At 46.2% G+C, this 72,089-nt stretch overlaps 1 protein-coding gene and 1 long non-coding RNA gene across 2 annotated transcripts; both read left to right on the top strand.

The window, feature by feature from the left end:
- The first annotated feature begins 27,924 nt into the window (after window positions 1-27,924).
- On the top strand, window positions 27,925-42,650 carry ENDOD1 (endonuclease domain containing 1). The gene is made up of 2 exons (XM_065422229.1): window positions 27,925-28,317; window positions 38,949-42,650. The coding sequence occupies exons 1-2, from the start codon at window positions 28,024-28,026 to the stop codon at window positions 40,095-40,097; spliced, it is 1,443 nt and encodes a 480-aa protein (XP_065278301.1). The 5' UTR covers window positions 27,925-28,023; the 3' UTR covers window positions 40,098-42,650.
- A 12,582-nt stretch (window positions 42,651-55,232) lies between these two features.
- On the top strand, window positions 55,233-61,185 carry LOC135892729 (uncharacterized). The gene is made up of 3 exons (XR_010562298.1): window positions 55,233-56,340; window positions 57,131-57,221; window positions 60,808-61,185. It is a non-coding gene; the product is annotated as an uncharacterized LOC135892729 (long non-coding RNA).
- Window positions 61,186-72,089: the final 10,904 nt, after the last annotated feature.

The raw sequence follows: 72,089 nt of genomic DNA, 5'->3' as shown, positions 1-72,089 counted from the left end.
CTCACGTTGGTCCCTCCTGTCCTCACGGTCACTGGCTTCTTTCCTATACTTGCAAACCGTCTCCTTCCACTCATTCAGATGAGCTCTTTCATTCCTGGTGGATTGCATGATTTCGGAAAACATCTCTTCTCTCGTTTTTTTTTTACGACGCCTTATCTGGGATAGCCTTCGGGAAGGAGGAGGGAGGCTTGAAACATTTGCACCTGCTGGAGGGAGTGAAAAAAGGAGAGAATTTTTTTAAAAGATACATTTTTCAGAACAATGCTTATACTCTTTCACGGTGTATACTATTCACATTACATAGCACATGTGATTTCTGTGCAAGGTCGCATTTTGCCTCTTAATATTGAGTGCCTGTGGCTTTGCTGCTAGAGATCACAGACGCAGGTCGGGGCAACAGAATTCACCTTGCATGCTGCCATGGTAAGCCACTGTCTTTAGGCTTCTGCGCCCTGCTTTCCCACATACCAAGCAAAGCCCGTTGTGCTGCAGTTTTCCTGTTAGCTTGTTTTCTGCTGCTGAAGGTTAACACCCCCCCACCCCCATCCAATTCTCTGGGATGAGTGCTTTCTCCCTCCCCCCACCGCCTGGCTGGTATCAGGGAAGATCCCTGCAGGAACCAAACTAACACCCCCCCCCCCCACCCGCCATGAATTCTCTGGGATGAGTGCTTTCTCCCTCCCCCCACCGCCTGGCTGGTATCAGGGAAGATCCCTGCAGGAACCAAACTAACACCCCCCCCCCCCACCCGCCATGAATTCTCTGGGATGAGTGCTTTCTCCCTCCCCCCACCGCCTGGCTGGTATCAGGGAAGATCCCTGCAGGAACCAAACTAACACCCCCCCCCCCACCCGCCATGAATTCTCTGGGATGAGTGCTTTCTCCCTCCCCCCACCGCCTGGCTGGTATCAGGGAAGATCCCTGCAGGAACCAAACTAACACCCCCCCCCCCCACCCGCCATGAATTCTCTGGGATGAGTGCTTTATCCCTCCCCCCACCGCCTGGCTGGTATCAGGGAAGATCCCAGCAGGAACCAAACTAACACCCCCCCCCCCACCCGCCATGAATTCTCTGGGATGAGTGCTTTATCCCTCCCCCCACCGCGTGGCTGGTATCAGGGAAGATCCCTGCAGGAACCAAACTAACACCCCCCCCCCACCCGCCATGAATTCTCTGGGATGAGTGCTTTATCCCTCCCCCCACCGCGTGGCTGGTATCAGGGAACATCCCTGCAGGAACCAAACTAACCCCCCCCCCCCACCCGCCATGAATTCTCTGGGATGAGTGCTTTATCCCTCCCCCCACCGCCTGGCTGGTATCAGGGAAGATCCCTGCTAGCAAAACGCGAAAAGCTCTGGGCCAATCCTCCCCCCCCCCTTGCACTTGGCTAAATGCAGGGAAGGATTTCTTTTCAGCCACAGGCAAACAGCCCAGTAGGAACGGCCACCTCAGTCCCCTTAATTAAATTCCCTTATTTCAACCAGGTTACCCTAAGCGATATCACTCTCCTGAGGATTACACAGCAAGATAAAGAACGGATGTTGCTTGAATGCCAGCAAACACCGGGACCATACGCTGCCAGGCTCTGTCAGGCAATGATACCAGATTACTTGCTACTAGCATGGCGTGGTCAAGTGTCCTACCATGGAGGACGGAATAAGGCTGCACTGCCCAGAAACCTTGTGGCAAGGCTTTTGGAGTACCTCCAGGAGAGCTTCATGGAGATGTCCCTGGAGGATTTCCGCTCCATCCCCAGACATGTTAACAGACTTTTCCAGTAGCTGTACTGGCTGCGAATGCATCCCAAGTGCTCAGGGCAAATTAATCATTAAAAATGCTTGCTTTTAAACCATGTTTTATATTTTAAAAGGTAAACTCACCTGAGGTCCCTTCCATGGGGTCATGGTCTTGGGTGCTGGCTTGGGAGGCTTGGGAGGGTACTTCAGTCAGGGTGAGAAACAGTTCCTGGCTGTTGGGGAGAACGGAGAGCTGGGTGCTCTCTGCCAGCTCGTCCTCCTCCTCCTCCTCTTCCCCTTCCGCGGAATCATCAGGTGTCCCTGATGAGATTATCCCCAGCTCGGAATCCACAGTCAGAGGTGGGGTAGTGGTGGCGGCCCCCCCTAGAAATGCATTTAGCTCAGCGTAGAAGCGGCATGTCCGCGGCTCTGACCCGGAGCGACCGTTTGCCTCCTTTGCTTTTTGATAGGCTTGTCTGAGCTCCTTGACTTTCACGCGGCACTGATCTGTGTCCCTATTGTGGCCTCTCTCCATCATGCCCTTGGAAATTTTTTCATAAGTTTTGGCATTTCGTCTTTTCGAACGCAGTTCAGCTAGCACTGAATCCTCTCCCCATATAGAGATCAAATCCAGTACCTCCTGTACGGTCCATGCTGGTGCTCTTTTTCGATTATCAGCCTGCATGGTTACCTGTGCTGATGAGCTCTCTGTGGTCACCTGTGCTCTCCACGCTGTGCAAACAGGAAATGAAATTCAAATGTTCCCGGGGCTTTTCCTGTCCACCTGGCCAGTGCATGCGAGTTCAGATTGCTGGCCAGAGCGGTCACAATGGTGCACTGTGGGATAGCTCCTGGAGGCCAATAACATCGAATTGCGGCCACACTAACGCTAATTCGAATTGACAAATTCGATTTTGGCGCTACTCCGCTCGTCGGGGTGGAGTACAGAAATCGAATTAAAGGGCCCTTTAATTCGAATTAAATGGCTTCGTTGTGTGGACGGTTCCAGAGTTAATTCGAATTAAAGCCACTAAATCCGAATTAAAGGTGTAGTGTAGACCAGGCCTAAGGCCCAATGATGGACGAGATTAATGCCTCTGGCCGGGTCTGTCTGAGCACCCCACCCTGGTGCTTAATGCCTGGGAGATTCTCGTTGTCATCGCTCAGGGCTGAACTGTTCAGGGGCGGTGGCAGGGCATTGTCACCCGAGCACCCCATCTGTGGAATTTGCTTCTTTGGATGCTCTTCCCACGCCGAAGTCTAGTGATCCCCAGGGTCTGGTGTAAGATACATTTACTTGATGTGAGTTGTAATGGCTTTGTGTGTGTGTATCTTTTAATTCCTGGGAAAATGACAGCCCACTTCCTGTCATTTGTGAAGACATCAGAAGAGGGTCTTCAATGCTCCCTAGTGGAAGCTTCCCGGAGTTTTACATAATATATTTTAAACAAATTGTTATCAATGTCTAGTTGCTACAGGCACCCACTAAATTAAATAGCAACTATTAAGTACATTTCCGAGAGTTACACCTGTAAATAAATATTCATATTTTTGCAATCAGCCCAATTCTACTCCCTGTGAAATCAATAAGGGTTTTGCCATTGATTTCAATATGAGCAGGATTATGCTGATACATCAAAGTATTAGTGCATCCAGTTTTGATCTGAAGCCATCACTTCCCTTTGTAGCTTGTTCTAGACTAGAGGTTGGAATTAAATGCCATGCAGTCCCCTGTAAAGGGGTGACTGTTAGGTGAGATCTTAAAAATGGATGTTGCCCCAGCTCTGAATAGCAATTAAAGAGTTTAGTATAAAATAAGGGTTTACCTGGTTTCTTTGGTCAAAAATTATCCCTCACAACATGAGGATGCTGTGTGGTAGTTGGCTGGTGTCCTTCACCCCAGCTGTGTCTGGATTTTAGTAGTGGTGTGTGTGTGTGTAGCTGCTGAAGTGTTTTGGGTTCAAAGTTACTAACCAATGTTCAGTGGGTTGCGGCTCAAGTAAGCTTGATTGTGTGGTTCGGAGATTGATTTTTGTGTTGGGGAGGTGAGACAAACGGGTTATTGAGTAGGAGGTTAGGTAACTGGCAGGCCTTAGTGGCACTTTCACAGCCTTCACTTTAGTGATATCAGAATACATTCTCCATAGCTGATCAATGGATTTTCTACCTTATTGAATCTCACACCTGTATGGATCTGCCCTGGCACCTTGAGGAACCCTTAGGGCCCCAATCTACCAGCTCCACACAGGGCAGATATCCCATACGGACGGCCCATTATCTGAGGGAGTTGTGGAGATATTGGTTCCTTTTAAAAAAAGGACGAACTAATGCTAGATAGAGGAAAGGCAGTTGGGTACAAGCTGCAAAGAAGGGGGGACAAAGAAATAGATACAATAAATGATATAAAAGTAATAAGTGAATCCAGGGTTACTTTTCCCAGAGGAGACAAGGGGGATGGTTAAGGAGTACTTGGGATTGTAGTTGGATAGGGAATTTTAAAAAGGCAAATTTAATTTTTTTAACAATTTAGAAGAATCAAGATTTTATCTTTGTATACGGCATTGGTGAGACTGATACTGGCATACCATGTCGAGTGCTGGTATGCACATTTTTAAAAGGATGCTGAAAAACTGGAGAGGGTGCAGAAAAGAACCACAGAAATGATTTGAGGGTTGGAAAAAGTGCTTACACTGAGAAACTGAAGGTGCTCCATCTATTTATCTTATCAAAAAGAAGATTGAGAGGTGACTTGATTATGGTATGTAAGTATTTTCCAGGTGGGTATTAAAGGACTCTTTAACCTAACAGAGAACAGCATAACATGATCCAATGGCTGGAAGTTAAAGCCACAGAAACACCCACCATGGATGGTCTAAGCATACTTAATCCTTCTTCAGTGTGTGTGGGGATGGACTAGATGACCTCTTGAAGTCCGTTCCAGCCCTACATTTCTGTGATTGTATTTCAGTTTTGGGGGTGGAGTCACAAAACAATAGGAGGAGAAGGAGATGGTGCCCTCGATATAACTTTTAGCCCAGTGGTTAGTGCACTCATCTGGGAGACCCAGGTTCAGTTCCCCCCATGCCTGATAGGGAGAAGGGATTTAAACTTGGATCTCCCACATTGCAGGAGAGCACCCCTCGCCACTGAGATAATCTGCTGTGAGTTTCAGTCTCTGCTCTTGAAGTTGTTCCACATTTTATAAATAAATTAAATAGTCATTGGAGCAGGGATTGAATTTGGAGACTCCCACATCTCAGATGAGTGCCCTAATCCAGGGGTTCTCAGCCTTGCCAGACTACTGCACCCCTTTCAGGAGGCTGATTTGTCTTGCGTACCCTTAGTTTCACCTCACTTAAAAAGTACTTGCTTACAAAGTCAGACATAAAAATACAAAATGCCACAGCACACTAGTACTGACAAATTGCTTCCTTTCTCATTTTTACCGTATAATTATAAAATAAATTGTGACCCCTCCACCCCACCCCCAGGTTGAGAAACACTGATATAGCCTATAGAGCAGTATAATCAAGTCATTGTATGAAATTTTAGTTTGCACTGTCTTCACTAGGGCTTTTCATGTAGCCTGTTGTAAAACTAAGCAAATATCTAGATGGGTTGATGTACCCCTGGGAAGACCTCTGTGTACCCCCAGGGGTACATGTACCCCTGGTTGAGAACCACTGTCCTAATGCCCCTGAACTGCAGAGTCATTCTCACTCATTCCCTGGCCCAGTAACAATTCACAGTGGCAATTCATAGCCATTCATAATGATAATGTATGGTCTTTTTATTATTATTATTTTATTTATTATTTGGAATTGCCGGTGCACCGAAAAATCCATTATTTGCCCAGCTCTAGATTTTAGAGAATGGTGGCTTGGTGCACAGGTTCAGAAAGCTCAGAATCAAAAATGTAACCTTAGAAGAAGTTGGCGGGAAGTTACTGTTTCCTTGATTTAAAAAAAAAAAAAAAAAAAGGATGACTGGTAAGGCACTGACTCAGCCTCTGAGTCAGCTTTACACTGTTTGTCTGTATTAAGTACTCTGACATCTTTCACTGCTGGTTCTTGGCCACACCCACTGTGCCCCCATTGTGCAGTAAGCCTTTTGGTGCTGCACAAGACTGACACCATCTATTAACCCTTTCATTGCTGGGGTCCACTGCGCTGCCGCTGTCCATTAACCCTTTCGCTCCTGCAAATACCAAGAGTGTTACTCAGTGCTCTAGTAGTTAATGACCCATGGAAACCAAAACCAAGATTCAGTTATTCCAGAGTGCTGGGATGGGGGACTGGCAATTGACTGGAAAACTCTCCCAAAAAAGTACATAGGAGAAATCTCGTGCTCTATCTCTGAAGCATGAGACAAAGACAGCAAACCTTTCAGTACTTGACTGATGGAGCATTGGGTACTGAAGTGGGAAAGATTAAAACAGCTGTCAACTTGCCAATCGAAACATTGTTTGAAGTGTTATTGTATCTGTGTGAGTCCCAGGATATGAGTGAGACAACAGAAATTGGTCCAATAAAAGATATCACCTCACCTACCTTGTCGCCCCCAACAGAAACATTTCTAGTTAAACAGTCTCATACATCAGCATGTAAACTGCAGGATCAGGAAGGATTTCTCTTCTGCATCACAATTAGGGCCTAATCCTGTAATTCACCTGCACATAAATCCCATTGCAAGGTTTGAAAACAACACAGGCAAATCATTTAACTCAATAGGAGTCCCCTGCAAGGAGGATTTACATGATTTGGTCCCCTTGTCTAGGTGCATGGTTACCTTTCTGTATTGGCCGCTTGCTAAATGCCAAACGTGCTGGAGCAATGTTCTAATTTGGTACGATAGCACATGGTATCCCATGTCATATTGGCATTTCCCGGTAGACACAGGATTTGAACTTGTATTTTGTTTATTTCCTGATTTTTCCTCTGGCTGCTTAATTCAACCACACATGCAGCTTGCTGTCAAGATCTTAGTGAAGCTCACATACAAGACACAATGTCACCCGAAAGGAATTTAGCTGTGTAGGGTGGGAGGATTCTGGAAAAGCAAGCTGACATTTTGAAACACAGTGGGCTCACTTCCTACCTTGCCTGATCGTTTAGGAGACAACCTGATCCCAATACAGACTCTCGTTTCTACAGGATCAAATGTTTTTCTGTGCTTAGACCAAAGCAGGTAATTGTAGTTACACAATATTTACACACAGTCTAGTGATTGTACCTGAGCTGTGTCTACACTTGCATCCATCTTTAGGCAAACTATTCCACTGTCTTAACCCACCAGCCAAACATTTCTACTAATAGCTAAGCTACATTTATCCCTTTGTAAATGTTAGCCGGAAATGACTCATCCATGGCTCCCCATCTGACATAGAGAAGTTCCAGTAGCACAGTGCCCCCAGTACCACACTGGGGAATTGGCTTTATATTGCCTGATCAGAAAGAAAAGCAAATCACCAACACACCACTTCCTACCTTGTCTTTCTATCTTTTCTATATATATTTCAAGCAAAGGAGACCAGCACAGCATTTCACTGATGGTCCTACCAAAGCAATGTGAAGGGGCAATGGATGGTCTTTTTTTCTGTAAAAGATTCCCATGTATCAGAATGGAATTATCCATTTTAGCAAGCAATGGTTTTGCACTGGAAACTCATATCCATGTTGTTCCTAATAATTACGCACATTTCTTTTTTTAATCGCTGCTTTCTAGTTATCTTACTTTAATCTCTGAGCTACATGCGGTTCTTTCCTGAGTGTATTATAGTACAAACCTCTTTGCCTGTCCATGGGTAAATTTTCCATCACTTGGAGAGTTTAAATCTAGATTTGATGGCTTTCTAAAAGCTATTCTGTAGCTCAGACAGAAGTAATGGGCTTCATGCAGCAATTACTGAGCAGAATTCTATGCCCTGTGTTATGCAGGAACTCAGACAATGATTATAATGGTCCCTTCTGGCCTTAAAATCTATGAACTCCAGAGATCTAAGTGACATCCAGATCCTCCAGATAAATGCGGTTTTGGCTATTGGCGTAATTACTGAGAAAACATTTCTCCTGGGTCCCTACTTCGTAGCACAGAGAAGGGTTTCCAAGGAGGGAAAGAGATTTAAATAACAATCTAATCAGCATTGAAGCCTGTGCCCTTCCCTTTTTAGCAGCATCTGGGTGCAGCAATCTCTGAACTCATTAAAAACAAGCTAAGCTACAGGTCCAGTCCTGCTTCTACTGAAGTTAAGAGATTTGCCACCAACTCCCATGGGAATAGGATCAGGCCTTAGAATGTATCATAGTTTGCGTGTTCCAGGGTTTCTAGCCAATAGGACCAAACCATGTGTTCCCTCTTGGTTTGAGAATAATTAACTCTTTAGTTACTGAATTAACACACAGTCCAAAGCATTTATCTAATAGTGGGTGCGATTACGTATTTGTAATAGTCTTAAACACTTGGCATTGTCTGCACGCAGACAAATGGGCAGAATCCAGTTTACTACAATTCAAATTTTAAAAATGGACTGTTACTTGGAAAACAATGGTATCTTGGTGCGTAACTGGGTTAGATACTTAATTGGGTTGATTTTTGATTGATTGGTTCTTGATTATCACTTTTCAGGTTGAGAAGAAATTGTCCCCCACAGCACACTGGGGTGTGTATGTGATGTTTCCCAGGGGGGACCCAGGGTGTGAGGCACCTTGCTACCACCTGCCCTTAGCATGTGGAAGCCTTGTCTGTGCCTTCAGTGGGTTAACTCCCCAACTCCACTTCTCATGGGCAACACAAGCACCCCTACACAGGCCCTGCTGTGTCTTGTCAGGGATTGGCATGCTCCAAATCCTCTGAGCATCTCTGTGGAATTTCTAGCCCCTGGTCCACTGACACTCACAGTATTCACAGATTGGCTTTTTCAAAAGAATCAGTGCACCCCAGCTTAGCCAGTCCACCTCACATCACCACTCTGCTTAACACATAGCACTTAGATATGTTTATAGTGAAACCAAGTAACAGTATGGAGATTCAAGTGATAGCAAGTGACAGTATCGGAACAAATGGTTACATATTAAATAAAATCATAACACACATTCCAGAACCTAGACTTAACTAGATATTGTCATGTCCTATAGAGCAATGCTCAGCCAAAGTCCTTCCAGCATTGTACAGCTAGGTTTGGCTGTGGGCCTCTGTTCATAAGATAAATACATGGCTAGCTTGCCTCCTCAGTGAAGGATCCAGGGTGTGCCTCTCCATCCCCAGCTATACCCCAACAATCCACTGACTTTAGTCCTACCAGGATCCCATCCTGCTGTTTATTTCTTCCTGTAAATTTCCTCTCTTGGAGATTTTGCAATTTCTTGATTAGCATTTGGCTCAGTGTGCCCACAGCCATCCAGAATGGGACATTCAATGCCCAGTGCACACAAGACCAGACAGAGAGATAAGTGTCTGTTACTTCCTGCTTGAAAGGAACCTGTCTGAGACATGTCACCCTCTGGTTACCTGCTTTTAAGAACATAATTTTCAGTAAAAACAAATATCATCCAGACATACATTTCACAGTGATTATGATGATCAGTGGGCTACTGTAGAGACCTCACATGCCACCCTTTAGTGAATTATTCATATATCTGATCCAGGGGATCCCTGTAAAACTCTAGGCATCTCCTGTGCCCTCTGCCAGTTGACACCAAGAGGTTTCTGGGTCACAGTGGGGCATCACCTTCCTTCAGAGCACTGAGCAGGGGTCAAGAAAGATTTGGATGCGCCTCCATGGGCGAACCGAGATTTGCAAAGGTCATTTCCTTCCATCTTCCCCTCATTTCTTCAGTTGAGGTGCAAGCGGTTTTTGCTGGGCTAGGAGTTGAGACATATAGTTGTTTTACCTGATTATGCCCTGATTTAGTTAGGGATCTAGGCTTTGCCATGCGGCTCACTTCTCTTTTAGGCCTTGGCTACACTTGCAGATGTACAGCGCTGTGAGTTAAACCTGACTTCGTGCAGCTGAGTAGGGAAAGCGCTGCAGTCTGTCCACACTGACAGCTGCTCAGCACACTGTCATGGCCACATTTGCGGCAATTGCAGCGCTATTGGGAGTGGTGCATTATGGGCAGCTATCCCCCAGAGCACCTTTTCCCATTCTGGCGCCGTGGGTTGTGGGAAGGGGGCGTGGGTGCGGGGCATTCTGGGTCCTGTCCCAACGCCCCGTGATGCATCGCTTTGCATCCCAGAAATCCCTTTGTTTCCATTCACCTTTGGCGCCATCTTTCAACGGTTTCTGTGCAGCACAATCCGTCTGCGGGAAATGGAGCCCGAATTGCTGAGGCGTATGCTGACTTATCGCGCCAGCATGTCACGTTTGGTTGTCGAACTATTCCTTAAGATCCAAAGTGACAGTGAGAGTGAGGAGTCCGACGATGCTATCGAGCCGCATAACGCGTACAACACGAAATTGCTTGTGGCATTCACGGACATGCTCAGCACCATGGAACGCCACTTTTGAGCTTGGGAAACAAGCACCGAGTGGTGGGATCACATTGTCATGGAAGTCTGGGATGATGAGCAGAGGCTGCAGAACTTTCAGATGAGAAAAGCCACTTTCGTGGGACTGTGTGAGGAGCTTGCCCCCACCCTGCGGCGCAAGGACACGAGATTGAGAACTGCCCTGCCAGTGGAGAAGCGGGTGGCTATTGCAATCTGGAAGCTGGCAACTCCAGACAGCTACCGGTCAGTCGCAAACCAGTTTGGAGTGGGAAAGTCGACCATTGGAATCGTGTTGATGCAAGTTTGCAAGGCCATTAATCGCATCCTACTCAGAAGAACCGTGACTCTGGGTAACGTGCAGGAAATAGTGGATGGCTTTGCACAAATGGGGTTCCCTAACTGTGGAGGGGCGATAGATGGGACGCACATTCCTATTCTGGCACCACCCCACCTAGGATCCGAGTACGTTAATCGGAAGGGGTATTTCTCTATGGTTCTCCAGGCGCTTGTGGATCACCGTGGGCGTTTCATTGACATTAACACAGGCTGGCCCGGAAAGGTGCATGACGCACGCATCTTTCGGAACACTTGGCTGTTCAGGAAGATGCAGGCCGGGACTTTTTTTCCAGAGCGGAAGATCACGGTAGGGGAAGTTGAAATGCCCATTGTGATCCTTGGAGATCCCGCTTACCCGTTAATGCCGTGGCTCATGAAACCCTACACAGGAAGCCTTGACAGCAGCAAGGAACGGTTCAACTACAGGCTGAGCCGGTGCCGAATGATTGTGGAGTGTGCCTTTGGCCGTTTAAAGGGCCGCTGGCGATCTCTGTATGGGAAGCTGGACTTGGCCGAAAACAGCATCCCCGCAGTTATATCCACGTGCTGTGCCCTCCATAATATTTGTGAAGGGAAGGGTGTAAGCTTCACTCAGGCATGGACCTCTGAGGTTCAACACCTGGAGGCTGAATTTGCACAGCCAGAGAGCAGGGCTATTACAGGGGCCCAGCGCGGGGCTGCAAGGATTAGGGATGCCTTGAGGGAGCAATTTGAGGCTGAAAACCAGCAGTGATATCTGGTGCCCTGCACGGGAGTGAAGTGCAGTAGTTCCAATCTTTAGGAATCAGTGTTTGCTAAGCAGACAAGCAGACTTGCAGTGCCTGTTTATTTCCTGGGCTAAGGAGTCTTTTACTTTATGCAATAATAAAGAATGTTTTCAAAGCCAAAAAATCCATTTATTCAAAAGAAAAAAAAATTATTTATTGAAAAGAAACAAGGGGTGGAGTGGGGAACAGTACAATCACAGATTTGCTTATGTCCTGTCTGGTGTGCTGTGCAGTGAGTGCTGCACTTCAGGATAGCTATACTGCATGGTGATGGGGGTTGAGTGCAGAGGGTAAGGTTTTCAGGGCTGGGTGGTGAAGATACTGGTGTTGGAGGCAGCGGGTGGCGTGAAGAACACGGAAGTTGGGGAAAGTGGGTTGGAGGTGACAGTGGGGCACAACGGAAAGAGTTTTGGGACAAGGGCTGTAGGGGGGGGTGGCGTTTGCATTTGCGGTACTGCTTCTCTTTCTGCATGGCTACCAGCTCCTGGATAGCGTCTGCTTGGCGCTCCAGGATGCTTATGAGCCTATCAGTGCTTTGCTGCCGGTGCGCGGTGCTTTGCCGCTGGTGTGCTGCGTTTTCCTGGCGGATCCTGCTTTCTCTCTCCCTCCAGTTCTGTGCCTTCTCATTCTCTTTAATAGATTGCCGCATCACTTCTTGCAGCATGTCTTCTTTGCTTTTTCACGGTCTCTTCCTGAGTCTTTGCAGTCTCTGAGCAGGCGATAAGAGGGACGGCTGAGGTCTCAAGGTTGATGCAGCTGTATAGGCAAAATGCAACATTTAACAGAGGCAGCATTGTTTATACCAGACAGAGTAATGATTCCCCCCGCACTTAAGGAGTAGAAAACACACAGGGTCTACACAATAGCATAATTTTCCCGTCCAAAACAGAGCACACATATCCCACGGGAGCCTCAAAATGGTGAGTAAGGGGGACTGATTGTTTCAGGGCTGCACTGTCCTCTGGGTTTCTGTGCCTTGGGGAGAGCCAACAGCTTCAGGGGGCACCTACACTGAACACTGTCCCAACATTTTCCACAGGAGTTCGTCTTGGACGATATCTCGCTGCTGAGGGTGACCTGGGAAGCAAGGGAGGGTCTTCTACTGCAATGCAGCTTGCCTGTGTGCAGCAATGGTCCCCCCTCCCCTCGCGGCACAGTGGCGCGGACACGTTAGCCTGGCTGGGACAAGGACCACGGTGGCTCTCCCGATAAACCTGCGCAAGCGCATTGCACACGTTCTGGATGAGACATTCGAGGCGATTACCGAGGCCGATTACCGCGATGTGATAAACCACATCAATGCACCATTCCGCATCTAGGCATGCATGCTAACCCTCCTCTCCCAAAGAGCCCGCACCAAAAAAATTCCTTCCCGAAAAAAATACCGCTTACCGGGAACCTGCTCTTCTGTTTGTCCTCCACCAAGTACCGGCCGCTGCGACTGGCTACCTTCCTCCTGGCTCGAGAAGAGCTCCTGGCTGCATGGCTCCAGGGATTCCGGGGTGTCTCCATCCGGCCCACCACCATCACTCCCGTTTTCCTCCTCCTCCTCCTTCCCCCCCCCCACCAGCTCTGAAGTGTCCATGGTGGTGCTCGGAGTGGAGGTGGGGTTAACCCCAAGTATCGCATCCAGCTCTTTGTAGAACACTGGTCTACAATTTTTGAGAAGTCATCTGCTTCAGAGATAAAATGTGCTATTTATTATGTATTTTGATGTGCTGAATTCAAATATGACAATTAAAACAACTGATTGGCTACTGTTTCTAAGATATTTAAGTTTTTACATTTTATGTCTATGTATATTGTGTAGATAGTAGAGTTTTAATCATAAATTGTAAACCTAGGTCTTTTCATGTGTTTATGGTTGCTTTACATGATAATATTTCACCTGTCCTGTTTATGGAACACTTTAAAAATCAGCAAAAGGGTTATATAAATACAATTTATTATGAAACAAAAGGCAAAAAACTATTCTGTACATAGTTTAGTCCTATTCAGTGTCTACTCGGCGCTTCTTGGCTTGTCTCTTGTATTCATTAAATGGAGCATCTCTTGTCACTGTCCAGCAATAGTCTGCAAGCATTGATGGGCTCCATTTTCCCTGATAGCGTTTCTCCATTGTTGCAATGTCCTGGTGAAATCGCTCGCCGTGCTCGTCGCTCACTGCTCCGCAGTTCGGTGGAAAAAAATCTAGATGAGAGTGCAAAAAATGTATCTTTAGTGACATGTTGCAACCAAGGCTTTTGTATGCCTTGAGGAGGTTTTCCACCAACAACCTGTAGTTGTCTGCCTTGTTGTTTCCGAGAAAATTTATTGCCACTAACTGGAAGGCTTTCCATGCCGTCTTTTCCTTGCCACGCAGTGCATGGTCAAATGCATCATCTCGAAGAAGTTCACGAATCTGAGGACCAACAAAGACACCTTCCTTTATCTTAGCTTCACTTAACCTTGGAAATTTTCCACGGAGGTACTTGAAAGCTGCTTGTGTTTTGTCAATGGCCTTGACAATGTTCTTCATCAGACCCAGCTTGATGTGTAAGGGTGGTAACAAAATCTTCCTTGATTCAACAAGTGGTGGATGCTGAACACTTTTCCTCCCAGGCTCCAATGACTGTCAGAGTGGCCAATCTTTCTTGATGTAGTGGGAATCTCTTGCACGACTATCCCATTCGCAGAGAAAACAGCAGTACTTTGTGTATCCAGTCTGCAGACCAAGCAAGAGAGCAACAACCTTCAAATCGCCACAAAGCTGCCACTGATGTTGGTCATAGTTTATGCACCTCAAAAGTTGTTTCATGTTGTCATAGGTTTCCTTCATATGGACTGCATGACCAACTGGAATTGATGGCAAAACATTGCCATTATGCAGTAAAACAGCTTTAAGACTCGTCTTCGATGAATCAATGAACAGTCTCCACTCATCTGAATCGTGAACAATGTTGAGGGCTGCCATTACACCATCGATGTTGTTGCAGGCTACAAGATCACCTTCCATGAAGAAGAATGGGACAAGATCCTTTTGACGGTCACGGAACATGGAAACCCTAACATCACCTGCCAGGAGATTCCACTGCTGTAGTCTGGAGCCCAACAGCTCTGCCTTACTCTTGGGTAGTTCCAAATCCCTGACAAGGTCATTCAGTTCACCTTGTGTTAGGAGGTGTGGTTCAGAGGAGGAGGATGGGAGAAAATGTGGGTCCTGTGACATTGATGGTTCAGGACCAGAAGTTTCATCCTCTTCCTCTTCCTCGTCTGACTCAAGTGAGAATGATTCTGGTGCATCAGGAACCGGCAGTCCTTCTCTGTGGGGTACTGGGCGTATAGCTGATGGAATGTTTGGATAATGCACAGTCCACTTTTTCTTCTTTGACACACCTTTCCCAACTGGAGGCATCATGCAGAAGTAACAATTGCTGGTATGATCTGTTGGCTCTCTCCAAATCATTGGCACTGCAAAAGGCATAGATTTCCTTTTCCTGTTCAACCGCTGGCGAAGATTTGTTGCACAAGTGTTGCAGCATATGTGTGGGGCCCACCTCTTGTCCTGATCTCCAGTTTTGCAGCCAAAATAAAGGTGATAGGCTTTCTTAACCATAGTGGTTATACTGCGCTTTTGTGATGCAAAACTCACTTCACCACAAACATAGCAGAGGTTATCTGCACTGTTCACACAAGTACGAGGCATCTCTGCTCACTTTGGCTAAACAGAAATGTGTCCCTTTGCAAAATCAAACACTGACAAATAAGAGAGCACGACACTGTATGATTTCTAGAGCTGATATAGGGCAATTTGTTCAGCAGAGTGATGTAAGCTTCGTTATGATTGCATTATCCATGACTTCTAGGAATAACATGATGCAATTCATATCATGTATGACGCAATACCAGCTTCAGATTGCATCATTCATTGTTTTGCCTAAAAAGCAAGTACTGTCCAAACCCAGTCATAGATTTATTCATAGATCCAGTCAAAGATGTATTTTAGTCATTTCTGGTTTAAATTGAGATCCCTTCCCTTTATAACTCACTTATCCTCCGCCATTCCCAAGTCAAGGGTCGTATATACTGACCCAATAGCATATCTTGAAAACTAGAGCCAATCAACAATTTTAAGCATCATTTTCGTTCTCAGTGACCCAGAATTAGTAAAGTTTGACTACATTTATTTCAGAAGCATTTTGGCTGTAGAGCAGTGGAATCGGCAGGTCGCGGGGGGAGCACCCGAGCGGCCGATTGCGTCGCGGGCTTTGCGGTTGGCACTCCGCAGCTCCTTCACTTTAATCCTGCACTGCAGGGTGTCCCGGTCATGGCCCCTTTCCATCATGTCCTTTGATACCTTCCCAAAGGTATCGTAATTCCTACGGCTGGAGCGCAGCTGGGACTGGACAGCTTCCTCCCCCCAAACACTGATGAGGTCCAGCAACTCGCCATTGCTCCATGCTGGGGCTCGCTTGGTGCGTGGAGGCATGGTCACCTGGAAAGATTTGCTGATAGCACTCCACGCCACGCCGGCCTGAGCAAACAGGAAGGGGATTTTTAAAATTCCCGGGGAATGTAAAGGGTCGGTCACATGGTTGGTTACCTGAGGCCAGGGCAGTAGAGTTTGAACTGATGACCAGAGTGGCTAGAACAGGCATTGTGGGATACTGCCGAATAATTCTGGAGGCCATTCACAGCACATTGGGCGGCCACACTGGCACCGCAGTGCTGCAGCGGCAGCGCAATACTCGCTATTCCTCTTGGGGAGATGGAGTACGTGCAGTGCTGCAACCACGGAGATACAGCGCTGCAAATGCCTTGCCAGTGTGGACGGGGAGTGAGTTACAGCGCTGGGGGCGGCTTTACAGCGCTGTAACTCGCAAGTGTAGCCAAGGCCTTAGATGCATGCCTAATGTCACAGCTCAGGCATATGCACAGAGCTTATCTGTGCAAGGTTCAGTTTTTTGGGTGTCTCATTAAATTGGCTCACTGCTGTAAATGCAAAAGGTGTGTCATACAAAGGCTTCTGTAAACTTTACTTGCCTTGGCAAGCCTCTGCATGTTCCTCTATTGGTGCTACTCCACATTATTAACTGAAAATGAATTTTGTGCTCTCTCCCCCACCCCCACCTCCACCCCACCCCTTTCTTGTTCTCTCTGGCCTATAAGTTGTGATGATCACAACACGATCAGCTTGATTTCACTTTCTTTCCCCTAATATGAACTGCTCACATGCAAAAGCACAAAGGAGAAAGCCTGACTTTGTCTCTCCTGCCAGTCACTGTGTTGTGAACAATTTTACTTCCCCAGCCCCCCACACAGATCTTTGGGTAGGAATAAGTCTCTAGCCCCTGACCTACTGCTGCATGCCAGGGCCAGAGAAGAACAATACACAACTGTGTTAGCAGCGCATCATACACAATGCAGAGACAAGACCAGAGGATGGAAGCATTATTATCTGAGCTTGTACTGGGAATTCTGGGAAATAGTGGGGGTGGGGTTGTTGTAGGAATTTTTTTAACGCCTTGAATGCACATTCTTCTTTAACTATTCACACCCCCTCCTTCTCCCTGTCTTCATTGTGATTCATTGTCCTGCATGATCCCGCCTGCTCTGTACAAAACATGCCTCTCTAGGCTTTACACAGCAATAGTATTTGACATTGATGTAAAGGCAGTAAAGCACAAAGCTCTTCCCAGAAGGTATAGACATACCGCACCAGCAAAATGCATTTAGTGCTGAGGTGGGCAACCAGAGAATGCACAGTGCACTATACCACACTTAAGGGTGAGAGGGCAGATTTTGATTATGGACCCTAGTGCAATCCTTTGCTGGGAGTGCCATGGGATGTGTAACATTCCCATGTAGCAGAATTCAGGTCTCTTCAAATGACTTCCATACATTAAATTTGAAAGATACTTGCTTTTTCTACTGTAACAGAGAAGGGGTAAACTAGAACAGTGAGGATTTGAACCTGTGGTGCTAGGGTATTTAGTTATTCATACAGGAGGCTTAGAGCGCTAAGCCATTGCCTCAGGCTGACATAGTGTCACTCAAAATATCAAAAGTGTCTCTCACACCTTACACACCTTTGTAAAACAAAAGCCCATTCTGAAGGAAACAAAAGGCAGAGAACATACTCCCAGACTGCCAATCTCTTCTTTGAAAGGAATTGTGGGAAAGCTGACATGATCTGGCTTAGGGTCTTTCACGGGATGCCCCCTCAACCCAATTTACACCACCTGTTGCAGAGCAGTACATAAGTTGCTGTCACTTCACAAGGCAAGTGAATCAGGTCACTCAAATAATACATGACAGTAACACAATGATTCTAAAGTGGGCTGCTTTTGCATACAGGGTTTGAGGTCATGCCCGTTCCTCCTTCAGATCTTTTACATCATTTTCTAAATCAGAGGACCCTTCCCCAAGTCCACTTTTCTGAGCCCTAAATTTTGTGAATTAACCTATAAAACCATATGCCAACCATATTTTAACACCGTATTTTCAGTCAATATTATTTCCCACCTTCCTCTCAGCTACTGATGTTAAAGTCACTTATTTGTTTGTAAGAAGCAATGTTTTTCATAATGTAAGGCACTTAATATGTAAGTGATGGGGATCGGGGACTTGGTAGAGGACTACTAGAACCTTTCACCTCTACTGTAGATTATACATTTAAATCTAGCCCAGGTCGGTAGTGGCCATTCAATGTCAGCTTGGTAGCCTATTTGAAAAGCCCTACACTATACACACCTGCACCAGCATCCTCCTTGTCTGTCTCAGAAACAAGGCCAACGACTGACTGGACTGTGGCTACTGACCCATCCTGTCATCCATAGCACACTCAATCCAGTACTAAATTCACAGGTTTAAAAGAATGCTCTAATCCAGCAGTGCTCACACTGTTGTACCATCACTACTAGTGGCCTGCAGCCTCTTTCTTGCCAGGCCATGACATGAACCATTGTGAGAAGCATACATCAGGGGAGCGGGAGAGGAAGGGGTCCTTGGTGAGAATTTTGCCCTTACAAAATGGGCTGTACTGTGAAAGAGTTGGAGAACTGTTGAAGTCTTTTGAAACTCACCAAATCCATCTAGCAGTGCTCTTCAACATGCTGACCCACAAGCCTCATCTTCTGGTACAAAATACTTGACAGACACTTTGCCCCTACCCCACCCCATCCCACTCCACCCCAAAATATAGGTACATTACCAAATAGGCCTGCAGTCCCAGGGTGTGGTTAACGACATGCCTGCTGATTAAAGCGTCTGCAGAGTGCCAGACTGGTTTGTTTTCTCAGGTTTTACTAATCTCACACCCTCTCTTCTGAGATGAGATAATCATACCACCTCTGTGCCTCTATTTCCCCTCCTACCATTTCTCTCTTGTCTATTTACATTGTAAAGGACAGGCTCTTCCTAAGTGTTTATGTGGGGTCTCAGTCTTGGTTGGCACTTTTGTAATAAAATAAAACAACAAACAAATAATACATAATAGCAATACACTGAAGTAAAGTATCTGGAGTCTGAATCTCCTAAATAGATTTTAAGGTCAAAATGGACCATCACATCATCTAGTCTGGTCTCCCAGGTAATATAAGCCACAGAATTGCACCTAGTGATTCCTATGTTAAGCCCATAACTTCTGGTTGAGCTACAGTCAATTTTTTTAGAAAGTTACTCAGCCTTAAATATTGCAAGTGATGGGGAATCCACCACGTCTCTAGCTAAATTGTTCCAATGGCTAATTATCCTCACTGTTAGTGGCCTGCCGCTTATTTCCAGTCTGACTTTGTCTAGCTTCAACTCCCAGCCACTGGCTCTTGTTACACCTTTGTCTGCTAGATTGGAGATTTTTCTTCTATCTGAAATCTACATACCCAGGTAGGCACTTACAGACTGTGATCAAGTCATGAATAATGCTAGCCTATGGGTTTTATTAATTATTCAAGATGTATTATGTTACATATTTAGATTGTGATAGTGAGCAAAGGTCCAATCAAAATCAGGCCCGATTGTGCTAGTCATTGTAAAAACTCATAAGAAAACGCTGTCCCTGCCCCAAAAGGCTAGTTAGTATCTAACCAGACAAGAAAACAGACCCACAATAGGAGATAGACAACATACAAGCAAAATGCCCCAGGATACATACATCTGAATTCCACTTAAAAATAAAAGATGTTTATATCCCCAAGTCACATCCTAGCCCAGCCCTACCCCTCTGCTCAGGTGCCTCAGCCAACATGCTCCACTACTTCTAAGGGCATGTCTACACTACCGGCTGGATCGACGGGCAGCGATCGATCCAGCAGGGGTCGATTTATCGTGTCTAGGATAGTGTCGACTCTGGTACTCCACCTCAACGAGACGCACAAGGGGAATTGATGGGAGAGCGTCTCCTGTCGACACATCACAGTGAAGACACTGTGGTAAGTAGATCTAAATACGTCAACTTTAGCTACGTTATTCACGTAGCTGAAGTTGCATAACTTAGATCGATCTCCCCCCATAGTGTAGACCAGCTCTAAGTGTGCTCTCTTTCCATCCTGCAGAGAAATGCTTATTTCATTTCTACTCCTTCCCATTTTATTTTCATTATTATTTATATTGTGGCAATACCTAGAGGTCTCAACCAGTCAGGACCTCACTATGCTAGGGTCTGTACAAACACAGAGTAAATAGCCTCTACCCCAGTGGTTTTCAAGCTTTTTAGGCTGCATACCCCTTTCTAAATATTGTAGTCTACCACGTACCTCCATCTGCAATAGGATCATAATTTACCTATGATTAGATTGCCAAGTCTTACTGAATAAAATTCATTGTCTCGCATACCCCCTGACAACAGCTTGTGTACTCCTAGAGATACACATACCCCAGTTTGAAAAACCACTGCTCTACCCCCAAAGAGTTTATAATCTCTGCTACTTCCACCTCCCAGCAGCGGCAGCTTCAGGCACCAGCACTCCAAGCGCATGCCTGGGGCAGCAAGCCGCGGGGGGCGCCCTGCCGGTCCCTGCGAGGGCGGCAGTCAGGCAGCCTTCCGCGCCATGCCTGCAGGAGGTCCGCCGGTCCTGCGGATTCGGCGGCAATTCGGCGGCGGGTTCACGGAAGGCACGGGACCGGCGGACCTCCCGCAGGCATGCCGCTGAATCCCCGGGACCGGGGACTTCCCGCAGGCATGCCACCAAAAGCAGCCTGCCTGCCATGCTTGGGGCGGCAAAAAAGCTAGAGCCGCCCCTGCCTCCCAGATCCCTTTAGTACTATCACCACCCAAAGTCCTTTTACTCCTTATGAGTGCTGGAAGCTAGCCAATGAGCCAACCCTCTGATCACTCTGGCACTAATTAGACCCCACAGAGCAATCTGATTGGGGATTGGGATGCAATTAGCTAATCAGGCTGAGGGGGTGGGTGCTAGAGGATTAATTAGCCTATAAATTGAGGATAGATAAAAAAGGTACAGGAAGGAAGTGCTGAGGGGGCGGGGGCACAGCTAGCTGAATCCAGATTCATTTCAGTCAGATCTCAAGGAAGGGAGCGCTCTTCTTCTCTTGGGCCTGGGGGAGCGGGCTGATGACACAAGGGCTGCAGTAAATAACACTTCCACCCAAAACTTTATAGGTGTTGGTGGAGGGAACATAAATAAATGGCACTACCTAACCAGTGGAGTCTGAGCAGATTTCTGTGGTGCATGGAAGTGGGAGCAGAATGCACCCTGCTACATTCCTGCTTTGCTCACTGGCTCAGCAGGGGGGCTGATGTTATTTTACAAAAACAGTTTTTCCCCAGGCTCTGTTACGAGCCTAATTTTTAAAAAAGGCTTCTTTCCCCCACACCCACGAGATAATGAGCATGCAGTTACAGGTGCCCTCTGACACCCTGGGGGCATGTGCATTGGGAGAGCCACAAGCAGGGCCAAACTTGCAGCTGCTATATCTCAAGTAAATAGAATGCACCAACTGGGCATTTGGCCCTTGGTCTCTTCTCCTCCTCCAATTTTTCTCTGCTCAGTTGGAACAAAAAATATAAAGGACTGGGCCCCATGCAGTAACAACAAGGAGGGGGGGGGGGGGCAGGTCGGAAAAGCAGTCAGTGTTGAGTGTGCTTCAGTAAACAGCTGGACTAGATGGGTTTAAAATCAGGTAATAAAAAATAAACTATTTGAGACAAATTCGAGAGGGAGAGAGAGAGGGATGAGAAGCTCACTTTGGGAATGAAGGAAAGCAAGCCAGGCAGCTTTGCTGTTGCCAAGAGATTTGGACTTTTTAAGCCCGTCCCTTTCATTTTGTACAAACTTTGAGAGATGTCCTTTTTCTTAGAAACATTAGTTTGGGTATAGTACTTTATTTTACAGGGGTTATTAATTTCTTGGGGAGTGGGATATTTTTAAGCAATTTTTGAGTTTTGTGTTAATATCCCAAAATTGGAGGGCTTGGGGGCTTTCTCGTTGTATGTACTGCAATGAGTTGTAACAGCACTATGTTAAAGTGCACTAGGGAACCTTTAATATGCAACAGCACGGTCCACACAGACCAATTAATGCGCAGCACGTTTGTGCTGTTTAAAAATCACACCCACATAGTATGAATTACTGGTCTTTGTAGACAAGCTCTTAGATACAAATAACCATTTCTCATGTTTTTCAAGTGTTTACTGGATAACCACCAATTTCATTTTTGGCTTGGGAGTGTGTTATCAGTGCTTATCAGTTAAAACGGAAAGTCTGAAGCCCTAATGAGGTATGTGTGGGGCCTGAGAATGCAGGATCAGGCTGGTACTATAGAGCAGTGTTTTTCAACCACTGTTCCGCGGCACACTAGTGTGCCGCGAGATGTTGCCTGGTGTGCCGTGGGAAAAAAATATTAAACCATGCTTGAATGTCGGAACCGGTTACTAAAATTTTTGAATCCCACCACTGATGTTAAGGACTATAAATAGCTCCGGTGTCACTGTTACACTAACAGGAGGAGGACAGGAGGAGACATCGCAGTAGATCGCCGATGAGCAGAAGAGCGCCAATGGATCTGGATTTGGAGGAAACATGAGCAGAAGAGTGCTGACTGATGGATCTGGATGGAGACATGCGCAGAAGAGTGCTGAGTGTGACGGACAGCGGCTATCTGGAGGAGACAAGCGCAGTAAGTACTGAGTGACAGTGAGATACTGCAGTGATGGACAAGTTTTTGAAAAGGAAAGAACTGGACTCTGAACAAAATTTGGAGCCAGATGAGAGCCCAAGTATGAGTGGGGATCAAAAGAAAGCAAAGATGGTTAGCTCAAGCAAATTCTCTGGCACAAGGCAATATAGCGAAAGCTATATTTCATTTGGATTTACTTTCACCGGAGATGCAAACAAACCAACTCCACTGTGCGTGGTGTGTGGTGAAAAGCTAGCTAACAGTGCTATGGTCCCAAGCAAACTTAAACGCCATCTCCAACCGAAACACCCTTCGCTTCAAAACAAGAATGCGGACTATTTTGTTCGCCTGCGTGAAAACACGGAGAAACAGGCAACTTTCATGAGAAAAACCACAAAGGTAAATGAAAGAGCTCTTAAAGCTAGCTATCAAGTTGCTGAACTTATAGCCAAGTCAAAAAAGTCGCACACTGTGGCAGAGACATTAATACTTCCCGCCTGCAAAGCTATTGTAGAGGAGATGCTCGGACCTGAAGCAGCTAAGGAAATAGCCAAAGTCCCTCTCTCAGACAACACAATTTCCAGACGTATTAATGACATGTCTGCAGACATCGAAAGTGTGGTTTTGGAAAAGATCCGTATCAGTGAGAAATTTGCATTGCAACTTGACGAGTCTACTGATATCAGTGGACATGCTCAACTCTTGGCCAATGTGCGTTTTGTTGATGGTGATGCAATTAGAGAAAACTTCTTTTTTTGCAAGGCATTGCCAGAAAAAACAACAGGAGAAGAAATTTTTCGGGTCACATCAGAATACCTTGAACAAGGAGGACTTAAGTGGGAAAACTGCACAAGTGTCTGCACCGATGGAGCTGCAGCCATGGTCGGGCGCACCAAAGGCTTTGTAAGCAGAGTGAAGGAAAGAAATCCAGATGTGATTGTTACGCATTGTTTTTTACACCGTGAGGCCCTCGTAGCCAAGACTTTACCAGCAGACCTAGTTCATGTGTTGGATGATGTTGTGCGCATGGTAAACTTTGTAAAGTCACGACCCGTGAAAAGTCGCATATTTGCAGCTTTGTGTGAGGAGATGGGAGCGAAGCATAAAACCTTGCTGTTTCATACGGAGGTCCGGTGGTTGTCGCGTGGCAAGGTCTTGGTTCGTGTGTATGAGCTGCGGGAGGAACTTAAAGTATTTCTGACAAATGAGAGGTCAGATTACGCAAAGCTGCTTGCAAGTGATGAGTGGTGTGCAAGGCTGGCATACCTGGCAGATATATTTCATCATCTGAATGAACTGAACACACGAATGCAAGGCCGAAATGAAAACCTGCTTACAAGTACAGATAAAATAAATGGATTCCGTTCAAAGGTGCAACTCTGGCATCAACACGTGGAAAGTGGCAATCTTGAAATGTTCACACTCACCAAGCAATGGCAAGGTGTTCACACTGCTGCACTGTGTGAGATAATAGTTAAACATTTAAAAACTCTCGAGGAGAAGTTGTCATTTTATTTCTCTTCAGTCTCCACTGAATGCCTTGACTGGGTTAGGGACCCTTATAGCTCAGCATCAGTTGGTGGAAAGGACATGACTTTACAGGAGCAGGAGGAACTAACTGAACTGAGACAAAATCGTGGTTTCAAGCTAAGATTTGCTGATCTACCTTTGGACAGTTTTTGGTTGGATACTGCCAAGGAGTTCCCCCTTCTGGCAAACAAAGCTATTTTGACATTGCTCCCATTTTCCACTACATATCTGTGTGAGATGAGCTTTTCAAGCATGATTGCAAAACTAAATACAGAGAGAGACTGAGAGCTGTTGACGAAGAGCTACGTGTGTGTCTTTCTTCGATTCCAGCCAGAATATCAGCTTTGTGTTCAGCCAAACAGGCCCAGGTTGCGCACTGAATAAAGTATTTTATAATTTTTCATATTTCTGTTTACTTACTATTTCATAATAAAGTAATTATAAAATACTTTCTTTGTGTTTATTTGATTCCTATTCAAGAGAATTACTTTATATATAGTCAATATAGGCACAGAGTTAAATTTTTTAACATTTTCTAATGGTGGTGTGCCTCGTGATTTTTTTCATGAAACAAGTGTGCCTTTGCCCAAAAAAAGGTTGAAAAACACTGCTATAGAGCCAATCAGATTCGCTGTGAAAAGGAATATCCTCTTGCCTTGTGGGTTATTTAATTGAATTTATTTGTCTTACACACAGGAAACAAACATATGGCTCCACAATCAGGGAACACAACAGATATCCTAGTACTAAAACAAATTGCACATCAGCATTCCCCAAACTTTAGAAAGCTGAGCCTCTCCTTTGGGATGATTTAGTTGGTGTTGGTCCTGCTTTGAGCAGGGGGTTGGACTAGATGACCTCCTGAGGTCTCTTCCAACCCTAATATTCTATGATTCAATGATAAGGAATCCAGTTATGTCCTTTCTGTGAGGCCTCCTCAAAATGAGCAGTTACTTAGGCCATGCCTACGCTACAAAATTAAGTCGACCTAACTTACGTTGGCATACAGCCGCCACAGTAATTACATTGCTTGTGCATGTCTACACTTTGCTCCTTGTGTCAGCAGTGTGCATCCTCACCAGCAGTGCTTGTGTTAATTGTACTGTCAGTGTGGGGCACTGTGGGACGGCTCCTGAAAGCCGGTAACAGTCGAGGTAACCAATGCAGTGTTTACACTGACACTGCGTCAACCTAACTACATTGACCTTGACTCTATGCTGCTCGTGGAGTGGAGTTATAAGTCAGCATAGCGAGGCTGTTTTGTCGGCTGGTGTGAAATGTAAGTGCAGAAACTTCCGTAGTTAGGTTGACGTAAGCTACCTTGTGTCAACCTAACTCTGTAGTGTAGACCAGACCTCAGAGTAGATTGTGTTGCTCTTCCTTGTATGATACTTCCTTGCCTTCCTTCCGTGCTTTGCGGAGTAGTGAATTAATTAACAACGTTGGCATCATTACTGGCATATAGTTAGTGCCCAGTGAAATGAATGGGGCAGTTCACACTCTCTGCAAACTCATGCAGAAGTCGTCTCTGCCTCAGTTACACTCAGGTCACATGTTCACGGTTTTCTTCGCAACCAGTTCGGCTAAAGGCTTTTTAAATGAAAACTGAGACTCTGGAGAACAACTGAGAGGCCTGTCATGTCAGCTAGTCCTTTTTGTCATCCCGTCCCATCACCTCCCTGGGGACCCTCCCTCCGGGGGTTTTGTACTGAAGCCTATATTATTCATCCTTGATTAGGGGTAACATTTTCAGAAGCACCCAAGTGACTTAGGAGCCTATGTTCCATTTTCAAAAGTGACTTAGGCACTTGGGTGCCCAGTAAAATGGGAGTTAGGCTCCTTAGGCGCTTGTGAAAACATTACCCTGTGCCACCTGTATACATGTAAGCCTGAAATTTAATCAAACTCTAACACCTCATGTCTGGTTTCAGTTCTTCATTTCCCAGGTGCTTTTTCGCAGATTTTCTATCCAGATTTTGAGCTGAAGCCGATTCTTTGCTTTTCTGGGCTCAGGCGAGCGGTATCTGCATTCGCTTTTCCATGATCTCTCCTGAGTGTGACTAACACTTTCTGTCAGGGTTGGGTAACCAGGCATATGTCTGAAAACAAACCAAACCCATTTACTACATTTCCTGTTGTTCTTTAGACTGTTTTCTCAGCCTACCTCTGGCTCCCCCACTGGACAATATCACAGTAAAGGTGCCAGTAGATTTTCCTGCTTTGGTACTGCTCCTAGACGTCATCTCCCTGTGTAAGGGAAGCCTTGTAGGTGAAGCTCATCATTAAAGCTGGTCTATTCTCAGCTCTTCCACAGATTTCCTGTGTGACCTTGAGCAAGCCACTTTAGCCTCTCTATGTCTCAGTTTCCCCCTCTGAAAAATGAGCTAATCATTCTCTTCTTCATAGGAGGATTGTGAGGGTTAGGCGCTTTGAGATCCTTGTTTGGAGGTTGCTACTTAAGTGGGACCTGATCTGTATGTTACTGATGTTTTGGTGAGGGACTTACCAACAGACCCACCCATGTCCATCCATCTCCCCCAGCAGGAAAGCATGCATTGTCTTGGCTCTCACCTGATGCTCTCTACGCCCATTGTTCTGAAAATTACCAGTCTGTCGCTGCATCTGATTCTGCCTCCTTGCCTGCAGGCAGTCTTGTTTCACCTTCTTCCACTTTTCTCTCCATTTCCACCATCCCCCTAGCCAGGTGGTCACACTTCGTGTCAACATGCCACACCTAGTCTTCATTTTCAGTTCTGTGCATCTCTTGTGATGCTCCCAAACCCTTCCTTTTCCTACCTGTCAGCCATTGCCCCTCTCATCAAAAGCCACTTCTTCATCTGCTGATGGATTTGACCTGCTCCCTCTCAGCCTTACAGAATGGATGCTATGGGGCCACAGTTATTTGCATCGCTCTCTTGTTGTAAGCCCTTCAGTTCCCGAGCAATGACAGGAAGATTCCAATGGAAGCATTGTTAGGCCAGTCTCCCCCTTTACCCAGTTGATCACACAGGGCAAAAATGGGACTGACCAAGGTGCCATATACAGACGCTCATTGGGCAGGTGAAATCACGACAGACAGTGATGAATGGCTTTCATTCCAGTTTGTTTTCCCATTAAATACCATTTTCTCTGCTTCTATAGGTTTGGCCAAAATATTCAAAAGTAGCCATTGATGATGGGTCCCTTAATTCTGGTGTGTCCAACTTGAGACTCTTAAAGGGGCCTGATTTCAGAGGTGCTGAGCACCTACAACTCCCACTCTCTTGTATTTCTGCCTTTGGTTAATCAGTCCTGGTCTGCAAAGGTCAGGCGAGACCTTTGGGCCTGAGGCTTTTCAGCATTAAGGGCCAGCGACTGTGGTTCACCTTGCACAGGTGCAAAAGGGGAGAGGGAGGTCACCTCTTCCTGCGACCTGACATCAGAGCCATGCATAACATGGCTGGGGAGCATCATACTCACAGGTCACTAGTAGCTTTTGAGGGATAGCCACCCCGAAAGTGACAAAGAGGAGTCGGCTCCAGGTAGTGCCAAGACCCTGCTAACTCTCTACACATTAGCCAGCATGTGGCTGGAGAGGGCATGCTACCGACCCCCTCTCAGGGTGCTGGGGTTGGCATTACAGTGAACTGCCCCAGCCCCTTTGTAGCCCCGGAGAGAATTCCTCCTCCACACATCCTGTGGCTCTGAGCAGAGATCCAGCCTGGTCAGCTGATGATGGGCAACAAAGAAACCAGAACAGTTATTGAGCTCCCTCCTGCACTGAATTAGCCCTGAGCTCTGAGCATTGGGAGCGATCTGGTGCCCATGTCATTTGTTTGTGTGGCGTGTGTCAGCAGAGCCCTGCACGTGTTCAGTTTCATAATGCGCTCTATGCAGTAAGCTCTCACTCCCTGCAGGGAACGGCTGCGGTTTCATATTTCATTTCCCTTGTACACTACACCCAGATTCCAGTCGCTTTCTGGCTTCACTGCAGTGCATTACGCAGAGCACAGGTCCTGCATCGTATCCAGCAGAGACAGACAGGGCTTCTCTCGGTTCCAGGCAGTGGACCATGAAGATGTCAATTTTATTTTCACTTTGCATCTTTGCTTTCCCTGGCTTTTCCCAGGGCAGGGTTGTTGGAGTGGATGAAGCTGGCTTTGCCGAATGCAATGAGTTCTTTTATGGAGAAACCCCACCAGAAGGATTTACGGAGTCTTTCTATGTGAAAATCTGTCAGCAGTACAACAAAGAGCCACGCTTCGCAACGCTCTACAGCACGGAGGACAAGACTCCTCTTTATTCCGCTTTTAAATACACAAAAGCAGCTCAGAGAGGGGAGGAGAGCTGGCTGGTTGAACCGCAGGTAAGTCAATCTCCCCAATAGCTGTCAAGCAAATCTTCTCAAGAGTTAAGGCATGTAGTTATCCTGGACTGTTGGGGATGGAATTTTACAAAGAAGTCAGGGAGCTGTGAAATCCTTCTAGACACTAATGTATTAGAAATAGTATTTATTCTTGGGTTCAGCCCTGGACAAATCCATGGTCTCTTGTCCCAAAGTGCTTACAATGAAAACTGAAAGGCATTGCATCCAAAATGGAATAAGAAAGAAAGAAAGAAAGAAAAAGAAAAGGAAGGATTTCACCCTTTAAACCACCAGATCTATCTGTCTATCTGAGAGAGACAAGGTGGATGAGGTAATATCTTTTATTGGCCCAGCTGCTGTTAGTGGAAAAGACAAGCTTTCAAGCTTCACAGAGGTCTTCTTCAGGTCTGTCAGAGCTCTGTGAAGCTTGTCTCTTCCAACAGAAGTTGGCCCAATAAAAGATATTACCTCACCCACCTTGTCTCTCTCATATCCTGGGACCAACACAACCATAACACTGCAAACTATCCAGCTAGCTACCTAGTAGTTATTACACAACACAGAGGGGGACACTGGCTGTGGCTCATAGGGTTAAAAGTTTCAGTGACAAGTTGATGTTTGTTCTGTTGCCAGCACCGATCCAGTAGCTGATAAGTGCTCATTAACTTCATTGCACTGGACTAAAACACACATTTGTGATTCACACAGTTGACGCTATGGCAGTTCTTTGTGTCCCTCTGTTGTAGATACTGTAGCTGGAAAGAGGTGTAGCATAGTGCCCTACACTATGAAAGTTTTCAGTCAAGGCAGGGGAATTCAGTTAAAAAAATGTTACCTGAGTGTCCGTTGCTCTTGTCTATACTGACACTTTGCATGGTTAGCTGACTCCTTGTTATGTTTTAGTGCTCACCCTTAAATCCTTACCAGTGGCCTAAGAGAGCTAAAGAACTTTACTTTGATATTTGCAATATTCAAGGTATTTCACTAGTAAGTGTAGGATAATACTGCACATAACCTGATCTATTCAGCTAAAGCAAATCTGGCGCATATTAAGGGTGACCACTCAGCAATGACAATTATTATTTGTACTAGAGTAGCACCTAGAGGCCCCATCTAAAATCTTGGCTCCTTTGTGCTAGGCACTGTACAAACATACAATAAGAGACAGCCCCTGCCCCAAAGAGCTTACAATCCAAATACAAAGGGACTTGCTATTTGCCTCATTTTCCAGATGGGGAACTGAGGCACACAGAGACTGAATGACGTGCCCAAAGTCACACTGAAAGTACTAGAATTGAACCCAGCTCTTCTTATAGGTGCTGGAGCTAGGGGTGCTGGGGGTGCTGCCGCACCCCCTGGCTTGAAGAGGTTTCCATCATATACAGGGTTTGCAGTTTGGTTCAATGGCTCTCAGCACCCCCACTATAAAAACTTTTCCAGTGCCCCCTGGCTATCCTGCGCCCCTGTCTTAGCCACAAGCTCATCCTTCCTCTCTGTCACTGTAGCCGGTGTTCATTGTTGCCGTTCATCTAGCGTTTGTTCCATTTTACACAGCCGCCTGTCAAAGGTGGCCACCTGCCACCTGAAAAAGAGAAAAGCCTCTTTAAAGCCATGTAATTACCAAGCTGAATAATGCATAGGAATCTTTAATAGCTGTGGGTTCAAAAGGACCTAGACAAGAGAACAACATCTGCCAACTGTGTCACATAGGCAGCAGAACACAGCAACAAGGAAGGTGCCCTGCCCAGCTGCCGAGCCCTCCTGCCCCAGCCAGGCATAAGCGTACCCAGCCTGACCCTTACTTCCAGCTGCCATATCTCCCTGTGTCCCCTCTTTCAAGCACCCAGGCCTCCTACATACCTCACGCTAAGCACCTTGAATTTGTTCCTGCACCCAATGGTCAAGCCCTCTTATCCCCTTCTCCCAGCCACCCACCCCCTCCCCAAACACGCATCCACTCAGCAGCCAAACCTCCTTGTTACCCAGTGACCGGCCACACTCCCAGCTGCTAAAACTTCCTTGCCACAATATTTAGGTTTCCTGTTTCAAAAATCTAGTCACTTTCACAGGGGTCTTCCCCTTGGTCCACTCTTCTCATCAGCCCCGATTATAGACCTGTCATTCCTGAGCAAGTGCAGCAATTTGAGAAACCACTGCATCCCTGTGCATTATACACTGAATTACCTGGGCCAGTCACTATTTTATAATAAGTAGAACTTCGGGAATGGAGGTTGTTTGTAACTCTGAACAAATTGTTATGGTTGGTCTTTCAAAAGTTTACAACTGAACATTGACTTAACACAACTTTGAAATGTTAATATACAGAAGAAAAATGCTGCTTTTAACCATCTTCATTTAAATTAAACACAGAAACTGTTAAACAGTTTCTTTACCTTGTCAAATCTTTTTTTTTTTTACATTTTCCCTTTATTTTTGTAGTAGTTTAGGTTTAACACAGTACTGTACTATACAGTATTTCCTTTTTTTAATTTTTTTGTCTTTGCTGCCTGATTGCATATTTCCGGTTCCAAATGACGTGGTGGTTGACTGGTCAGTTCGTATCCCTGGTGTTCGTAACTCCGAGGTTCTACTATATACCCAAAACTCAGGGCTTGAAATAAAGTGTTTTTTTACCCACGAAAGCTTATGCCCAAATAAATCTGTTAGTCTTTAAGATGGCAGCGGACTCCTCATTGTTTTTGTGGATACAGACTAACACGGCTACCCCTCTGATACTCTTAGCTGCTCTGACTTCACACAGTGTAACACCATTGACTGCTATGGAGTTATTCCAGCTTTGCATCAGTGTCTGTGAGATCAGAATCTGGCCCCAGTGAGCCCTGCTTGATTTTGATCAATGATGATGTGAGATAAAGGAGGAGCGTTAGATTTTTCTTCCCTGTACTGAGCTGCTATGAAATGTGCTAGACCAGAGAAATCCAGTTTGCACTCTCTGTCTAACCAGATCCATTTGCCGGTATTTAAAAGGCCCATTCCCTTCACTTTTGCTTGTTGTTTTGGTTTGCTTTTAGTTTTCAACCTCCAAATGTTCCCTAAATCAAAACTGTTGTTCCTATTTAAAAGACTGGATCATTTAAACACAAATATGGATCTAGGTCGGTATAGACAAAGCAGCTTCCCCAATACCAACAACAGCTTAATCAAGGAGCAGAGATTGCCAGACAAAAAGCCTTATCTATGGAAATCCTTGAAAAGCAATGCTTTAACGGAGACCCAAGGATCTGATCTTTAACACTGGTGGGAGCTGTGCCTGAGAAGGGATTGCAGTGTAGTATTGAAGCAATTCTCATGGTACTTTCCATTAAATTCATAGATTCATAAAAATAACAGGAGTACTTGTGGCACCTTAGAGACTAACAAATTTATTAGGCATCCGAAGAAGTGGGTTGTAGCCCACGAAAGCTTATGCCCTAATAAATTTGTTAGTCTCTAAGGTGCCACAAGTACTCCTGTTATTTTTGCGGATACAGACTAACACGGCTGCTACTCTGAAACCTGTCATAGATTCATAGATTCAAGGACTGGAAGGGACCTCGAGAGGTCATCGAGTCCAGTCCCCTGCCCACATGGCAGGACCAAATACTGTCTAGACCATCCCTGATAGACATTTATCTAACCTACTCTTAAATATCTCCAGAGATGGAGATTCCACAACCTCCCTAGGCAATTTATTCCAGTGTTTAACCACCCTGACAGTTAGGAACTTTTTCCTAATGTCCAACCTAGACCTCCCTTGCTGCAGTTTAAGCCCATTGCTTCTTGTTCTATCCTTAGAGGCTAAGGTGAACAAGTTTTCTCCCTCCTCCTTATGACACCCTTTTAGATACCTGAAAACTGCTATCATGTCCCCTCTCAGTCTTCTCTTTTCCAAACTAAACAAACCCAATTCTTTCAGCCTTCCTTCATAGGTCATGTTCTCAAGACCTTTAATCATTCTTGTTGCTCTTCTCTGGACCCTTTCCAATTTCTCCACATCTTTCTTGAAATGCGGTGCCCAGAACTGGACACAATACTCCAGCTGAGGCCTAACCAGAGCAGAGTAGAGCGGAAGAATGACTTCTCGTGTCTTGCTCACAACACACCTGTTAATACATCCCAGAATCATGTTTGCTTTTTTTGCAACAGCATCACACTGTTGACTCATATTTAGCTTGTGGTCCACTATAACCCCTAGATCCCTTTCTGCCGTACTCCTTCCTAGACAGTCTCTTCCCATTCTGTATGTGTGAAACTGATTTTTTCTTCCTAAGTGGAGCACTTTGCATTTGTCTTTGTTAAACTTCATCCTGTTTAACTCAGACCATTTCTCCAATTTGTCCAGATCATTTTGAATTATGACTCTGTCCTCCAAAGCAGTTGCAATCCCTCCCAGTTTGGTATCATCTGCAAACTTAATAAGCGTACTTTCTATGCCAATATCTAAGTCGTTAATGAAGATATTGAACAGAGCCGGTCCCAAAACAGACCCCTGCGGAACCCCACTCGTTATGCCTTTCCAGCAGGATTGGGAACCATTAATAACAACTCTCTGAGTACGGTTATCCAGCCAGTTATGCACCCACCTTATAGTAGCCCCATCTAAATTGTATTTGCCTAGTTTGTCGATAAGAATATCATGCGAGACCGTATCAAATGCCTTACTAAAAATGCCTTAAAGCACTACAAGATCTTGCCATAAATTCTGCACATAGCTAGGCAATGCAAAAGCACCCTATTATTTTTGTTCCCCTGTCCTCCCCTCCTTGCTCACTTGTTTCATCCTTCTCTTATGTCTTGGGTTTTGGACTATAAGTTTTCTGGGGCAGGGGATGTCATTAACTATATGTTTATACAGTGTCTAGCACAATAGGACCTTGCCCTGGTTGAGTCCCCTAGGTGGTACTGCCATACATTACATAATGTACTAAGAAAGTGTTAAAGGTGCAAAGTCAAATACTCAAAAGTTAGGAAATGCCAGAATTTAAGTTGCCTGTGCAACCTTAATACACACACACCCTGCTTTGTACACATGCATCATGATACAGTCTTTAATTATATGATCACATACCAGGTTTTTCACTTTACAACTACCATATATACAGGCATCCCATTCAACAATCTCTGAAATGCAGCCACCTCCATGGTGGAAGAAAGCAACTGATTACTACTGTGTGGCAACATTACATGGTTGTTTAGGACAGGAAGTGAAGAAAAACACCTTCCACAAATTGGCAAATAGACCTGTAATTGGAAAATCAGTGCTAAGAATCAAAACACTAAGGAGCAAGTGAGTGGATTTTTCTACAACTGTCTGGGCAAGTCTACACTTAAAACGCTGCAGCTGCGCCACGTAGCGCTTTAATGAAGACGCTCTACGCCGATGGGAGAGAGCTTTCCCACCAGTGTAGCTATGTTGGCAGGAGAAGTTTGGTGGATTTTTCACACCCCTGCGCAACGTAATTTTACCAGTATAGGGCTGCAGTGCACTGCAGATCAGACCTCTGTCTCTCCAGAAATAAGCAAACAAAGATGCAGCAGTGAGCAGAGGTGGTGCTAACTCATTGGGGGCCTCCACACACACAACACACATAATAAAAAGCAAATAAGGGGCCCCATTGAGTTGCTCAGGGCTCTAAGCAATTGCTTGGTCTGCTTATGCCTAGCACTCGCTCTGACAATGAGTCATGCAGGTAGAAAGTGAAGACGAATAGTGATGATATTCGAGATTGTTCTGTGCGATGCTGAGTCAGACTGGGGCTCCTAAGGGAATCTGCACAGCACACGGCCCTCTAGCACCTCTAGAAAAGTGGTGACACCAGTTATCATCTAAGTCATTTCATGAGTGACATGTACACAGCCATATGCACCCAGACATGACCGCTATACATGCATGAACACAGTTATGTGCATACCGGTAGGTACGCACACAGATATAGTGAAGTATCACACAGCAACTTCTTTTTTACTCTGGAGCGACTAAGAGCTATCCCATGAAATTTTGTAATAGATCATGATGTAACTTGGATCGTCACTTGACTCCTCCAATGTAACATGTCTGCTTCTTCAGGGATGTATGAGAAATATTTGCCAAAAGTAGCACAGAGGTAATAATTTGATGTGACATAAAAGGAATGTCAATAGCTTCCACTGTTGGTGTGATAAATGAAGTGTGTGTGTGGGGGGGAGGCGGGGAGCTCCCTTTTATGGACAGCCAGCCAGTAGCTATAAAATCCCTCAGAGTAGCTGTTCTCTAATTGTTCTACCTGTAAAGCTTTAAAAAATCTTACTGAAAAAAACAAAAACAAACAAACAAATAAACAAAAAACATGTCAAGGCTAATTCTCCACTCTGGCCCTTCGAGTGCAGACCTGCAAGGATTCTAAAAATTAATACTGGCCACTCCAGGCTTGTATTAAACTCCCAAAGTTACAGCTTTTCTCTGACTTTGGATTGGTAGATGCTGCCACCACCCAAGTGCAGAACCCCTTTGAGAACCCAGGAAGGCGCACTTGGGAATTCCTTCCTGTGGGGTATCTTCAAGTCATTTCACCCACACCCCTTCGGAGAAAAACTGAGAAAGAAAACAAAAGAAATCAACTGTTGCCACCAGCTAATTAAACAACATATGCACAAACCTCTTAGCACACAAAAATCCAGTTCTATTCTTAAAAAAGGTAAATTTTATAAAAAAAAACAAAAGGAAGAAAATACATCTGGGAACTCAGGCTATTGCTAGATTTAAAAAGAGCAACTACAAGGATTAAGCATCAAGAATAGTTTCTTGAGATCCAGCTTAAAGGTTACAAGCAAAACAAAAGCACCTGTGGTTAGCACAGAGGAATCCACAAGCCATAAAAAATTAAAATAAATAAACCTAATCTCATCTTCCTAGACATTTCCTGATCTACTTACATATCTGGGGTTTTAAATTAGTAGTTTCTAGGTATGATACTGATGATTTTTCATACCTGTCCCAAAGCTTCTTACAGCATAGCTGCTCTGTCCCTTCTCTCCAGGAGATCAACCATAGACAAACAAAAGGGGAGTCTTGTATCAATTTTTTTAAGTTCTAGCCTTCCCATTGGCTCTTTTGGCCAGGTGCCCACTCACTTCCTTTTACCTATGCATAGCAGTGAAACTTTGTAACCCTTTACAGGTAGAGCAATTAGAGAACAGCTACTCAGAGGGATTTTATAGCTACTGGCTGGGTGGGTGTCCATAAAAGGGACCTACCCCTCCCCTTCATTTATCACATTTGGTTAGCCATGCAATGTGCAGTGATCCAGCAGTCAGGATTTTTAATGGAATATATTTATAGAGAAGAAGGATGGTCCAGTGGTTTGTGTGCTAGCAGGCCCTGGTTCAATTCCCTGCTCTGCCACAGACTTCCTGTGTGACCCTGGAAAAGTCACTAAGGCTTATATACACAGGAACATCCAGGAAAGTTAGTCCAAATTAACTAAACATGTGACTTTGAAGTGGATTTGTTAAACTGTATTAAATCCCCTGTGTGGATGCTGTTATTCAGCATTAAAATAGCCTTACTTTACTTTGGAAGTGTGTGACGGGATCCCCGGGGTGCAGCCTGGGACAGTGGGACTGCTGTGCCCCCTTAACTCTCCATCCTGGGCTGTCTCTCACAGAGCTTTGATAGTGACAAGTAGCAAACCCCTCCAGGCACTGTTATCACTCAGCACAACCTCATGTGGAGCTCCACACCCAGCTAGATTGCATGAATGTTCCCAGAGCCACTCATGAATCACACAGAGAAAGGCACCAGCCAAATCCCCCCAGCTCCAAGCCTTGTACCTCAGGAATATACCATCTTGCACTGCTCAAGACAAGCAGTGCACGTTTATTAATTGGTTCACCACTTCATCAATGGAAAGTGGACATACACCAGCCTTTGTAAATCTGAGCAGATTTCCAAACACTTCAGGCAAACTCACTGGTAAAGATAAACAGTTAAACACATGTATTGACTACAAAAGATAGATTTTAAGTGATTATAAGTGATAGGCAAAAAGTCAGAGTGGTTATCAAAATAAAATAAAATGTAAGCATGCAGTCTAAACTCTCAACCCTATTAGACTGGTTCCCTGCCTGTAAAATGGTAGCTCCTTCACTGGGGTGTTGTGAGGATAAGTACATTCAATATTGTTTGTAGCGTTGTTGAAGGATATGAGAGAGACGAGGTGGGTGAGGTAATATCTTTTATTGGAGCAACGTCTGTTGGTAGAAGAGAGAAGCTTTCCAGCTTCACAGAGCTCTTCTTCAGATCTCAAGAAGGGACCTGAAAAAGACTGAGATTACATTAAAGATTGTGAGGTGCCAGATACTCTGGTAATGGGGGCCAGGCAAGTGCCAAAGACAGCTATAGGTGTCCGCACACTAAATGAGCGCAGGTTCATTTTGACTGGGTTACAGCCCACGAGAGTTCTGCAACAGTGCCTGTATCTGCGTTTGAAATGGTGCTGGAGACAGCCTTCCTGGAGCGCCGTTAAAGAGAAAGAGAACACTCGCAGCACTTGGAGGTTGTGTCAAATATAACGGCTGCATGAAAAGACTAATAATAGTGGGAGGCATCAAGGAAAGAAATGTTGCTGGTTGCCAGTGTTGACAGTTGCAGCATAAACTGCCTGTTCTGATATTTTTACCCTTGGAACAAATGACCAAATGTTCAAAGTGAATTGAACCCCAAATCCTGCAGCTGCACATCTAAAGCAGACAATTGGCGGCCTACATACTCAGCTGCACATAGCTACCTGATTCGTAACTATGAAGTTTTGCATTCACAAACTGCTGTGCTTGGAAAATTAAGTTCATGCCACATGTTCTGTATACAGTACCCCTCACTGTTTGGTAATGACACATGATGGAGTCTATGTGTTGTCTCCATCATTCCATTCACATACAAAATTCATCACAGGAAAGAGGCCTGGGTATACTGGGGACAACTTAGTGAAGACTTCTGCCCATGACCAAGGCTGCAATCAGAAAAGCAAACAAGATGTTAGGTTGCATGAAGAACAGGATGACAATAATACAGAAAATATTATAATGCATCAAAATGAGTCATATGGCCTAATCTGTAACAATGTGTATTGGTCTCCAAAAAGGATATTGCAGAACTACTAGGTGTCAGACAATGGCAACAAGAATGATCAAGGGCCTGGAAAAATGCTCATATGGAGAGAGATTGAAAAGATTAGGGTTGTTTACCTTAGAGAGGAGATGAATAAGGGGGGACATGATAAAAGTATATAAAATAATGAATAGTCTAGAGAAAGTACAGCAGGAACTTCTCTTCTGCCTGCCTCATAACACAAGAACAAGGGGACATTCAATTATGTTGAAAGGTGGCACATTCAAAAATGATAAAAGGAACTTTCACATAACCTGCAATTAGACAGTGGAACTCATTGCCACAGGATGTCACTGAGGAGCAAGAATTTAGCAAGACTGAAAGAGGGATTGGACATTTATATGGATAACAGGAACACCTACCTGTAATAGCTAATGCTAATACAAATTTTGGAAAGAATATAAAACTTTATTCTTCTGAGTTTAAGCCAATCTCTGACTATTAAGGGTAAGAGTGAGACACTCGGGGAGGGGTGGGGGAAAATTACCCCATATCAGCCTTCCATGGAGCTTCTTGCACTTTCTTCTGAAGCATCTGGGCACTTTTGGATACTGGTCTAAACAGACCAGCGATCTGATCCCTATGGCAATTCCTATGTTTTATGTACAATACTTATAGCTTAAATAAGTCAATTAAGAAATGAAATAAGAGACAGATGATGCAACATGTGTATAAGATGCTAAGATCACAAACTGTTGGAACCATCCTGCCCAAGTAAGCCTGTCTAAATACAAAAGACACCTGGCCATTCGGGCTGCCTAGGGTGTGATTTGGGACAGACTTTGGACCATGCAGTTTAAATTTCCAAAAGAAGGATGTAGGACGTGTCAAGAAAGAATGACTGACGAACAGATAGAGCTGTAGTATCCTGGGAAAGAACAGGGCAGACATTGCTTCGACTACGCTCAGTACTCTGTGTTCCTGCTCAGACGGCTTGTTAATTTGCTTGCATGACTCCATTGTCACTCCAAGTAAGACTCCATGCAAGAATGTCTGGTTCAGGAATTACTAGCTAAGAGTTCCTAGTACAGGAATTACAAAAATGAGTTTACCACACCTACAGCACTGATCCCATAGAATAGCTGGGGACATACAGTCTCTGTATGCTGTCTGCTGCACCCAAGTGATGTGCTCCATTCTCCATCATCTGAAGTCTTTAAATTAGGACGGGATGCTTTCTAAAATATATACTGTAGTCCAGCTCAACCACAAATAACAGGCTTGATGCAGGAATTACTGGGTGAAATGGTATGGCCTGTGTTATGCAGGAGGTCAGACTAGATCATCAAAATCCCTTCTGGCCATATATCTATTAATCTGAAGAGCTACAGGAAAAATAGAAAAGATGGATGGATTCATATCATCTGTTGACCGGGGTGTCGCAGTGGGTGAGCTATAAGTGCATTTCCATGCATATTTTGAATGTAGCTTCATAGTGTGCAGCAAGGTAAGCCGCATCCAGTAATTGTTCTCTTTTGTGTCTCAGATAGATGATCCTGGAAATGACCTGGAGGAAATGGTGCATGAAGCTATTGCTGTTGGCTCAGTGAACAACCTTGGAGCAAACCAAGCCCTGACCACAGACTATGTGGACTCTGGTTATGAGAGAGGGCAGCTAAACCCCAGTTCCCTCAATGAAGATGATTTTCAGCTAGCCACATACACCCTTACTAATGCTGTCCCTATGACTCCCTCTCTCAGTGAAAGCTGGCACAAGGACGTTGAGAATATAGTAGAGCAAGCTTTGGCCCCACATTGTGAAAACGGGGCTCGCCTGTATCTTGTTGCAGGTGCTGTTCCATCCAGCCTCAGAGTTAAAGACAAGGTGTCCATACCAGAGTTTCTCTGGCTGGCAGCTTGCTGTGATGCTCCAGAGGTATGGTCTGTGGGCTTTGTGAAACGTCCGATTGGTGAAAACAGTATAGAAGACCTGTCTGTGCAAGAGCTGGAGAAGCAGCTTCCTTCAGGAGCTCACTTGTTTAAGAGCAATTGTGGGGGAGGCAGCCAAAGCCAGGAGAAAATGGAAGCTATATTGCAAACCATAAACCAGATCCAGTCTGAAGAGCCCATAGTGCAAACTACGGCCGGGAGAGTCGGCTGGCACAAGCGCGAAGAGGGCAGCCTGCTGAAAAGAGTAGCCGGCATCGTTGCGGCCCCTTTCACCAAGCTGCTGAGAATCATCGGCTATGTGTTGGTGGAGGTGGTGAGATACACGTGTTATTTCCTGTGGTATGTCGTCAAGCAGCTCAGCAACACTGCAATGGGCGGACTCTACAGCTTATGGAACGGAGTGGTGTCCTATGGCAAAGAAATCAGCACAGTGCTGGTGAACATCCCCAGGGATGTGGCCAAGGTCGCAGCAAACATCATCCTGGGCTTTGTCCGGATCTTCCAGAACACCCTGAGCCTCATCTACAGGATTCTCAGCGTCCCCATTGGACTCTTCCTTCATATCCTGGCTTTCCCCTTGGACACTCTCTGTGCCGTTCCCATCGTCCTCAAAGATATGGCCGCTGGAGTTGGCGGCACTTGCTCACTCATTGTCGATGCCACAGCTGCCATGATGTCCGGCTTTTATTACATAGCTACTCACCTAGGCAAAAAGTTTGTCCCTAAGCTCTCTTCTGATGACTGATAGGGACGGCAAACAGAACTGCACAGACATGTGGTGAAAGAAAAGTGGGGCAATATGTTCTGATACGGGACCAATGCTGACAATTCTTGTTGGTATTTATTGCAGTGACATTAATAACACCAAACCAATCTGGTGGTCACATGGAGGGCCTATGGCACTTCAAAAGGGGATTCCATTACAAATCGACTTCCACTTATTGTAAAGTGTTCAGGGTTTCAACCGGGGTGACAAGCTGTCTGTGGATTTCAAGGCCAATGTCAAGCTGCTTCCGCTATGAGACACGCTGAGTGTAGCACAAAGTTATTCCTTCACTACTAAAATAGGAAAATGCTGATGCCTGTTCATGGCCAGTGCTACAAAGGCACAGCAGAAGCATGTGTCCATTGGTGCGGGTAGATAAGGGGCTTATGCTGACCCTCCCCTCTGCTAAGATTATTGCATGGGAAGAAACCACATAGAGATTAATTCTGCCTTTAGTTGCACTATTGACTTCAGTGGGGTTTTGTGGAAGGAACTGAGGGCAGAATTTGGGCTGGTGTGTTTTAGCTGATAATTCTCATCCCTTGGCCTTAGCTGATAATTCTCATCCCTTGGCCTTTCAAGGCAGCTGAAATGGATGGAATGGCCCTTAGTGAGAGTAAATCAGAGAATTACCAGTTGCTTGGTGGGGTGTGGGGGGATATTTACCGTTTTCCTTAACTCCCCATAACTTTTTAAACTGACCATTGGTACCAAACAATTATCCAAGACCTGAGGTCTTTATTCAATGTGGGCCCGATCCAAAGCTCAGTGAAGTCCAAAATAGTCTTTCTACTGGCTTTGGATCACACCCTAATACCCCAAACAAACCCCCACCCGTTGCCTCCGATTAGAGACCAAAGTCTCCCAAATACATGCTTCCATGCCAACTCGTCTGGAAAGCTCTGCAAGCTTTGGGACTCAGTTGCGTTCGCCCTTTTTTTTCTTTTATGTGCACTGGGAGCCTGACTCAGCTGCAAGGAACCCTCCACCCGTGTTTCAGGCTGAGGCGACAAATACGTGACTGTATCATCCTGGTTGGTCTGAACAAACACAGTCAGTGCAAGGCCTTGCATGCAATGACAAAGGGCAGATGAGGAACACTAATGATGAGGGGCCAGGTTCTGCCACTCTAACGCTGAGTAATCTCTCACTCCGCAAGAATACCCATTGACTTACAGGGAGGCTATCTGCAGTGTGAGGGATGAATCGGCGTGAGCAAGGGTGGCAGAATTTGGCCCTAGGAAGGCCGGTTGATACCTGGCAGTGTTCTGTCTCCCGCCTACCTACATCCAGTGAGAGGGGAAGCAGATCTGAGGAACCAGCCTGTGGTCCTCATGCACCCCAAACTCCCAGTGAAGTCAGGTTGGAAGGTTATGGAAGTCCATGGGGGTGAGCTAGGAAAGCAGGATGAGGCAGAAGTCCATCGGGCTGGGGAAATGGTGATCTGCAGCATCCTGCAGTAGGTTTGGGGCAGGGGGGTCGGTCACTCGCACTAAGTTAGCTCATCAGGGCTGGTGCAGGCAAAACTGGTAGGGGCAGGAGGCCCCAGGGTGGAGGAGGCCCCAGCCCATCAGTGACAGGTTGAAGGGTTGGCGTGACTGTAATTGCCCCAGTGACACACAGTGTGAAACACAAGCTGCTTGATGCTAATAGAGCTTGAGGGGAACCCGGGCTCCTGTCACTTTATCACAACAGCACTTGTGCCCCTCCTCCTGCTGACAGGACATACCCATCCACTAGCTCCCAGACCCTCCACAAGTGCACATCCCAGTGCTGGACACCTCCCCTATTGTCCTCTGTCCCCCTGGAGATCCCCCAGCCCCAAGCAGGCATGCCATTGGCGTCTGGGTGAGTGGTGACTCACTGCATCTGGAATACAGCAGCGGGCAGATGAGATCCTAAGCAAAGGGCTTTACAGGGGAGGTCACAGTTTAGCTCAACCGAGCCCCCCTCCAAACTCAGTGGTCCTGCATACTAAGGGGACATGGTGCAGGGGCACGATCTGTCTGCTCCCCAATAAACAAGGGCCTAACTTCAGCTCAGCTTACACCTCCCCTTGGAAAGAGAATCAGGGGAAGGAGTTTTGATTTCTTGTTACTGTATAAGCTTTGTCCCTTGAGAGTGATCCTTGCTGACTGCATCAACGTTTGCTTCTGTTGATTCAGTCTGCAAGCACACAAATGCGGTAAGAAGTTGTAGAAGAGACACGCACTGACCCTCCTCATAGTTCCTTCACACCCCGCACTGTGCATTTTTTATGCATGACTATTCTGCTGTATTTTTATGTAGCTCATCTATGCTTTTACATTTGTGGGCATAACTCTATGCAAAGTCTCTGCTGGGGGGATCTGGCTGTTCTGTTACATGCTACTTGGGAGCAGTTCTGGATCTGAGAAAACATTATTACAATATGTGTCAGCGTTCCTACCACTTCTATTTAATGACAGGCTGAATTTGGGGGGAGTAGTTGGCTCAGATTCTAGCAGTGGAATAAAGAAACTCTGGCTGGTTCAAATCCAGCCCAGCTTAATCATGACTAAAAGTTATTACCCTGGCTTTGGGATCTGTGTGGAACAAATTATGTGTCCCAGACCAGTTCCTAGCAAACAGCCCAACATATCTTAGCAGCAGAGAGGCCATGGAGTGAATGGACTTGGAGATCAATGCCACCTGTCACTCCTAGAGGTGATCACTCCAGGTCAGGGTAGAGGCATATGGGTGGAGTCATATGGGGAAGTTTACACTTTACTCCCCATGCTGCACCTGATCCCTGGAGAAACAGAGGACTCTAGGGTTGTCAATCCAACATGCACAATATTGGTGCCAAATCCCATTGGTCATTTTTTACTATGCTACACGTCCAAGCAGTCTATAGAGAAACTGCCTAAACACAGAACAAATATTGCAGAACAGCTATGCACAGCTGTAAACTGGCTGTCGTTTGCGATTAGCCTTATCTGGGCATGACTTATGGTGTGGGAGCTTGACCTTATCCTCAGAGCTATGTGGTATTAACAAAATTAAAGTGACTTTGAAAAAAGAAAGACTTCATATTACATTGTTGGGGATCGTTACGATTAAGACTGCTGACACAACTCAAAGGGCCATACCTAACTGGGGTAAAGAACAGTGTTGTAGTTTCAATTTGTTGCTGCACTACTCAGGATCTGGTGGTGTTATTAACAATATTTTGTGCTTCTGTAGCACCTTTCATCTGAAAATCTCAAAGCACTTTATACAGCTTAGTTAATTAAGCCTCGCCACATACTTGTGAAATAGGTGAAGGATGAAGATTATATAGATGCATATGCCCCCTCTTCCCCATATATTATCTAGAGAGGGAGATCGAGAGAGAGAGATCATTTTATTCATCATGAAATGCAACTATCTCTGGGGTGAATCATGGCAGTTATTTTTTTAGCATCGTAACATTGCACAGTAATTTAGGACAGGATGAAAAATACAGTAAACAGCTGAAACTGCAGTGGGGAATGTAGGGAGGCAGGAGCCAAATACCTGAGTTGGATATTGGCCAGAACAATGTAGTTAGTACCTCCATTATACCAACCAAACCAAACCAAACCATGATATCTTTAGTGACCATGGAGGTCAGGACTTTAGTTTTGTGTCTCAACTAAAGAAAAAAAAACCATGCGGGGGCACTGTGTCAGTTCTGACACAGAAGGAAGAGTGCCACTTCCTGCAACATCTGTTCCACTTCCTGCGGCACTGATGTTTTCTTGGAAAGTGCACTATCCAAACCCTGACCCACCTTGCTTAGCTTGTGAGATCTGAGAGCATTCACAGCATGAGATGGGAGGGAGATTTTTCCCAGGCACAAATGGCAGTTGGGTACCCAACACCCACTGTCCTTCCATGGCAGCTGGGCACTTACTTGCCACCTGTGCCATTGTGCCTGATCTGGATGGAGTTAATGGCCCTGTGACGGGGTGGTGGAACCCAGTCCAGTGCAGGGTGAGTGCACCCCCTCCTCTAAGCTGCCCTCTACCTCAGGATGGTGAGGTATAATGCCTAGAGTCAATATAATTTGCCGCCAGAGGGTATGACCTAGTGGTCAAAGCCAATTCGGCTGTCCTTGTCCTCCGGGCTAGAAGCCCTAATGGCAAGGGTCAATACAGATGCCCCCTCTCAAGGCTGAATGGCCCAATGGCCAGAGTCAATAGGATGGCCCTGCCTCTCAGGGCTGTGTGACCCAACAGCCAGAGTCAGTAGAGTTGCCCCCGCTTGCGGGGCTGTAAGGCCTAGTGCCCACAGTGAGTAGAGTTGCCTTTGTCCACAGGATGGTAAGGCCTAGTGACCAGAGCCAATGGGGTTGCCCTTATCTGCAGAGCGGTAAGGCCTAGCAGCCAGAACCAATGGGCCTTGTGGCCAGAGCCAATGGGTAGGTGGTGACCAGAGATGGGGGACCTGGACCCACCCTGCTCCACCGGGTCCCGGCCCAGGGCCCTAACAGTGGTGAGGTGTTCCACCACTGAGTCAGCAGAACTCCAACCGAAACATGCCGACTTCCCTCAGGACTCTAGCTAGTTCCTAACAGGTCTCTTGGAGCAGTAGTCAAGGTGTTGTCGTGGTCTCCAGGCTTCTCAGTGCATCCACAGGTAGCCGGGTGTCTGTCTGAGTCTCGGTGCCTCTGGCTTCCGCGGTTAGGGGTTCCCACTGCTCCCGGGCTGCATCCTGCAAGGTGCGTCCTTCCTCCTCGGCAGTCAGCCCTGACTGAACTAGGCTGTTCCCTTTTATACTAGTACTGCATTTGGAGCATGCCCAGTAGGGAAGTGGGGGTGTGACTTCTTCAGCCCACAATAAGGAGTTAACCCTTCCCCATCCAGTGCGGGGTGAGTGTGCCCCATTACAGGTCCATAAAAGTATCCAGTTCTTTTTAGTTTTAGTGCCTGTGCAAGATGCTGGTTTATCAGCCCTACATCAAGACTGGACAAAGTTCTAGAAAAGAATGAATCATCAGTGTTTATGTGCTGGTTTATGTCTTCCAGGGGGGTTATGAATATTGGCCCAGATTCACTTGCTCTGGTGCCAGGTCAGGTGAATTAAACCCTCTTATGCCAGCCTGGGCAGTGAAGCGGCTTGTTCTCCCCGGGCTTCTGTTGGGGAGGACCAGCTTTAACCACTGTCAGATACATTTACATTCCCTTTGAATTTGGCCCATAGAGGTGACTAACCTCCCCTAAGTCACAGAGGCAGTCAGTAGCAGAGCCTGTATTGGACCCCAAAAGACCCCAGTCCTGTGTTCCGCTCCCCAGGTCACACCTCTCTTGAAGCTACCCCTAACAGAGCCCCTTTTACAGATAAACACCTCTACATGGGGCTACAAACTATTACTTCAGCCCTCCATGGAGGACCAGCTGCTCAGATTCAGGCTAGTTTTATTCACAAGTTATCACCTTGGCCTAGTCAATGCCAAAAAAAATCACTTACTGAAAAATAAATACAAGTGTAACTAGTTTGGCCAGAAAGGGTTAGCAGACAGCACAACATCCAAGGTGTATCTGTAGTATGCCTGGTATGTCAGTAACTGGTACTGTATGTTCAACATGACAGGATATATTGTAGCTGCATATTCTTAGTTTTATCTAGCACTGGATACCATCTGTCATTCATTTCAATGAAACAGCCATTTTCAGCTAAGCAAATATCTCTAAGCAGACAGACCTATGGAGTTTCCACATTTGTGCTAATACTGCAGTCAAGGACCTCTATACAACGTGGTAAGCTGGCTCTAAATTCTTCAGCAAGGTTCCTGGATTCTGCAGTAGCTTCCTTCTAATTAATACATGTACGTGTTTAAACTAATTAAATATGGAAATGAATAGAACCATCAGAGAAGTGGCCCCAGTGTTATTTGCTTTGATAGTCAATTCTACAGATGTTATGTGGTCCCCACATTTTTATTTTCCTATTTGCCAAGGGGTTTGGTATTGACTGCACGTAACTGCATCATAGGTGGTATCAGAGGGCAAAACTGGAAGTTTTGGCAGATGACAAAGGGTGTCACACAGTCTGGAATGGCTCACAACTGAGTGTCAATCTCAGGTCAGACTGTCAGAAAACAGGGCAGACATGTCAAACTTGTGGTATGTTCTATAATAAGATTTCACCAAGCTAGTAACAAATGTGAACTCCTGGATCACTATATTAGTCTGACCATGGAGTTACAAGCAGTCCCGTTGGGCTGTCCAGCCTATCTTGCCACCCCGACAAACTGGACTTAGTGATAATGGTCACATAAACCAAAAATCACACCACTTCAGGTTACTCCCAACCCCAAAGGGTCAGTCACTTACCCCTAGGTCAACTGGTACTCTGGATCTTATACCAAAAGCAATGCTAGTAGCTAATCCTCTAGTAAACAAACTGAAGATTAGCTAAGAAAAAGAAATGAGAATTATTGAGAGGTTAAAGCAGGTAAAATAATTAACAGGTGAGTCAAAGTTTGTAAATCCAAAACGATTGCCGAGATGTAGTAATCTGCCAGTTCCAAAAATCTGTTAGGGCACCTAGAATAGCTCTAGGGATCTCTGTCCACTCACTCAGTATTTCCACCCTGTTGGCATCCAAACCGTCCAGAGATACAGGATCATTCCTTGAAATCCATTTTATAGCTTCTCCAGAAAACAAGCTGAACAGTGTCTTCACCCACGTGGGTTTTGATGCATAGGAAATGTAGGTTGAGTCTGTGAATTTTCATTGTCGAACACAATGGCCCTTGCTTTGAAGTTAGCATTTCTGGTTACAGCCATTCAGGGCCGGCTCCAGGCACCAGCGCAGCAAGCAGGTGCTTGGGGCGGCCAATGGAAAGGGGCGGCACGTCCAGCTCTTCGGCGGCAATTTGGCGGCAGATCCCTCAGTCCCTGCCGCCGAATTGCCGCTGAAGAATGAAGTGGCGGCGGTAGAGCTGCCGCCGAAGTGCCTCCGATCGCGCCTTTTCCCCCCCCCCCGCCGCTTGGGGCGGCAAAAATGCTGGAGCTGGCCCTGCAGCCATTAAGCCCTTCATTAACACTTCTCAAGGTTTCTTTGAGGAATAAATGTAATGTACCAGCAAACAACAATCTTTCATTAGTTTTCATGAAGTTTACATGTCAAACCTCTTCTCATTTTAACACTAGCACACACTCTAATCTAGGGCTATCTAATTACAGGGATATACATAATATAATGTGATAGCAATCAACAGGTTACAGATAAGTGAAGACAATGCTATTTAACACATCAGTGAATTAATCTATGGCTCTGACCCATTGGTCTGTCAGTGTCATAGCGGGCAAATGGGATGTGTGATGCCAAGCAAAGAGTAGATGCAGCTAGTGAGATGAACACATGAGCTGGATATTCTTGATAAAATGGTCTGTAGTGAAATAGTTAACAATACTGATATTTCAAGGGTCACCTTTTGGTTTCAGAGTTATCAAGCCATTGAGATGAATAGACTCAGGAAGACATCACTGTATCAGGGTACACTTAGTTCATGTTGCTCAGGTATTCTTCTGCAACTTATTCCCACCAGTGGGCATTGGAGGCCTTCCCCTCTCCAGCAAGAGTTTTCAGGGGATCACCATAGATCTTATACAAACTACACTGTCTTTCCCCACGCTTTTTGGAAAGCTCTTGCTTCCACCTGGTGCCACATGCTATATAGATTGCCAGTCAATAGGTTTAATTCATAGGGACTTTTGCCTCCAGAATTTTGCTTTGAAGGAATCCAACATCTCAAATCCCGACTTGGCAGATAGAGCTGACTTTGGTCTTATGCGAAACCACCAAGTGCTCCCTAATGATGAACCAGCTCAAAGTGCGCATAAACCTTAGAGAGCCTGGCCCACATTTTGAGCAAACTGGTTTGGTTTCATTACAACCATTTTACACATTGATAGACAACCCCCGCCCCCACGCTTCTCATGTGGCTAAGGGCACTCTTCCTCCCCAAGGCATCAGAAGCGTATGGGTCTCTGGTGTAACTGGTTGCCTCGCCATGCATTATTGCTACGTAATGGCCTTCACTTCAAAGAAAAAACGACATTAAGTAAAATCAATGAGACATTTCTTGTATAACAAATATGCCTAATGATGTTCTACGCTCCAGCTATGCTCCATGCATAGTCTAGGGCTATCTGTCCCACCTTGAATTTGACAGACAGTGCCATAGAGTCTCGTTATTTGTAGGAGAGGAAGTAAACCTGCTGGTAAATTGTGGCAGGGCATCAGTGAGATATTAATGGTCTCTGGTCATCAGCATCTCCAGAAGTGGATTGGGAGAGGGCAGGAAGGGTAGTGGTGCAGGTGCCTATTTTAGTAACAGCGGGAATGAGATTAAAAACAAAACAGGTCTTATACTGAGATTGACCCGAACACCTCCAAAGCTCAGTGCTGGGAAGAGACTTGGAATTCTGATCAGGATCTTAATTCAGTTGGTCACCCATCTCCATAATGCAGGAAACCAACCCCCCAGATCCAACACTCCAAAACTTTGGGGAGGGAACGTGTATTTGGGAATCTGAATTTTGTAGCTGGCTTCTATTTCTATAAGTAGCTGAACCAAATCCTCAGATCCAATCACCCCAAACACTGAGGAAATCTGAATTTTGCAGCATGTACCCATCTCTGGTCTCACTGAGTGCTAAGGCCAGATCCTCAAATGTATTTAGGCACCTAGCTACCATGAATATCAATGGGAGTTAGGCACCTAAATAGCTCTGAGGAGCTGGGCCTAAATAAAGTGCATTGGAATTGATTTCCCAGTACAGTCTGAGCCTTCCAGGGAGATTGTAGTTTCAGGAACTCTGCTGGGATTGGGAAAGGTGTGTTTTGGGTATTGTAATTAACGCTGCTTGGCAATTTTCCATCAAAATGACTTGCTGATTGAAAGTGCTGTCTCTACTAAACTGGGAAAATTTTGATTTTGTTAAAAAAATGATTTTTCTCTCATGCAAATTGAAATAAATTATTTCATTTCAGGTTGATTTGACAGGACTCAAAATATTTCAGATTATTGAACTGCCCCGAAACTTTTCTAGGGTACTGTCCCCCCTTCGGTAGGTATGACCTGCATTCCGTGCTCCTAGATCTGTAACTTTGCAGTTGCAATTATGCGTTGGCATAACTTTGCAATTACAATGGGTTGTTTTCTCCTCTGAGGTGGGAAGCATTTTATGGACATTTCCCATAGTGTTTGCAGACTAACGCAAGCTGCTGACTCAGGTGTAGGCGTTGGCCTGGAGGGAAGAATGCTGGCAGTAATTCCAGACTCACATTCACAAACACATAGAACAGAAAAAGCCTCATGAAAGGCCAAATAAAAAAAGAACAACATGGAGACTAATATTTGGTCCTTGTTTCCCACCCCCCCCATTCAAGGTGGAATATGACCTTTTTCTGAAATATGATCTGATCCAAATACAGTGACTTACTCTGAAACCTTTCTTTTTTATATGCAGCTGTAGGATATCAAAAGCTAAAGAAAAGACCACAGCGTTAAAAAGGGCTGGTTAATTTTATAACCATTTGTAGTTATAACATCATCTTGCATTTCAATACCAAGGATCTCACTGTATTTACCAATATTAATGAATACACCTCTACCCCGATATAACGCGACCCGATATAACATGAATTCGGATATAACGCGGTAAAGCAGTGCTCCGGGGGGGTGGGACTGTGCACTCAGGCGGATCAAAGCAAGTTCGATATAACGCGGTTTCACCTATAACACGGTACGATTTTTTGGCTCCTGAGGACAGTGTTATATCGGGGTAGAGGTGTATATCCTCCTGTGTGGCAGAAGGTATTATTACAGAATCATAGAAATGTAGGGATGGAAGAAACCTCAAGAGGTCATCTAATTCATCCCCTTGTGCTGAGGAAGGACCAAGTATATCTAGATCATCCCTGATAGGTGTTTGTCTAACTTGTTTTTAAAAACTTCGAAGGATGGGAATTCCACAATTTTCCTAGGTAACCTGTTCTAGTGCTTATCTATTCTAATAGTCATCAAGCTTTTCCTAATATCTAACCTCAATCTCCCATGCTGCAGATAAAGCCAATAATTTATAATTTATAATTCTTGTCCTATCCTTGGTGGACGTTGTGAGCAATTGATCACCATCCTCTTTATAATAACCTTTAACATATTTGAACAGTTATGTCCCCTTTCTGTCTTCTCCTCTCTCGAGTAAGCATGCCCAATTCTTTCCTCAGAGTTCATGTCTTCTAACCCTATTAAACTGAGGCATGGAGAATCATTGAAATATAGGGCTGAAAGGGTCCTCAAGAAGTCATCAAGTCCTGCCCTCTACACTGAGGCAGGACCAAGTAAACCTAGATCATCCCTGGCAGGTGTTTGTCCAACCTGTTCTTAAAAACCTCCAATGATGGGCATTCCACAACCTCCCTTGGAACCTCATTCCAGAGCTGAACTACCTTTACAGTTGGACAGTTTTTCCTAATATCAAACCTAAATGTCCCTTGCTGGAGATTAAGCCCATTACTTCTTGTCGTACCTTCAGTGGACATGGAGAACTATGAATCACAGTCCTCTTTACAACTTCCCTTAACATATCTGAAGACTTATCAAGTCCCCCCCTCAGTCTTCTTTTCTCATGGCCAGTTTTTTTTAACCTTTTCTCAAAGGTCTGGTTTTCTAAACCTTTTATCTATTTTGTTGCTTTCCTCTGGACTATCTCCAGTTTATTCACATATTTCTGAAAGTGTGACACTCAGAACTGGATACCGTACTCCAGCAGAGTCCTCACTAGCACTGAGTAGAGTGGAACAATTATTTCCTGTGTTTTACATATAGCAGTCCTGTTCATACACCCCAGTATATTGGCTTTTTTTCACAACTGCATCACACTGTTTACGCCTATTCAATTTGTGATCCACTGTAACCCCTTGAAGTACTATCACCTAACCAGTTATTCCTCATTTTGTAATTGTCCATTTGATTTTTCCTGAGTAAAGTACTTTGCACTTGTCTTTAATGAATTCCATCTTGTTGATTTCAGACCAATTCTCCAATTTGTCAAGGTCATTTGGAATTCTACTCCTGTCCTCCAAAGTGCTTGCAACCCCTCCCAGCTTGGTGTCATCTGCAAATTTTATACGCATACTCTCCACTCCATTATCCAAGTCAATAATGAAAATATTAAACAGTATTGGGCCCAGGACTGACTCCTGCAGGACCCCATTAGATACATTCTCCCAGTTGAACAATGAACCATTGATAACTACTCTTTGAGTGCAGTCTTTCAACCAGTTGTGCACCCACCTTGTAGTAATTTCATCTAGACCACATTTCCCTAGTTTGCTTATGAGAATGTCATGTGGCTCTGTGTCAAAAGCCTTACTAAAATTAAGATTATATCATATCTACTGCTTCCCCCCATCCACTAGACCAGTAACCTTGTCAAAGAAGCAACAGAGAGTCCTGTGGCACCTTTAAGACTAACAGATGTATTGGAGCACGTCTGATGAAGTGGGTATTCACCCATGAAAGCTTATGCTCCAATACATCTGTTAGTTGATACTTGTCAAAGAAGGAAATTAGGTTGGCTTGGCATGATTTTTTCTTGACAAACCCATACTGGCTATTCCTTATAACCCTATCATCATCTAGATTCTTACAAATTGATTTCATAATTTGTTCCAATCTCTCTTTAGGTGTCAAAGTTAGGCTGACTGGTCTATAATTTTTCAGGTCCATTTTGTTCCCCTTTTTAAAGATAGGTACTATATTTGCCCTTCTCCAGTCCTCTGGGACCTCACCTGTCCTCCACAAGTTCTCGAAGATAATTGCTTTCGAGATTACTTCAGCTAGTTCCTTAAGTACCATAGGATGAATTTCATCAGGCTCTGCTGATTTGAATACATCCAACTTATCTAAATGTTCTTTAAACTTTTCTTTCCCCATTTTGGTTTGCATTCCTTTCCCCTTGTTGTTAATAATATTAATTGTGTTGAGTATTTGATCACCATTAACCTTTTTAGTGAAGACTGAAATGAAATAGGCATTAAACATCTCAGCCATCTTAATGTCATCCGTTAAATGATTTTCCCAAGCTCACACAGGAAATATGAGGAAGAGGTGGAAATAGAGCTCAGATCTTCTCACTCCCAGTCCTATAGTTTAGACACCAAGCAGTCCTTACTAAATGTCAAAATTGGGGCAATCATATCTCATGCTTCATGGGGTGCCTGTATACTAGAAATGTTTGTATCTAGAAACAGCATTAGCACTAGTCTAGCTAGGATCCAAGTGTTGCTACCAGCATGTCATGCTCTGCACCATTTGTGCTCCCAGGTATCACTAATCTTTCTGCATTGTTTCAAAGGCAGTGTGCATAGAGCTAGAGCTCCATACAGTACATAGCTAAAATGGCTCCTCCTCTTCCAAACAATAAGGAGCTATGCAAGCTCTTCAGTGAGCTCACACAACCTCCAGGTTTTCCCACACTACTGAGCCAACTTGGGTCCCCACATTCCATCAGTATGAAGCAAGCAGAATGTTACCAGTTTCTTATCAGCTGCTAATGCTCTAGAGATCTACTGTCCAGCAGACGAAGAGAGCTGGAGAGCAGTTCCAAGAATAGTTCCAAGAATAGCTAGGGCCCAAATCCTACCCCCATTGACATCAATGGTACAGCTCCCCTTGACTTCAATGAGAACCACAGGATTTGGCCCATGTACGATGTGATTAATTCTGCAGTACAGTGATCACATAGCTGCTGCTAAGCCTGTCTTTATGCTGCATGAAAATGCCGCCTTAATGTTTTTTTTGCCTTCCAACCCTCTTCCTCCTCCTCTATTTCTTTGTTCCTCCACTAGATATCCTGGACCCACTCCCACCTTCCAGCCTTAAAAGATTAGAATGGGAGGCAGTAAGAGGGTGATCTGTTCCAACTGAGGACAGCAGCAAAGGCAAGAGAGATCACCAGCCATATCAGACAGAGTCCGGGTGTCTTCACTCAATTCCACTGGCTGGATCAGCGTGGGTGAAACCACGCAGCAGCTTCTAAACTACTCATCTTTCAGTAGGCTTTAATTTCTCCTCCTGCTTGGCTCCTGTGTTGCCTGATGGAGAAATGGGGGGCAGCTCAGAGAGTTAACTTAACAGAGATGGACAAAAGGACTGGAAAAGATAACTTCAGGCAGGTGGTGGACACAGAAGCTCGGAACATTGTATCTATCTAGAACAGGAGTCTCAAAGTCCCGGCCCGCGGGCCATCTGCAGCCCGAGAACCTCCCCAATGTGGCCCGCGGGGCTCAAGCAATTTTGGGGCCGGGTCTCTCCCTTGGTCCTGCCTGCCGCTCCCGGGCACTCCCTCCCCCTGCGTGGCCCCCGGGCGATTTAAAATGGCCCGGGGCCCCACCCACCACCGGCAGTGCAGTGGAGCAGAGCGACTTCCTGCGCGCTTGCTCCATGCGTCTGCCAGCCCTTCCCTGCAGCCCCGGGGCAGGACGGGGCTGTGCCTCCGCGCACTGCCCCCACACTGAGAGCCCCTGCGGCCAATGGGAAGCTGCGGGGGTGGTGCCTAGGGGCAGCAGCGCACGGAGGCCCCCTGGCCCGCCCTGTCTTGGAGCCCCAAGTAAGTGGTACAGCACCCCCAATCCCCTCCCAGAGCCTGCACCCCCACACCCTCCCCACATACCCCTCCCACCCCCAAACTCCCTCCCAGAGCCTGCACCCCTCCCCTTCCCACACACTCCCTCCCAGAGCCTGCAACCCCACCCCCTCCTCCTGAACCCCCACCCCTTGCCCCAGCCCAGAGCCTGCACCCAGCACCCAAACTCCATCCCAGAACCTGCACCCCAGACCCCCTCCCCAACCCAAACTCCCTCCCAGTGACCAACCTCTCACCCCTTCTGCACCCAAACTCCCTCCCAGAGCCTGCACCCCAATCTCCTCCCCAGACCTCCTCCCCCACCCAAACTCCCTCCCAGAGCCTGCACTCTGCACCCCAATCCCCTCCCCCAGACATCCTCCCCCACCCAAACTCCCTCCCAGAGCCTTAGGCAGGTGAGGGGGGGGGGGAGAGTTTTTTGGGGGGCAGAGTTTTGGAGGGTGGGTTCTGGGCGGCATGAGTGACATTATTGGCCCGCTGGGAGGATTTGAAGACTGGCACTGGCCCTAAGGTAAATTGAGTTTGAGACCCCTGTACTAGATGGTCTAGATCAGTGGTTCTCAAACTTTAACAACCCAAGGACCCCTATTTTGATTTAATTTTTTCTGTGGACCCCCCAGTCCCCGCTCAGCCACAGGCCCCGCCCCCCACTCCACTCCTTTCCCCCAGGCCCCTCCCCCACCCTACCTCTTTCTACCCCTGCTCCTCCCCGGCTCTTTCCGCCCCCTCCCCTGAGCGTGCCCCCTCCCCACTCCTCCCCCTCCCTCCCAGCACCTCCGGCATGCCGGGGAACAGCTGTTCCCCGGCATGCCGGAGGTGCTGGGATTGGGGGGAGAAGTTGAGGGAGGGAGGGAGGGGGATCCGCGGACCCCACTTTGAGAAACGCTGGTCTAGATAATACTTAGTCCTGCTGTGAGTGCAGGGGACTGGACTAAATGACCTCTCGAGGTTCTTTCAGGTCCTATGATTCTACTGAGCATGCTGAGTAACTCTGCTGAAGCTAGCTGCCCCCCCACCCCACTATCAGCAGGCACAGGTCATCTTTGCCTGGGAACCTTCTAAATTCAGATCCTTCACTCAGTGACCAATCAACACATTCCATTCTTTCTCTACAATGAAAAACTAATAGTGGCGAGGGGATGACACACATTTTGAGGTCACTCAGTCTTGTATTTGAATGGGTGTATAAATAAGAGCAGACATCTGACAGGACCATAATCCTTTGATTTACACAGCGATTACAGCACTAATCCAGGTATAGAGACAATTCATATTAAACAGTATCCATTATCTCCTAGACAAATATTCAGCTAGCCTATGTACTGTTGCTATGTCTGTTCTGGCTGTTTATTTTCAGAGGTCATCCTCGGCCATCTCACTGCAGAGTTGGGTTGCCATGATAGCACGCTACGGCTTTGAAATGGATTCTGTATGTGACTTTTTTTTTTTTTTTTTTTTTTTTAAGAAGAATACTGTCAAGGTTAGGTCAGCCTGAAATGAACTTACCTGAAGGACTCATCTTAAGGCAGGCAGATTCGCATCTTCCTGTAGGCCTTCAGCGTTTCTACAATTCAGACAAGGATCGGGCATTTACCTAGCTGGCAAGATCATCCAGAGTTATAAGAGTAACAATTCAATACACAAGGGCATAGTGCAAATGAGAACCAGGCCCCTAGAGATTTAGAAGGGGCATAAACCTGTAAAGTCCAGGGCATAAACCAAGCACTACCTACTGGGTACTTGGAAGAAATGTTCCCTGTTGGTAGGTTGTTCTTTCTGCAGGGTTTTTTGCATTGTCCTCTGAAACAGCTAGTGCTGATGTCAGAGACAGGAAAATATATGGATCGCTGGTCTGATCTAATATGACTACGTTCCTAGTGTGACACCGCACCCCATATTCTTCATAGAAATATTGTTATAATATGATTATAGCATAACTATGATATGTTTTATGCAAGATAAGGCATGTGAGGTATCATTGGAAAGGTTTTGCTTTGCTGAATATGATTATCCTGTTTGTATGCATGTATCATTTTTGTATCTAAAGTTAGGAATATTGACTGTACATCTGTACTGCAAAAGTGTTTGCACCTGGGGAATGCCCACCAGACAGAATGCAATCAAGTCTGACTGGCTAGCGGGGGACCAGTCAATGGACCATTAGGGAGAACAGTAGGTCTTTGAAGATGCTAATCCCCCACCTTCCTGAGAAGCTTTCCTGGGATGCTACAACCAACCTCTGATTCATGGCTGCTTTGACACTGTGGTCATGTGATTAAGTAACCTGGTACTGGACTCCATGATAGAATACCAGTATTTTTCCACTGGGGGGGATGGGAACCACAGTGGAAAACAAAGGATTCCTGTCATATGTAAAACCTATTTAAGGCAGGAGAGAGACATAATCAGTGTTTGTTCTTCACTCAATCCCCGCCCAGGATGACTGCTGTGAACATCTAAGAAACAAAGACAAAGTGGGGGAGAAGGACTGAGCCCAGGCTGGGAAAGGTGTCTGGCCTGTGAAAGAAAAACCTGGAGTTTTAAGCAAGAGTAATCTGCCTAAAACAACATTTAGGGTGAGAAATTACTACTTGTAACCAGTTTCTGTAGTATTTTAAGCTTATATTGTGTTTTTGTTTTATTTGCTGGGCAATCTGCTTTGATCTGTTTGCTAACCCTTATAATCCCTTAAAATCTATCTTTTGTAGTTAATAAACTTGCTTTTGTTTTCTCTAAAACCAGTTTGTGGAATTCGTAACTGGGGAGGCAAAAAGCCGTGCAGATCTTCCTCCCCACTGAGGGAGGGGGCGAGTTTCAATGATCTTACGCTGTACAGTTCCCTGTGCAGCGCAAGACAATACAATTTTGGGTTTACCCTCCAGAGGGGGAGTGCACTTGAGTGCTGGGCAATTCCTTAGCTGAAGCCTTCCCAGGCAGAGCTGATTTCAGTGTCTGTATCTTTCTGCAGCTGGGTGTAGCCCTACCTGTGTGTGTGCTGGAGGGGGCTTGAGGGCCTGGCTCAGCAGGACAGTGTAAGGGAGCCCAGGCTGGTGGAACAGGCGGGCTCAGTGGTACCCCAGTACATCAGGTGGCACCTCGGGAGTTGGGGGGCAATCCGTCACACTTAGAATAATAAAACACCCCCTAAGATTTTTTTTTAATGGAGATATACCTATCTCATAGAACTGAAAGGTCATTGAGTCCAGCCTCCTGCCTTCACTAGCAGGACCAAGTACTGATTTTTTGCCCTAGATCCCTAAGTAGCCCCCTCAAGGATTGGGCTCACAACCCTGGGTTTAGCAGGCCAATGCTCAAACCACTGAGCTATCTCTCCCCCCAGATGACTGTTTACTGTCATTCTAACAGGAAATCCTGTGTCTGTGGATTCTGTTGATTGGCCAGAGAGAGAGAGGCCCAAACCAAATCACTGATCTTCCAGAACTTTGGGGAAGCTGAGGTAAGGAGTTTGCTGACATTGAAGTTGAAGTTCCTCTTTTGCATTGAGTGCTAAGAACACAGAAGTGATTCAGAAAAAAATGGCTTTATTGAGAGTGACCTATTCAAACTGCTCAAGCAGGAGAGCTGACTATGCTGGCCTCATCCAGAACTCAACAGGGCACTAAGTGACATAGAATCATAGAAGAGTAGGATTGGAAGGGACCTCAAAATAGGTCATCTAGTCCAGTACCCTGCACTCAAGGCAGGACCAAGTAATAACTAGACCATCCTTGACAGTTTGTCTAACCTGTTCTTAAAAACCTCCAATGACCAAGATTCCACAAGTTCCCTAAGCAATTTGTTCCAGTGCTTAACTACCTTGACCCTTAGAAATTTTTCCTAATGTCCAAACCCAAACCTCCCTTGCTACAATTTAAGACCATTGCTTCTTGTCCTATTCTCAGAGGTTAAAAAGAACAATTTTTCACCCTCCTCCTTGTACCTTTTATGTACTTGAAACTATTATCATGTCCCCTCTTCCCACCCCAGTCTTCTCTTCTCCAGATTAAACAAACTCATTTTTTTCAATCTCCCCTCATAGGCCATGTTTTCTAGACCTTTAAACATTTTTGTTGCTCTTCTCTGGATTTTCTCCAACTTGTCCACATCTGTCCTGAAATGTAGCACCCAGAACTGGATACAATACTCCAGTTGAAGCCTTATTAGTGTGGAGTAGAGTGGAAGCATTACCTCATGCAACGCTTCTTGCATCAAAGCAAATTCATTGGCTGGACACATTCTGAGGGCAGGGCACTTACCGGACAACTTCTGAGAGCTGGTTAATCCTTTTGTGAGTATCATACTCAGGTTTTTTGACTTAATTTCACCACAGTAGGAACAATCAGTTAGAGTGGGGGGAACATTAAGAAATCTATGCCCGTCTAGGACTTCAGTGTTCATTCTCTACTGCCCACAATGGTCACTCTAAATTTTATGAAAACCGTGGGACTTCAGAACCTCTTGCTTGAAAATCAGAGACCTATGCACTTAAACTAAAGGAGAATCTCTTTTAGCAGGGCACAATTTATGACATGGCTGAGCAGCTCTGATTCTACCCAGCAGAGGGCAGCGGTGCACATACATTATGGTAATTGAAAGACGATCATTCAATGCAGGACAATTGTCAGTGTTTTGTCCTGCCAACAAAGGTCCTGACAAAGGTCTCTTTAAGAGTCATGCCAGCTATCACTATCTGGGGCATGACGCTGGGTTAAGGAGCAGCAATGCATACACCGAATCCCTTGGGTACATCTGTTCACTGTAAGAGGAAACTAACAGATCTGGCAGTCTTCCATTAACCCAGCAGCAGCTCTTCTCCGGCTGCTTGCCAAAAGCCTGCTTCAAGCACTGCTCTAATTTTGCTGAAGGTACAGGGCCTTTTAATATACTTTGCTCTGCTTTAAAGAGAGACCATTCGTTCTATAATGCTGCTAGGTGGCAGCAGAGACAAGCTAGTCAGCTGCTTCAGTTGCAGGAGAAAGATGAAATATTATTGAAAAATAAAGCAGTGGCAGAGGGAGATGATTGCTGCTTAACCTCCTCTCAGCATTAGGAAGAGAACCAGTGGCACCTGCAGCTATACGCATGTTATGTGCCATTGGCAGGGTTGGATAAAGGCATGGGCAACCTAAGCCGTTGCTTAACCTGAGCTCCAGCTGGTCTGGTTCAGGTACCGCTGCAGGAGCTGGCCCAGTGGCAGCAGCGAGGGGGAGCAGCGCTGGCTGGCCCACTGCCCACTCAATTTTGGTCCAATGTCCTCTCTATCACGATGGGGTGGGGCAGCATGGCCAAAAGTAGTGAGAGGCGCTGCATCCTGGTGCATGGGGTTCACAGCAACACTCAGGTTTGGCTCCATGGACCACTGTCATGGGGAAGAGGAGACGCCTGGCACTGCAACCCCTGTGCACTATATCGCAACGCCACTCATCAGTTGTGACCCTGCAGCCCCCCCATGCCCCATCATGATGGAGAGGCTGCAAGGCCAAACCTGAGTGGGCAGTGGGCCGGCTAGCGCTGCTCCTCATCGCTGCTGTTGTAGGGTGGGCTCCTGCACCAGGGCTTCCCCTGGGGTGTGCCCTGCCTTGCATCACTTCCAGCAGCCCCCTCTGCTCTGCCTGCAGGACTCACTCAGCAACAGCTCCAAGACCTGCTACAAGGATGGGGAGCTGGGGTGAGGGCCTGCAACTGGGAGAGGGGTAACAGGGAGCCCAGGGGTGGGGGTGGGGTGGGCACAAGCAGGGCCGGCGCAACTCATTAGGCGACCTAGGCGGTTGCCTAGGGCGCTACAATTTGGGGGGCGGCGACCGCGGCGGTATTTAGGTGACGGGACCTTCCGCCGCCTAGGGCAGCAGAAAAGCTGGCAGCGCTCCTGGACACAAGGGCGTTCTGCCTAGTATAAGATAAAAAAGTGTCTATGGAGCCGCCCTGCTAAGTTAAGTGAGGGTGGTTCAGCCGTGGGTTCTGTGTGAAGAATTTCTGGGGCCGCCCCAGAGCAGAACCGCCTTAACTACAGCTGTGCAATGAAATAGCTGTCAAGCATGCGTCTCACAGAACTGTACGGAAGGTCATTTTCCAAGCCAGATCTTGTCGCTAGCACAATCACAGCAGCCAGTATGGCCAGGGACCAGGCAATCTAAAATAAATGCAAACAAGCACACAAGGAGACCCTGGACTCAGTTCTTCCCCAGCAGCTAGTCCAAGACTAAGGCCCTGACTTGTGAAGGCAGCTGGAACGGTCACAGATCTCAGCATTCTCAAAAGCCCAGTTTCCTTCACACAGCTTTCCTACAACACCCAGGAGAAAGGAAACAGGCGAAAGGAGGAGACGATGCACAGAAAGTCCTGCCCCGATTCTAGATGCAATGTCCATGAATAGGACTCGCTCTATGAACCAATTTGGACCTCGCTATCCAAATACTCACAAATTGTGGGGGAGGGTAAGATGACCCCAAAGCCTGGCCCCATTTCCAGTGTGTACATTACTATGCCAAGATGTTAGTGTTTTATGGTGTAATCTGCTCTTGACTGAATACTGGACACATGAATACACAGATTCAGCCAAAGACATATGAATGATCAGGGAACATAGGAACCCACTGTACCAGATCAGCCCAGCGGGCTGTCCAGCCTACTATACTGGCTCTGACAGTGGCCAGTACCAGACGCTTCAGAGAAAGGTGCAAGAAATCCAGAAGTGGACAATTATCTTCCTACATGTCACCCTGAAAAGGGAGAAGAACCACACACGCCCTGACGTCCACTGGAGACTTTGCTACTGCTATAAATTTGACATAGAAGGCCCCAGATACTGTAGCGATGAGTCACAGTACAAAACCCTAAAATAGATAGCCTGATATAAATTATGCGGAGGAGGTTTTTGTCCAATCCCCTGTATTAGAGGCTTTCTTATGCCCAGAAGGATGACAGTTTATCACCTTTCCAACCCACCCCTTTCAGTATTCATTTCCTCACAGAGTGGAAAGTTCCTATCAGTGCCTTCACCTGCACGTGACCATTCATGATTCCATTTTACATTCACATTTCAGGACCGTTTGTACAGCACGTAACTCCATGGGGCTCTGATCCCTCACTGCAACCTGCAGGCCCCGCTATACTATACGTCATTTCAAACAACCCCCAGGAGTTGCAGGGAGCGAAGCGTGAACCTGGCATGAACCTTCAGCGTCGAGGAATAAAGCGGAGCTGCTTTGCCACAGTGGTGTTTTTGACACCGTTGTCATTCAGCGCCACCTCGTACTGTAAATGTCTGATCCCGAACTGACAGCGGCTGAACGTTAGGCTGCTGTCCTGAGTCGGAGTAGATGCTGTTTGCAGTGAAAAAAGAAGCAATGTGTGTGTAAGATACTGTGCGATACAAGTAGAATTAAAGCAGTGCCAAAAAACAAATGTTAAGCCTGAAAAGAGTAAAGCTCAAGCCAAGAAATGCCAACAATTAGGCAGCCTGTGTCACCTTAATTTGCCCCCCTTGTGGGTATGCATTATGATAAAGTCTTTAGTTACCTGATCACATACCATAATTTCTGCCTCATTCAGGACCCCATTACATTAGTATCAGAGCGCCTCACACTCTTTAATGTGTTTATCTGCACACCACCTCTGTGAGGCAGGGCAGGGCTAGTATCCCCATTTTACAGATGGGGAACTGAGGCACAGAGAGACAGTGCCAGATTTTTAAAGGTATTTAGGCACCTAAAGGTGCAGCTGGGCACCTAGTGGGATTGTAATTATTGGAGATGCTCGGTGGTGGAATACTCCAAACCCCTAGGGTGCCAGGTGTACCGCGACTCAGAGGCAAGCACACTAGCATAGGTGCTTTAGAAGCTAGGCCTTGTAGATGCGAGCCCTGGAGGGTCCCAATAAACACTCAGACCAATGGCTAAGTGAAAGGGCGTTTTACTAGGGCTGGCAGGGAAGGGACAGGTTGCAAATACCTTGGGTATAGAGGCTTAAACCGTTACAGTTCAACATAGAATCAATCATAGAATCATAGGACTGGACAGAACCTTGAGAGGTCATCTATTCCAGTCCCCTGCATGCAAGGCAGGACTAAGTATTATCAAGACCATCCCTGACAGGTGTTTGTCCAACCTGCTCTTAGAAACCTCCAATGATGGAGATTCCACAACCTCCCTAGGCAATTTGTTCCAGTGCTTAACCACCCTGACAGTTAGGAAGTTTTTCCTAATGTCCAACCTAAACCTCCCTGTGACACTACATCCCATATTCTTCATAGAGATATTATTGTGATATGATTACGGCATAACCATGATGTACTTTATGCAAGATAGGTCATGTGAGATATCATTGAAAAGGTTATGATTTACTGAATATGATTATCCTATTTGTACGCATGTATCATTTTTGTATCTGAAGTTAGGAATATTGACTATATATCTGTATTACAAATAGGTTTACATCTGGGGAACGCCCACTAGGCAGAATGCACTCAGGCCTGGTCTACACTACGAGTTTAGGTCGACTTTAGCTGCGTTAAGTCGACTTAAGCCTGGACACGTTTACACGACGAAGCCCTTTCTTTCGACTTAAAGGGCCCTTTAAACCGGTTTCTTTACACCACCTCGACGAGGGGATTAGCGATAAAATCGGCCTTATGGGGGTCGGAATTGGGTAGTGAGGACGGAATTCGACATTAGTGGCCTCCGGGAGCTATCCCACAGTGCTTCATTGTGACCGCTCTGGACAGCACTCTCATCTCAGATGCACTGGCCAGGTAGACAGGAAAAGCCCCGCGAACGTTTGAATTTCATTTCCTGTTTGCTCAGTGTGGAGAGCACAGGTGACCATGCAGAGCTCATCAGCACAGGTAACCGTGATGGAGTCCCAGTCCCAGTCTCAGGATCGCAAAAGAGCTCCAGCCTGGACCGAACGGGAGGTACGGGATCTGATCGCCATCTGGGGAGATGAAGCAGTGCTGGCCGAACTCCGAAACAGTAAAAGAAATGGCAAAACATTAGAAAAGATCTCCAAGGCCATGAAGGACAGAGGCCATAACAGGGACGCACAGCAGTGCCGCGTGAAAATTAAGGAGCTAAGGCAAGCCTACCACAAAGCCAGAGACGCAAACGGAAGGTCCGGGGCTGAGCCGCAAACATGCCGCTACTACGAGGAGCTGCATGCCATTCTAGGGGGTGCAGCCACCAGTAGCCCAAGCGTGTGCTATGAGTCCCTCACTGGAGACAGGGAAGCGGGTTCGGCGGACGAGGAAGATGAGGATGGAGAGAACATCATAGATAGCTCACAGCAGCAAGGAAGCGGAGAAACCAGTTTCCCCAACAGCCAGGATATGTTTGTCACCCTGGACCTGGTACCAGTAACCCCCGAACTCACCCAAGACCCTGTGGGCACACAGGGGACCTCTGGTGAGTGTACCTTTGTAAATATTACACATGGTTTAAAAACAAGCGTGTTTAATGATTGAAATGGGGCGATTTTATTAAGGGGACATTCAGAGGTGCCCCTTCCTGCTCTGCTGAACAGAAATATTCCCCGCTGCTAACCACGCGGTGGGGGGGAGGGGTGAAGTGACCATCCCAGAGAATTGGGTGTGTGGGGGAGGGGAGTTAGTTGGGTTTGTGCTGCATGTTAAACCTGAAACCGCAGCCCCTCCTTTTACATTGCAAACCCATTTTAAATGGCCAACCCAACGGGTGCTTGGTATGGTTAATGAGAGCAGTACTGTTTTAAACCATCCCCACTTGTTAACAAGGTTAAAAAAGCCCAAAGACTGTGTCTTACCATGGCTGCCTGCAAGCTGAAATCTGTGGCCTGGCACTGCGTGAGTGATCTCTCACACCAAACCAGCAGTCCCTCAATATAAGAGGAAAAATGCGACCTTGTAACGAAAGCACATGTGCTGTGTGATGTGAACAGCAAAATCTAACGTGAAAGAGTGTACCCATTGTTCTCAAAAATGTATCTTTTTTAAACAACTCTCCCTTCTCCTCCACCAGCTGCAAATGTTTCACCTTCACAGAGGCTAGTGAATATTCGAAGAAGGAAGCGAAGGACACGTGACGAAATGTTCACTGAACTACAGACTGCCTCCCACGCTGACAGAGCACAGCAGAATGCGTGGAGGCAGTCAATGACTGATTTTAAAAAAGCCCAATATGAGCGAGAGGAGAGGTGGCGGGCTGAAACGCGGGCTGAAGAGGAGAAGTGGCGTGAGCTTGTACTCAGAAAGCAAGAGTCGATGCTCCGGCTGCTTGAGCATCAAAGTGATATGCTCCTGCGTATGGTTGAGCTGCAGGAAAGGCAGCAGGAGCAGAGACCGCCGCTACAGCCCCTCTGTAACCAACAGCAGGAGCAGAGACCGCCGCTACAGCCCCTCTGTCAGCAGGAGCAGAGACCGCCGCTACAGCCCCTCTGTAACCAACAGCAGGAGCAGAGACCGCCGCTACAGCCCCTCTGTAACCACCAGCCCTCCTCCCCAAGTCCCATTGCCTCCTCACCCAGACGCCCAAGAACACGGTGGGGGGGCCTCCGGCCACCCAATCACTCCACCCTAGATGATTTCCACAGCAATAAGTTTTAAAGTTTTAAAGTGCAGTGTGTCCTTTTCCTTCCCTCCTCCCCCACCCATCCCGGGCTACCTTTGCAATTATCCCCCTAGTTGTGTGCTCAATTAATAAAGAATGCATGAATGTGAAGTAACAATGACTTTATTGCCTCTGCAAGTGGTGCTTGAAGAGGGGAGGGTAGGGGAGGTTGGGGTGCTTGGTTTACAGGGTAGTAGAGTTAACCGGGTGCGTGGGGGGGGCTGCGATTTCATCAAGGAGAAACAAACAGAAGTTTCACACCATATCCTGCCCAGTCACAAAACTAGTTTTCAAAGCCTCTCTGATGCGCACCGCGCCCTGCTGTGCTGCTCTAACCGACCTGGTGTCTGGCTGCGCGTAATCAGCGGCCAGGCGATTTGCCTCTACCTCCCACCCCGCCATAAATGTCTCCCCCTTACTCTCACAGATATTGTGGAGCGCACAGCAAGTAGCAATAACAATGGGGATATTCTTTTCGCTGAGGTCACAGCGAGTCAGTAAGCTGCGCCAGCGCGCTTTTAAACGCCCAAATGCACATTCCACCACCATTCGGCACTTGCTCAGCCTGTAGTTGAACAGGTCCTGACTCCTGTCCAGGCTGCCTGTGTATGGCTTCATGAGCCATGGCATTAAGGGGTAGGCTGGGTCCCCAAGGATCACGATAGGCATTTCAACATCCCCAATGGTTATTTTCTGGTCCGGGAAGAAAGTCCCTTCCTCCAGCTTTCGAAACAGAAGAGAGTGCCTGAAGACGCGAGCATCATGTACCCTTCCCGGCCAGCCCACGTTGATGTCGGTGAAACGTCCCTTGTGATCCACCAGGGCTTGCAGCAGCATTGAAAAGTACCCCTTGCGGTTTATGTACTCGGTGGCTTGGTGCGCCGGTGCCAAGATAGGGATATGGGTTCCGTCTATCGCCCCACCACAGTTTGGGAATCCCATTGCAGCAAAGCCATCCACTATGTCCTGCACGTTTCCCAGAGTCACTACCCTTGATATCACCAGGCCTCTCATTGCCCTGGCAACTTGGATCACAGCAGCCCCCACAGTAGATTTGCCCACTCCAAATTGATTCCCGACTGACCGGTAGCTGTCTGGCGTTGCAAGCTTCCACAGGGCTATTGCCACTCGCTTCTCAACTGTGAGGGCTGCTCTCATCTTGGTATTCTGGCGCTTCAGGGCAGGGGAAAGCAAGTCACAAAGTTCCATGAAAGTGCCCTTACGCATGCGAAAGTTTCGCAGCCACTGGGAATCGTCCCAGACCTGCAACACGATGCGGTCCCACCAGTCTGTGCTTGTTTCCCGGGCCCAGAATCGGCGTTCCATGGCATGAACCTGCCCCAGTAACACCATGATTTCCACATTGCTGGGGCCTGTGCCTTGTGAGAGGTCCATGTCAATTTCCTCATCACTATCGTCGCCGCGCTGCAATCGCCTCCTCCTCCTCAGCTGGTCCTCCTGGTTTTGCTTTGGCATGTCCAGGCTCTGCATATACTCCAGGACAATGCGCGTGGTGTTCATAGTGCTCATAATTGCCGCGGTGATCTGAGCGGGCTCCATGATCCCAGTGCTAGCTATGGCGTCTGGTCTGAAAAAAGGCGCGAAACTAGTATCTAAAGACCAGGGGAAGAAGGAAGGGAGGGAGGGAGGGAGGGAGGGAGGGGCGGGCGACTGACGACATGGCGTACAGGTACAGGGAATTAAAATCAAGAAAGGTGGCTGTGCATCAGGGAGAAATACAAACAACTGTCACACAGAATGCCCCCCCCCCCAGAGATTGAACTCCTAAGCCTGGGTTTAGCGGGCCGTTGATTTGACGGAGGGAGGGGGGAAGGAAATGAATAAAACACAAATCTATTTTTTACATCTTAAGACGACAGTGCAGCATGACTGATAGCCCTCGGCATTTTCTGGGTGCTTGGCAGCCAATACTTGGCAGCAAATAGTATACTACGACTGGTAACCATCATTGTCCAACGAGGACGGTTAAAGGCAAGGGGTTGCTGCTGTGTAGCAATGTAGCCCCACGTGTGCCAGCCACATGTCTGCCAGCACCCAGATCGCCCTCGGCCTTTTCTGGGTGCTTAGCAGACAATACTTGGCAGCAAATAGTATACTACGACTGGTAACCATCATTGTCCAACGAGGACGGTTAAAGGCAAGGGGTTGCTGCTGTACAGTAGCCAGAAGGCTCGGTAAAGGCGCTCAGGCTACAATAATCTATGAGCATTTCAGGCAACCTCTAAATTTACTTGCTTTCAGACCTGAGGAAAGCTCTTCTTTCAGATCTGCTGAGCACCCAGATTGTCCTCGGCCTCTTCTGGATGCTCAGCAGACAATACTGACAGGACGGTTACCAGTCGTAATAAACTATCTACTGCCAAAAGGCAAGGGGCTGGTGCAATGCAGCCCTACGGCTGCCAGCCCCACAGCTACCAGCATCCCGAGCGCCGATGAAGGCTACTACTCATGCTGCACCGTCTACCGCCAAAAGGCAGTAATCTGCTGCTGCTGTTTAGCAATGCAGTCCCACGTTTGCCGGCACCCGGAAGACATATGGTGACGGTGAGCTGAGCTGAGCGGGCTCCATGCTTGGCGTGGTATGTTGTCTGCACAGGTAACCCAGGTAAAAAGGCGCGAATCTATTGTCTGCCGTTGCTGTGACGGCGGGGGAGGTGCGTGACGCAATGTACCCAGAACCCCCCGCGGCACTGCTTTGCATCATTCGGACATTGCGATCTCAACCCATAATTCCAATGGGCGCCGGAGACTCCGGGAACTGTGGGATAGGTACCCATAGGCACCCATAGTGCAATGCGCCGGAAGTCGACGCTAGCCTCGGTACTGTGGACGCGGTCCGCCGACTTCATGCACTTAGAGCATTTTATGTGGGGACACACACAGTCGGCTGCATAAAACCGGCTTCTATAAATCCGGCTTCTATAAATCCGACCTAATTTTGTAGTGTAGACAAGCCCTCAGTCTAAATGGCTGGCTGGGAAGGGCCATTAGGGAGAACAAAAGGTCTTAGAAGATGCTTATCTCCCACCAGGAGCCTTCCTGAGGATGCTACAAACAGCCTCTGACTCATGGCTCTACACAGGCATGTAACCAAGTCACCTGGTACCGGACTTCATCATAGAATACCAGTGTTTTCCCACTGAAAAGCGTGGGAACTAAAGTTGGAGACAAAGGGTTCCCGCCAGGGCCAGCTCCAGGCACCAGCGCAGCAAGCTGGGTGCTTGGGGCGGCCCTTGGAAAGGGGCGGCGGCCCGGGTCTTCGGCGGCAATTCGGCGACAGGTCCCTCAATCCCTCTCGGAGGGAAGGACCGGCCGCCAAATTGCCGCCGAAGAATGAAGCGGCGCGGTAGAGCAGCCGCCGAAGTGCCGCCGATCGCAGCTTTTTTCCCCGCCCCCCCCTTCGCCGCTTGGGGCGGCAAAAAAGCTGGAGCCGGCCCTGGTTCCCACCATATGCAAAAGCTATTTAAGGTAGGGGAGGGACATCGTTATGGTTCTTCACTGACTCCCCACCTGAAGGAGACTCTTGGAAACATCTGAGAAACAAGGGGGAGAAGGGCTGAACCCAGGCTAGAGGGATTTTTATTCATAGATTCATAGATTCTAGGACTGGAAGGGACCTAGAGAGGTCATCGAGTCCAGTCCCCTGCCCGCATGGCAGGACCAAATACTGTCTAGACCATCCCTGATAGACATTTATCTAACCTACTCTTAAATATCTCCAGAGATGGAGATTCCACAACCTCCCTAAGCAATTTATTCCAGTGTTTAACCACCCTGACAGTTAGGAACTTTTTCCTAATGTCCAACCTAGACCTCCCTTGCTGCAGTTTAAGCCCATTGCTTCTTGTTCTATCCTTAGAGGCTAAGGTGAACAAGTTTTCTCCCTCCTCCTTATGACACCCTTTTAGATACCTGAAAACTGCTATCATGTCCCCTCTCAGTCTTCTCTTTTCCAAACTAAACAAACCCAATTCTTTCAGCCTTCCTTCATAGGTCATGTTCTCAAGACCTTTAATCATTCTTGTTGCTCTTCTCTGGACCCTTTCCAATTTCTGCACATCTTTCTTGAAATGCGGTGCCCAGAACTGGACACAATATTCCAGTTGAGGCCTAACCAGCGCAGAGTAGAGCGGAAGAATGACTTCTTGTGTCTTGCTCACAACACACCTGTTAATACATCCCAGAATCATGTTTGCTTTTTTTGCAACAGCATCACACTGTTGACTCATATTTAGCTTGTGGTCCACTATAACCCCTAGATCCCTTTCTGCCGTACTCCTTCCTAGACAGTCTCTTCCCATTCTGTATGTGTGAAACTGATTTTTTCTTCCTAAGTGGAGCACTTTGCATTTGTCTTTGTTAAACTTCATCCTGTTTAACTCAGACCATTTCTCCAATTTGTCCAGATCATTTTGAATTATGACCCTGTCCTCCAAAGCAGTTGCAATCCCTCCCAGTTTGGTATCATCCGCAAACTTAATAAGCGTACTTTCTATGCCAATATCTAAGTCATTAATGAAGATATTGAACAGAACCGGTCCCAAAACAGACCCCTGCGGAACCCCACTCATTATGCCTTTCCAGCAGGATTGGGAACCATTAATAACAACTCTCTGAGTACGGTTATCCAGCCAGTTATGCACCCACCTTATAGTAGCCCCATCTAAATTGTATTTGCCTAGTTTATCGATAAGAATATCATGCGAGACCGTATCAAATGCCTTACTAAAGTCTAGGTATACCACATCCACAGCTTCTCCCTTATCCACAAGACTCGTTATCCTATCAAAGAAAGCTATCAGATTGGTTTGACATGATTTGTTCTTTACAAATCCATGCTGGCTGTTCCCTATCACCTTACCACCTTCCAAGTGTTTGCAAATGATTTCCTTAATTACTTGCTCCATTATCTTCCCTGGCACAGAAGTTAAACTAACTGATCTGTAGTTTCCTGGGTTGTTTTTATTTCCCTTTTTATAGATGGGCACTATATTTGCCCTTTTCCAGTCTTCTGGAATCTCTCCCGTCTCCCATGATTTTCCAAAGATAATAGCTAGAGGCTCAGATACCTCCTCTATTAGCTCCTTGAGTATTCTAGGATGCATTTCATCAGGCCCTGGTGACTTGCAGGCATCTAACTTTTCTAAGTGATTTTTAACTTGTTCTTTTTTTATTTTATCTGCTAAACCTACCCCCTTCCCATTAGCATTCACTATGTTAGGCATTCCTTCAGACTTCTCGGTGAAGACCGAAACAAAGAAGTCATTAAGCATCTCTGCCATTTCCAAGTTTCCTGTTACTGTTTCTCCCTCTTCACTAAGCCTGTGAAAGGAACACCTGGAGTTTTAAGCTGCAAGCAAGTGCAGGTTGCCCTCAAGAATCTCGGCAAACTGCCTAAAACAACATGTAGGGTGAGAATTTGCTACTCATATCCAATATCTTTAGTATTTTAAGCTTAGTTTGCGTGTTTTGTTTATTTGCTAGGTAATCTGCTTTGATCTGTTGGCTATCCTTTATAATCACTTAAAATCTATCTTTTGTAGTTAATAAACTTGTTTTTCCTTTGTCTAAAATCAGTGTGTGGAATTCATAACTGGGGCAGAAAGCTGTTGCATATCTCTCTCCACATTGAGGGAGGGGGTGAATTTCATGTGCTTACGCTGTACAGTTCCCTGTGCAGCGCAAGATGGTATAATTTGGGGTTTACACTCCAGAGGAGTGTGCGTGCCTTAGGAACTGTGAGGTGCCTTAGCTGAGCCTTCCCATGCAGAGCCGATCTCAGCATCCATGTGTAGCTGCAGCTGGGTGTGTCCCTACCTGTATGTGTGCTGGTGGGGGTTTGAGGGCCTGTCACAGCAATACAGTGTAAAGGGAGCCCAGGCTGGTGAGTCAGGTGGGCTCAGTGGTATCCCAGTTCCAGGTGGCACCCCAGGGGGAACCCATCACACTCTCTTGCTGCAATTTAAGCCCATTGCTTCTTGTCCTATCCTCAGAGGTTAAGAAGAACAATTTTTCTCCCTCCTCCTTGTAACAACCTTTTATGTACTTGAAAACTGTTATCATGTCTCTTCTTCTTCAGACTAAACAAACCCAATTTTTTCAATCTTCCCTCATAGGTCATGTTTTCTTTAATAATTTTTGTTGCTCTTCCCTGGACTTTCTCCAATTTGTCCACATATTTCCTGAAATGTGGCACCCAGAACTGGACACTCCAGTTGAGGCCTAATCAGCGAGGAGTAGAGCAGAAGAATTACTTCTCGTGTCTTGCTTACAACACTCCTGCTAATACATCCCAGAATGATGTTCACTTTTTTTTGCAACAGTGTTACACTGATGACTCATATTTAGCTTGTGATTGACCCCCAGATACCTTTCCGCAGTACTCCTTCCGCAGTCATTTCCCATTTTGTATGTGTGCAACTGATTGTTCCTTCCTAAGTGGAATACTTTGCATTTGTCCTTATTGAATTTCATCCTATTTACTTCAGACTATTTCTGTAGTTTGTCCAGATCATTTTGAATTTTAATCCCATCCTCCAAGGCACTGGCAACCCCTCCCGGATTGCTATTGTCCTCAAACTTTATAAGTGTACTCTGTATGCCATTATCTAAATCATTGATGAAGATATTGAACAGAACCGGAGCCAGAATTGATCCTTTCAGGACCCCACTCGTTCTGCCCTTCCAGCATGACTGTGAACCACTGATAACTATTCTCTGGGAATGGTTTTCCAACCAGTTATGCACTTACAACCTAGATGGAGCTACTAAAAGGTATTTCCCTAGGTTGTTTATGAGAAGGTCATGTGAGACAGAATCAAAAGCTTTACTAAAGTCAAGATATATCACCTCTACCACTTGCTCCCTATGTACAAGGCTTGTTACCCTGTCAAAGAAAGCTATCAGGTTGGTTTGACACAATTTTTTCTTGACAAATCCATGGTGACTGTTACTTATCACCTTATTATCTTCTATATGTTTGCAAATTGATTGCTTAATTATTTTCTCCATTATCTTTCCAGGTGCAGAAGTTAAAATGACTGGTCTGTAATTCCCCAGGTTGTCCTTATTTCCCTTTTTATAGATTGGCACTATATTTGACCTTTTCCAGTTTTCTGGAATCTCTCCCGTTTTCCATGACTTTTCAAAGATAATCGCTAATGGCTCAGATATCTCCTCAGCCACCTCCTTGAGTATTCTAGGATGCATTTCATCAGGCCCTGGTGTCTTGAAGACATCTAACTTGTCTAAGTAATTTTTAACGTGTTCTTTCCCTATTTTAGCCTCTGATCTTACTTCATTTTCACTGGCATTCACTATGTTAGATGTCCATTCACCACCAACCTTCTTGGTGAAAACCGAAATAAAGAAGTCATTAAGCACCTCTGCCATTTCCACATTTTCTGTTATTGTTTTTCCTCCCTCATTGAGTAATAGGCCTATGCTGTCCTTGGTCTTCCTCTTACTTCTAATGTATTTGTAGGATGTTTTCTTGTTATTCTTTATGTCTCATAAGAACATAAGAACGGCCATACTGGGTCAGACCGAAGGTCTATCCAACTAGTCTCTAACTAGTTTAATCTTGTTTTGTGCCTTGGCCTTTCTAATTTTGTCCCTACGTACTTGTGTTATTTGGTTATAGTCATCCTTTGTAATTTGACCTAGTTTCCACTTTTTGTAGGACTCTTTTTTTATTTTTAGACCATTGAAGATCTCCTGGTTAAGCC

The sequence above is a fragment of the Emys orbicularis genome, chromosome 1 (genome assembly GCF_028017835.1).
Source record: "Emys orbicularis isolate rEmyOrb1 chromosome 1, rEmyOrb1.hap1, whole genome shotgun sequence".
Classification (NCBI taxonomy): domain Eukaryota; kingdom Metazoa; phylum Chordata; order Testudines; family Emydidae; genus Emys; species Emys orbicularis.
This window is presented reverse-complemented; position numbering and strand designations above follow the sequence as displayed.

Coding starts and splice junctions, on each gene's coding strand:
- ENDOD1 (XM_065422229.1), top strand. CDS start 28,024: ATGAAGATGTCAATTTTATTTTCACTTTGCATCTTTGCTTTCCCTGGC. Junction 28,318..38,948: donor GCTGGCTGGTTGAACCGCAG/GTAAGTCAATCT, acceptor TTTGTGTCTCAG/ATAGATGATCCTGGAAATGA.